Below are 72,089 nucleotides of genomic sequence, written 5' to 3' on the forward strand. Positions count from 1 at the left end.
AAAATAAAAGGCAGAGACTTGCTATTTTGTAGAAAAATTGGCAGAACATACATCGTTAGATACATTCAAAGAAAGGTCATTCAGTGTTACTGATACAAAGACCTCTTATACTACATTTTAGTAATCCTGTTATTGAAGTTCTGTGGGAATATATTATAGTTATATAGCTGTTGGTAATAGCAGGAGACTGGGATCAGTAGCTCATTACCTTCTACAAACACAGGATATAATCCTTGCCTCACAGAGCTTACTATCTTCGCAGACAAAGACAGGCCACGATTAAGATCAGAGGTCACAATACACAAGCGAATAGGACAGAGTGAAGTCCAGATCTAACGTGTAAGCTGGTTAATAGGAGGAGAATTGTTCTGATTTTTCTGTTTTAATACTGATATGGCACCTAGGATTTCTGTGGCATAATATGACCTTTAGCAAAAGACCCTTGTAGAGGTACATCTGTAGGAGAAAAAAAAAAAATCACTAAAATAGAAAACACTGAGGCATCTCAGGAAAGGGTGGGTCAAACCGAGTTCGAGATAAGCAAGTAAGCGTCAATTCTTTGGTATTCCTGCACATTTCCCAAGCAAGAAACCTAGCTTAAGTATAACTTGTGAGCACGGGGCAGACAACTGCCATATGAATGGAGACAGAAACACCTCTGTCTTCCCCATTATATCTGTGCCTTTGGGTGAGACAAAGGCAAAAGTCCAGTTGCTACAGAGGTACACCACTGCACTTCTAAGGAGACACAAGTTTTGTGACCTCTAAGAAGACACAAAAACTCTAAAGTTTTGTCACTAACCATGGTAACAAGTAAGTATGGAAAAAAATGTTTACGTTTGATATACGTACTTTCCAATAACTACAGACAGTACTTGATAAGAAAAAAAATAAGCCACAACTGACTTCCTTTAACAAAGCATAACTGAGATGGGTCAATGGGGTATCTGTCTGAAGGTTGAATGTATGTGTATGCCTCCTGGGACTTGATCCACTGAAGCACTAACTGTGCTGACCTTGGAAGTTCTCCGGGGATTCATGCTTTGTTCACTGCCTCACCCAGCAAGATCTTCCTCTGGGCCAGGAACTCCTACCCTCTCCCCAAATGCATTTAAACACTAACAGAATGTTGTTCCTCCTTCCCTGAGCACCTCTGCTCTCCCTGACCTGGTATCAAAGTGTTAGTTTCTTTGAACAGTGTACTCACTGATACACTGTGTAACTCGGCATGGCTCTAGTGAAGTTCACAGGAAGATGCTTCTAAGGTGTCAAGTACACACACACACAGAAAAGAAATATCATTGAGGACTTTCATATTCAATAAAGAGAAAGTAATGCTGCCTGAAGGTATATAGTCATTATGAGATTCTTGTGTCTGTATTACATGCAGCAGTCCAAATCACTACTGACACTTATCACAATAACTCAAAGTAAAAATAGAATAAAATTGGAAAAAAAAAGAGAAAATCTCAAATGTATTAGGGTTCATTTGTTATTAATACCTATCCATTGGTATTTTATATTCAGCAACACAGAATTGCTATTGACATATATTATCCCTGAAGGTAATATAAAACAAACAAACTAAAGCAGACATTATTAACAGAAATTAAAAGAACAGGAGGGAAGTGTAAGTATTATTCCTTCTGCTTTCATGTTTAGCAGAGTTTTCCAAGATGAGAATTTAATTATTCCAACATGCAGCACCATGCTCATTCTGGAGAGCTCCTTTTCCAAGGGAAAACATTGGTGCCTTAAAGAGTATGTTAAACATCCCAAATGACAATACCTGACTCCCACAAGAAAAAAAAAGTGAGTAACTCCAAAATTTTAACACTGTACCTCATAAATCAGGGGGTTTTTAATGTCATTCAGCACACAACAAACAAAAAAGAATTTCTGCTTACCAATTTAATGACATAGCATCCTGATTTTTTTCTATCTAGTGGTAACATTTTAACATAGCTCATCAGCATTTATGGCTTGGGATCTGTTTAAATGTAAAAGTACACACAGGAATCACATAGTTATCAGAGATCATAGAGAGCAGACAGGCCATCACTAGTACTACTACAAGAAAGCGCGTGCCTGTTAAGAGCCGTTCAACAGGCTCCGCACTTGAAAAGTACTGGCAAGCAGCCAGAAACACCACACATTATTTTCCTACAAGTCACATAGGTATAAATCCCTTATAGTGAGGAGCACTGGAGTTTCCCTCAGCATCACATAGATGATTTACATAAGTATTCCCTCATCAATTTGCAAAATCTGGTCTTCTGTGGCAGGTTACTAATATTCCTTAAAAGCACTTTTCCTCAGCATGAATATGGTTGTGAAAATCCTAGTAACAGCCTTGACTGTGAGTACTTCAGCAGGTCTTACCTCTAGGAAGTTACCACACAAACCAGGGAACATATGGGCTCTGTGCATCTCTGTCGCGATGCACTTGTCCTTTTTGCATCATCACTGCAAGCAACCCAGCCTGAAACTGGCTTCACGGGAGCGCACATGAATAGTCACATCTCCCTTGATTAACTACGTTTTGGCCTGCAGTGTGCGACTGAGCATAAAACCGGGTGGCTCTGCAACACACACGTACGTTCACTTCAGGAGGCGAACCACCACAGCCCTCCGCCGGGGTTCTCTACTCCGAAAGGGTAAAACCTCAAACCCACCGCGGAAAACGGACAAACTCCGAAACCACGGCACCGAGTTTCGGATTCACCTCAAAGACAGTTCGGCGTTGGGGAGGAGAAGGCGGCTGGTGGGCAGCCGGCAGAAGCTGCCCCATGGGGCTCCCTCCTTCCCGGCCACGGTCCAGTGGCTCGTGGGCTCACCCTGGGCTCACCGAGGCGGTGGCCCCCGCCGAACACCCGCAGCCCCAGAACCCCCTCGTCCCGGCCCCGCGCCCCCGCCGCGCCCCTACCTCCGCCCGCCGCGCCGCACCGCACCGCACCGCACCTCGGCGCGCCCGGCGCAGCTCCCTGGTTACCGAGCACAACACGCCGCCCCGCCCCGCCGGCCCACGGCGAGGAAGCAGGTGCGGGGGTGGGGAGAGGGCGGGAGCGCGGGTGCGTGTGCGGAGGGGTGCGTGTGCCGTATCCTTGCGGCGCTCCCCAGCCCCCTCCGCCGCCACCGCCGCCTCCAGGCTGCAGCCCAGCCCCCCCGCCGTGCCCCGGAGCCCGCTGTCCTTGCGCGCATCGCGGGGGGGCCGCGCCCCGCCACGCCCCGCCGCCGCTGCAGCAGCAGCAAAGCCGGGGCAGCTTGTCCGGAGGCGGACGCATTGACCGCTGTGCCGGGGAATCGGGGGGGATGAGGCACCGGCCTCGGCCCCGAGCCTCGGCACCCCCGAAGTGCGCCCTGGCGAGTAGCCGTAATACTACTGAGAACGACTGTATTGAGCTGTCGCTGCTAATTACTATTACTGGTAATATTACTATTATTATTGGTGCAATATGTAGCGTGCTGTAGGGGCATTACCTTTGGCGTAGGCTCCAGAGCATCATCGCGCATAAGGCAGGGAGCTGCACAAGCAAACTGGGGCACCAGCTCTTACATAACAGCAGCAGGACAGAAATATTCGAAGGATCTAGCAAGACAGTCTGCCACTTTTGAGCTCAAACTACACTAGTCGTGCAACAGTGTTTATGCCACTAGTATAAAATGTGATTCTGCCTCTTCCAAAGACATTGCACAAACCCTATGACCTAATTGGGCTTTTTCCCTCCTTCATTTTGATTGTTACCATTAAGGCTAGATTCCTGCAGGAGACAGAAAGATATTTTTCTGCTTACGGGATGGATCATATCTGATCTGTGTCATTGGGAAAGAGAAACGCTCATTTTGTTGGGAGAAGCAGTGCCAATGAACCTCTTAGTTTTCATCTTTTCTGGCAGTACTGCAGTGATTCTACAACATTAGCATGCAGGGTGTTTACTGAGTGGACGGATGGAATCTGATTTAGGTAGCAGAGATTACTCAGCATCATCCCATCCTTTAGCACTAGTCATGCTAACATTGGTGCTACCCTTGTGATATGAACACTTACACTTAAGGCACTTATCCTGACACTACGATGCTATGGATTACACACTTGGAGCCAGGATCCTGTATGGAAGAAGCAGACATACCAGGAACTAGAGCAAAGATTTGTGTGAAACTGGGATGTGCATATCTAGGTCACTTCCAGCCATCCACAAAAATTACCTCTTCCTGACAATGAGTGTAGCCAGGCATACTGGACCTGAAATTTCCCTCCTTTTGAAGGGTTGAGGGGTTTTTAGTTTGTTTTGGTCAGTGGGTTTTTTTGTTTGTTTTGTTGGGGTTTTTTTTGTGCAGGAGGGGAACTGCTTTTTCATCCATTTTCTTTCTTACCTCTTTGTCCTGTTTCTTTGCTCTACCCAATGCCAGTTGCAGCATCAAAGATGGCAAAGGAAGTGGATGCTGACATGCTTGAGTTTCCCCTTTCTACATATATCTTTTTGCTGAATAAATTCCTCACTTTGCTTTTTTATTTAATTTTTCTAGGTGAAGAGTATGAGTATTAACACGAGAGAGAGCATTTTCACTACAAAAGCTTAGGCTTCGTATGATAATACTACTATTGTTTGAAGCAGTTCAGCAAAGTCCTTGCTAGTGTAAGCTTCCTTAATTCTCTAAATTTCAGCACTATATGCTGCACTGTATGTTTTAAAAGCTCAGCTAAAATCATTGACATATGTTCTGCCTATCAGTTGTAGCAGGAAAAATACAGAATCCTTACTGGGTTTCTGTATAATTATTTTGCCTTTAATATGCAGAAAAGAAGATGTGGCTTATTTAAATGTCTTCCTCTTCATAATTACATGAGAATGTCAAGACAGTCCAGTTCATCCTATTTGTTCTTAAACAAAATAATCAACTCCACCTGTGAGCAGAGCTGGTGTCTACCTTTTACTAAAAAGTTCCTCCAAACTAAGATGGCAGCCATTGTAAGCTCCACTGCACTTTTCCAGATTCTTTTTTGTTAGGAATAAAAAATTGTCTTTGCTATCCTAGGGACAAGGCATTACAGTTTATCATTAATACTTTTCTTATTTTGCTTTTAATTGTTAAAAAATCATGATCTGAAACTGTTGCCTCTAGGGTGTTTGCAAATAGCTCTTCTGGAAGGAAAGGGGATTAGACTGGCTGATATATAGTGGTTCTACCAAGGGGTCCCCTCACTTTCTGTGCATCCTCTGTCAACATGACTGGGCATTTTCAGAAAGCAAAAACAAGAAGTGTATTCAGTTATTTTTTATTCGTTTAAAATTAATTAATTCCTTAGTCCAAATGTATACTTTCACTTTTATTTTAAACTTGCTTCATTTTAAATAGTCATAATAAATGAGGATTCTTTACTAGATGATGACATTGGTTAATTTGAAATGTAAATATTGCTTCCACTGTAGAGACAAGAAAGAAAAGAAGAAGTAGTATAGTAACATAGGTCATTAAAGGGCTCTTACTGTGATCAAAGCATATTATATAGTGCACAGCACACTTCCAAAAGTGCTCTGGTAAGATGGCCTCAGCCAGATGAACTGCCCTGGTGGACAAGTCTAGCCAAGCACTGAAGGATAATGTCCCTCTTCTAAAAAACACATCTTCTGAGTACTCAGGTAGAACATTGCACACTACAAGGAAATACAGCAAATATCACCAACAATGGCTCTGTGCCAAGGGCAGCACAGCACCCCTGAAGGCTGCTGCTTGTAGCTGAGACATGAATGAGGTCTTTGGCACTGAAGAATTTGGGGCACTCTTCCTCAAAAGAGAAATACTCCCTATAAAAGAGGTACAGTGATGTTTCAGTTTGCCTCACTTTTGTATCACTCTCTACCTGATCCACTTTTGGTTGCCAGACTTAAAAAAAGATCTGCATCAGGTAGAGACAATCCAGAGGGCAACCGTGAGAATTGTGGAAGGTCTAGAATGCTCAGTCCAAAAGAAAAGACTGAAATAGCTGTTTAATCTAGAGATTAGAAAGTGGTGGGATATATAAAAGCATTCAAAACCATAAAGGAGCACTACAAAAGGAAGGAAATAATCGCTTCTCAGTATCCACAGTGCATAGAACAAGTAACGTGCCTACCTTGCAGCAGGTGATACTGTCATATCAGAACCAAAAATTTTTGAAGGAAATAAAGCTTTGCAGCACATACCACATAAGGAGGAAGTGAAATTTGAATCTTAAATGTGCATTTTAAAGCACAGCCTAGACAAGTGTCTTCCTGGAAGGCATTTTTAATTTTTGATTCTATGTCAGGGTGCAGAACAGGATATGTCTTTAAGTATCTTGGTCTCTTTTGAGTCCATTTGCTGCAACTGTGAATGCTATGACTGGTTTGAGCAACAGAACATACCCTTCCTTCTGCAGGTTTTGCAGCAAGCAGTAGTTGCCACTTCCTTCCTGTCAAAAACTGCCACACATATGTGCAACCTTGGAGCATTGCCACACATCTCCTGCGAGATGTGTGCAGTTCTACATCTACTTTGAGTGTACTGTATCAGGCATAAATGTATAAACATTGTATAAACATAGAATCAAAGAATCGTTTCGTCTGGACAAAGACTTGTAAAATCATCAAGTCCAACTGTTTACCCAGCACTGCCAAGTCCACCACTACACTATGTCCCTAAGCATCACATCTACACATCTTTTAAATGCCTCCAGGGATGGGGACTCAAACACTTAGCTGGGCAGCAAGTTCCAGTGCATGACAACCATTCCCATGAAGAATTTTTCCTAATGTCCAATCTAAATCTTCCCTGGAGCAACTTGAGACCATTTGCTCTTGTACAATCATTTATTACTAGGCAGAAGAGACTGACCCCACCTTGCTACAACCTCCTTTCAGGCAGCTATAGAGAGAAATAAGGTCTCCCCTGATCCTCCTTTTCTTCAAACTAAACAACTCCAGCTCCCTCAGCCACTCCTCATAAGACCTGTGCTCCAGACCCTTCATTAGCTTTGATGGACACACTCCAGCACCTCAATGTCTTTCTTGTAGTGAGACGCCCAAAACAGGATTCAAGGTATGTCCTCGCCAGTGCCAAGTACAGGGGGGCAATCACTGCCCTAGTCCTGCTGACCACGTTACTTCTGATTGAGGACAAGATGCCACTGGCCTTCTTGGCCACCTGGGCACACTGCTGGCTCATGTTCAGTGGCTGTTGACCAACACCTCCAGGTCCTTTGCCACTGGGCACCTTTTCAGCCACTCTGGCCCAAGCCTGTAGTGCTGCATGGGGTTGTAGTAACCCAAGTGCAGGACCTGACACTTTGCCTTGTTGAACCTCTTACAATTGGCCTTGGGCCATCAATCCAGCCTGTTCAGATCCCTCTTCAGAGCCTTCTTACCCTCCAGCAAATCAACACTACTGCCCAACCAGGTGTCACCTGCAAACTCTCTGAGGGTGCACTTGATCCCCTCATCCAGATCAGTGATAAAGACATTAAATAAAGAACTGGGCCCAGTACTGAGCCCCGGGGAATACAACCTGTGGAACACCACTTTTTTTCCCCAGGTTCAAGCCAAAGATCTCTGTTTGGCCAGGCCAGCCTTTCCTGCTGGCTCGTCTTTCTGCACATGGGGACAGCCTGCTCCTGTGCGTTTAAGATTTCCTTCCTGAAGAACGTCCAGCCTTCCTGGACTCCTTTGCCCTCCAGGACTGCCTCCCAAGGGACTTTGTCAACCAGTCTCCTAAACAGGCTGAAATCTGCCCTCCAAAAGTCCAAGGTAGTTGAAATCTCTCCTTATTTCTCCAAGAATCAATAGGCTGTAAAACTGCATGATATTTTTCTGCATAAAGGTTTTGTATGTTGTATGAAAACAGGTTTATATGTGTTCATGTTTTATATTTTAATGTAACGAAATCTGGGTGAGTAAACTTTGACAATAAATTAAAGATACAATAAGAAGCCAGGAATATATTCCCTCTCACATGAATTATACTGAATTACATGAAGTATATACAACAGACCATTTAACTTCCCTTGCATTATGATGAAATAAATTAATATAGTGACATGAGATTACACAAACTGATGTGGGAGTAGAAAAAAAATCAGGAAAAAATTATCTCCTAAACTAGTATATGATATCATGATATGTTCTTGTAAGTGAAGTTATCAAAATTATAAAATCTTAGAGATGCCTAATTAGCATTTATATGTACTGAATGAGCTCAGTCTAGCATACGGCAAGAGTTGAGCTAAAACAAATGACATTTATTTCTAGTGTTATTCACCCCATTATTGTCAAGAAAGTAATTATATTCTTTTGAAATGTGTTGTTTTGACAATTTTTCCTTGTTTATGCTTCACAAGTTAAACTAAATTGGAAAAAATTTCTAAAAACTCAAATTCCTATACAGGAATGAAAAGTGGAAACCCCAATATTGTCTAAAATAGGACTAAAAGGTGATTATTTGAAGGTCATAATCAAGCAGAAGTACTGCCAATTTAAAAATTCTGTTAGAAGCTGCCAAATCCAGTAGCTGAAGAGCAGCAAGGATGCCACAGATCCAGATTCCCACATCCAGCCAGTAGCAAAACTGAGTGTGCACACCCAATAAGTGCGTATAATCATTATATAAATACACATATATATGTATGTGTGGCTGCATGCACAGTTCAACTGGGACCAAAACCACAGCACTCATGCAGACACTAGTCACAGGACCAGACTGATCCTGGCTTATTAGGGTAAAAGCCTGTTAGCAGAAGATATGTACAAATACATATACAGCCATGAAATATGAATCCCTCTGGTAGCTGACTTTAAACACTCCATTGTGCCAGTGCTTAGACCCTGGATCCCAGTCTGCCCAGATCCTGAGGCCTGAGCCTTGCTACACTGGCAGGTACGGGCCCATGGACACACCAACAGACTCTAATCCCACACATTATGGTCATGGGCACATGCACGGACAGACCATGCTCTTCTCAAAGGGCTGGCTTTAGCCATTTGGTCTCTCTCCAGCAGCTGACCCCAGGCTCCTCTCCTCTCCTGCTTACCCATTGCACAGACACATTCTCCCGCTAAAAGATCTGTCCTGCAGCTGGTCCAGACATATGGCCTTACTGGATCCCAGGTTCCCTCCAAAAGCTGACCTGACCATCCTGGTCCCTCCAATAGCCAGCTGTCAGACCCCTGGTCTTTCCAGTATTACAGACATTCATGAACTTCTTATGCTGCTTTCTTGTTGAAGGAATTTGATGTTTTAGTGGCTACACACATTGATGTTCACATCCACTCACACTGTGCCTGTTCTGCAGTCTCTCCACGTCTTGGCAGCAGAGATGCAAGTGCTCCTATGGCCCCCGCTCCCTCTCCAGCTGCTTGCTCCCTCTCCACACCTGTACACACAGAACAGGGAGTGCCTCACCCAGGAAAATAGCTAGAAATGGAGTTTAATGAGACACCAAGGCAGACTGCACTGATCAGGAAATGGCCAGACAAGCACATAGACCAGAAACCTCTTTACAGAACACATTTTATCCCCTTATCCTTTTATTTTCCCACACTCTTTCACCCACCCTGTGCCTGCAGACTCCTTTGTATTGTGGAAATGAGTCTTTAAACATATAAACTAACATTTTTTAACAATGCTTTGGCATAGAAAATTAAAAAAAATAAAAAAAATCAGTTTAAAAATTCAGTCAAACATGATAAAAGTAACTTCATCATCAACCAGTAGTAAAAAGCAATCATGATCAGATTGTGCCACCATGTGGACTGTATCAAAATGATTTTTGCTTTGATGCTGGGCTAAAAAGATGCTGCAGGAACGGGCCAAGAAACTTTCAGCCATAAAACAAGTTATTTTGAATTTCCTTACATTCTATTAGAGACAAGATATCTTTGTGAACTGTGCCTTTGAAGAGCATTGGGCAGATTTTCATTTGGCACCGATCTCAAACAAACATGGACAAATATCTTATCAGGAAAAGTCATAAAACTTGGTGAGTTGTCTTCCTGTTATGTAACACTAGGCAGAATAATTGTATTTCTTTACTTGCTTGGGGTTACATGTGTGAACAGAAAAACAATCCATCTTAAATTATAAAGAAATCAAAATAATTACTTCTCTTAAATACAATAATACAGGCAAACAACAAATCTTTGTGGTAAAAACAATAAACAAGACTGAAACCACAGAGTATGTCAGTGGTCGCAGTAAAATGGTGATCTGGAGACTAAAGTAAAAGACTAACCTGGTAGGAAGAGAGAGAAAGTTGGGGTTATTAGAAAATGTGGAGCTGTCTTTTAAGGTCCAGTCTGAAAGGGCACCTAAGCAGAAGTGGAGAACAATTCGTTTAGTAAGGGCTGAGAAGCTAGGTGTGTCACCTGAAGCAGCTACAGCACCTGATAGGAGCAAATCTGGTGTTGCCAAAACATGAGAAGACAGATAAGATCACTCAGTGCTCCTTGAAAAACTATTATTTTTCCAAGAAGAAATGGGTTTTGAACCTCTTTGCCTTACTTCATTTGTTCTAAGCAGCATATGAGTCTACTGTGAAGCTTATCTACCTAATCATACAATATAGTCGCATGATTTTTCTTTACCTGTAGTCAACACATTTAGGATTCTTATCCGTCCCTGTCATTACTTGACTATTGACTGACTGACACTCAGTGGCTATTCTCCATCACTGTCATTATGCTTGAAGTTCCAAAGCTATGTTTTCTGACTTCTATAGTGGTCTGGATACAACATATGAAAAAAAACCCCAACCTATTAAAATTAAATATTTAAAATATGTTTAATGTGTTAAATATTTTAAATGATAAAGCATGTATCTGAGCCACTGTACACTATGTGTGAGTGAAAGAATTTATACAAAGTCTTTCCTGACTTCATTTTGAATATGTCTTAAGCTCATTAGGTAAGAAAAACTTGGTATTAATGAGTACTTCCATGGGCAAAAATCTGTCATCTCTGTGAAATAAATTTATCAGATATTATTTTGTACCTTTTGATGTTGACAGGTAGCACCAGAAATTCTTCTGAACAGCATCAGGATTCTTCTATGATACATCCATGCTTTTTAGTATGTTCATTTTCATTCAGGAGTGAGAAGCTCTATGTCTTTTCAAATAGCATAAAATGAGTAGGAAGCATGTTGTTTGCTATGAAAACAGATGGTGTTATTTAAAACAGTATTAAAACTTTTGTAAAACAATGCTGATTTAGAATAAAAGTTGTAAGAAGAGTAAATAATACAGAGACAATGAAAAATGATGGTACACAAACCTCTCATATATAGAAAAAGGCAAGGATCTTGCTAAGAACAAACACTTTTTGAACTAATAGATACAGAGACATTTCTAATTAATTTTTATTATTTTGACTCAGGAGCTCCCTTTGCCTAGTTCCAAAATGGAGTTTTTGGAGATATTTTGAACAGTTTCTGGCAGAACATAGTTAAGCACAAATGATAAGATTTCTAATTGGCCAGTAGAAAGGCCAAACAATGTTGAAAGAATAAATTATCATGCCTACAAAATGTTCTTCTTTTTTTTCTAAAATTACATGCTATCCATCTCTTGGCTTTAACTGTGTCCACTCTTTCAGTGCTGTGCTTTATCCTGAAGGTGGCTGCATTTTATGTGAGTCATTAATTCCTACAATGTCTGAATATTTTTTTTCACTAGATGTTTCTCATGTTCATCTGTGACTTCAAGTAAATTAGGTAGTTTCAAGATTACAGCTCTTCTGCATTGCAGTATTTATTTCAGGAAAATACTGTGCCACAATATATATATGCCACAAAAATACAGAAAGTAGTATAAATTCATCCCAATAATTATTCAGTAAATATGCTCTTCCACTGACCCAGAAAGTCCCCAAGGAAACTCCTTCTTGCTACGTTACTGCATTGGGTGAATATATTTTCCTGTCTAGACCAAATCATTGCAAAATTTTGTTCTTGGGAGGAAAAACAAGCTTTTGGAAGAGTTTGTCTCTTGTAAAAAAATCTCTCCTAACTGTGTCTCTTTGATGTCTAAAAATTAATTTTTATAGCTGAAAGAGAAGCTCAGACAGCACACTGGTGATTTATATCCTTACAGGGTTTTCCTTTAAATTGTCAATATCCCCTTTCCTCAAGCTGGTCCTCCATGTTATGGGGACCACTATGCACTTTGATTTTGGTAGTGCTGTTTGCAGATGCTTGTTAGAGTCAGAGTAAAATTTGTGGTATTAAAGCGCAGCTTATTCTAGCTCCTCAGTGCTTATTTCTGGAGATTTCATAAATTTCTCTCCAGAGAGTGTTTTTGTTGTTGTTACAGAGTTTTTATAAAATATTGTGGAACAGAAAGGCCTAATTTTGTATTCATGTTGCATTGATGGATATCACAGAATCACAGAATGTACCAAGCTGAAGGGACCCACAAGGATCATTGAGTCCAACTCCTGGCCCTGCACAGGCCCATTCCCAAGAGTCACACCATGTGCCTGAGTATCATCCAAATGCTTCTTGAACTCTATCAGGCTTGGTGCTGTGAACACTTCCCTGGGGAGCCTCTTCCAGTACCTAACCACCCTCTGGGTGAAGAACCCTTTTCTAATATCCAACCTAAACCTCCCCTGACACAACTTCAGTCATTTCCCTTGGGTCCTGTCAGCTGTCACCACAGAGAAGAGACCAGTGCCTGCCCCTCCTGTTCCTCTCACGAGGAAGATGTAGATTGCGATTAGGTCTCCCCTCAGTCTCCTCTTCTCCAGGCTGAACAGATCAAGTGACCTCAGCCACTCCTCATGCAGCTTCCACTCAAGGCCCTTCACCATCTTCATTGTCCTCCTTTGGACACTCTCTAAGAGCTTAATATCTTATATTGTGGTGCCCAAACCTGCACATAATATTACAGGTGAAGCCACATCACTGCAGAGCAGAGCAGGACAATCCCCTCCCTCACCCAGCTGGCGATGCTTTGCCTGATGCCCCCCAGGACACGGTTGGCCCTCCTGGCTGCCAGGGCACTGTTGGCTCGTATTCAACTTGCCATTGACCAGGACCCCAGGGTCCCTTTCCACTGCACTGCTTTTCAGCATCTCATTCCCCAGTCTGTACGAACAGCTAGGGTTGCCTCATCCCAGGTACAGAATATGGCAGTTTCCCTTGTTGAACTTCATATGGTTTGTCGAGGTCTCTCTGCAGGGCCTCCATGCCTTTGAGGGAATCAACAGCTCCTCTGAGTTTTGTGTCATGACTATACTAGACACTGTTTTGACTAGCACCTCTGACTTTGAAGTGCAGCACCCTAGAAATAAAAGGGCAACCTGCCACAGAGTTACCTGGACCACCAACACTCTGCAGCACAGACTTGCTACAGACTCATATCCTCTGGACAGAGAAAAGAGCAATACAGTCATTAGCGGCTTACACAACTGGAAGAATAAGGGTTATGTAGAGTTGACCATATCTGCCTTTTTCATTGAATTCTTTTGGGTTATTTTGTTTCTGCCCAAGCTTTGGCAACTCAAGGCCACTCTGTGATTTTCCATTCTTCAATGTTTCAATATTATAAGCCACAAGGTTACAGATATAATGTTTAAGAACCAAATGACACTGAGACATTTCTAATTAATTTTTATTATTTTGATTCAGGAGCTCCCTTTGCCTAGTTCCAAAATGGAGTTTTTGGAGATATTTTGAACAGTTTCTGGTAGAACATAGCTAAGTACAAGGCTCTGAACCTATGTTACACTTTTAACCACAAATCAGATAATGTGCCCGGGCTCCAATGATCTTGGATCCTCTGTAAGAAGACCATAGATACCTCTGTTGATCTAGCTGAATCTGAACTCCCAGTCCTCAAAGTAAGGCAGAGCCTACCAGGTTCTTCTGTCCTCCAATCTATGCCTTAACTAGCAGCTTTAGAGATGAGCCATCTGATAATTTTCTGAGTAGACTAGGGAAAACACAGCATTGATTCCCTCTAGATCCTTGGGATTGGTTTTTTGTTTTCTGTTGTCTTCTGATGAAAACCATATTAGATGCTTCCTGTTCCACTTCTCTTTTCTAATCTCAGAAGTCTCAGCCCAACTCCAGTCAGGTCAACACATCCCAAGAAAAATTCAAACAGACTTCTTTCTATTGCTGAGGAGTAGGCAGGTAAAGCCAGCCTGTTCGTTTTATTGACTGTTCTTCAAAATGAGAAGTAGCAAGTGATTAATCACTCAGTCAGAGCGCATTTTCTCTGATTTTATCTGAAGATCAGATGGAAGTTGTCATCACCATACAAGAATCTTCAAATTATATTCCTGAGAGCTGGAAATACTTGTTATTTCAAAAGATGTGTGACTTATCTTTGTCTTCAAAATTGGAAAGTGGAAGCATTCTTGCTGACATTAATTCCCCTATTTCTGCTTCCCCTTACCATTTCTGGTGGTTGTCTAGTTAATGAAATCTCCACAGTATTGTCTATTTTTTAAATCAAATCCATGCCTGGTCAGCACAGTCTTACTTATGCCTTAGGACTGTTCCCTGATCAGTCCAGAGCTTTTTGGCTAAGATCAGGTGATCTTAACTGAAAGAGTTTGTAGTCATTTCTGGTGTATGCCCTTTAATTCCACATTTTAGTCTACTGTGCTTTCTTTCTTAAGTAGTCATTTTGTTGAATGCTTTGCTTTTGTAAGCTGTCTGTTCCCTAACATTTTCATCATCTCTCATTATTTTATTTCCTGGTGTTTTTAATTATTCATATCAAGATTGTAAGTCCATGTAATTCAATTTACTGATGCAGATTTCTGTATGCTGAAAGTCTGCTTCAGAATTCCTACATCTTAGATGCGCTTGTCCCTCAAGTCTTTTACAGAATAAATCAGGACTTATTCCACTGAAAGTTTCATCAGTGTAAAACTGAAAAGCGTGTATGAAAGTGTACATGCATTCTCTTAAGGAATACCAAGCTCTTTGTACTTACTGGTAAATGATTTTCTATATCTGGAGTTTCTGCAGTCACTCCACTCTTGGATGGCTGTGTCCACAACTCCTAGCCCTTACAGCACAAGACTTATTAAGCTTACTCTCCCGAACAGCAAGCCGTCTGAAAGCAGTAAAAATTAATGACCTGCAATAGGAAATGGTTAAATTAATTTTTCACCAGTTTCCAAAGGACAATAATTGCATTTCCAGTCTCTGTGGAGCTCTCCGATTAGCTTGCAGAGGGACTCGGGTGCTCAGCCGCGTGGAGGTTACAAGTACAGAAGTTTGTGTGGGTGCTCAGGAGAGAGGGAGTAGCAGGGATTGTTGGGTGGCTAGGATGGCTATATGGGTGAGGTTGAGGGCAAAGATTTGTATGTTTTATGGCTCTGGAGAGTACTGGGATGACTAGATTTGCTGAAATAAGAAGGAAAAGATATGTGGAAGGAATGATTACAGCAGTCTTCCATCAGAGCAAAATACTATAGTTAGCTTGGGACAGAAATTCTCTGGGACTCATGGGTATGCTGAAGGAAGCACAGTTTTCATGACATGACTTTTATCTTTGGCCCACCAAAACCTGATCAGGTGCCTGCTTTTGCTTTTGATTACTTCTCTACTTAAGGTGAGGTGAGACAGACAGACAGCTTGCTGCCACAATCTTCTCATTACAGCAATAAGTAACGAGCCTACTCTAATAAACTACATCTCAACAAGCAAGGCAAAGATGACAGACCTGGCAAATATGCATCCTGTGAAATGTCTTTAGCCCTTGAATACTGCTCTCAGGGGAAGGTCAAAGAAAATCGTCAAAAAAGAAAATAACGATGACTAGAAGCTTGAACTTTTGCTTTTCAACATGATATTTTCCTGCAGAGTACAGGAAAAGATCATTTCCACAAAAAAGAAGTGCAGATCACCTAGTCTCACTGTAATTTGTTTGCATATTACTTAAGTACAACACAGTTGAGATTGCCATATAGGCTGCCTCGGGGAAAATAAGAATAATTAGTAATAAAAATAAGCAAGCTAAGTTGACATACGAGGCATTGTCCATGGACTTTATAGTCCTCAAAGCCATCACTTACAGTGTTATAAGATATTGTGACAATCTTTGTACTTTTCTAGATGGGCAATCTTGGCTTTATATACTTAAGAACATTTTGACTTCATGTAAATTTGAATTTTCCTTTGGCAAATCAAAAGTACTGTAACAGAAGAATACAAGTCCACCTAATTTCCTCATGAGTTGCATTTGAAGTTTTTTGGATTTATGTGAATAAATGGATACTCCATAACTATGGTGTGATCCTGTCAACCAGAGGAAGGGAACATTAAATATTCATGACTACTGAAGGGCAATTTCCTTCAATTGTTCATCATGCCTCCATTCTTAACCTTCCCCATAGGATTTCCTCTTGCTCTAAACTTCAGAAAAGGTTTTTTTCCACTAGAGTTTTTTAATTGTACTAGTAAACTGATGAAGGGGGCCATAATTGTCAAATATTGGTTGTTTTATTGCTTCAGTTACACGTATACTTATGGTGGGACTCAGAAAGCAGACTTTTACTACAATAAGCCATTTGCCTAGAAAAATGAAAAAAGAATTTTTAATCTGTTCATCTATCAAACAAATGCAGTCATGAAAATTAAGCAGTATGCTCACAGTAAACCTAACTAAATCAAAACCAAAATGGTATCTGTGCTGGCGTATGATTCTTCAAAGACTGTTTTTATATTACTAGCCTTGTAGACCAGATATAGATCTGGGAAAAAGTAATTAAGTAATCATAGAATCATAGAATCAACTGACTTGGAAAAGACCTCTGAGATCATCAAGTCCAACCCTTGATCCAACACCACCGTGGTTACTAGACATGGCACATCCAGTCTCATCTTAAAAACCTTCAGGGATGGGGAATCCACCACCTCCCTGAGCAGCCCATTCCAATGTCTGATTGCTCTCACTGTAAAATATTTCTTGCTAAAATGAAATAATAGAGTTTTCAATACTCAGGGATGCAAAGAGGGCCATCAAGGGCTGGTGATTTTGAGACATCTGCCAGCTGCTTGTAGAGTAATTCATCACCCTCATCATCCTAATTGGGTGGTCTATAACAGACTCTCACCAGGATGTCAGCCTTGTTGGCCCTCCCCCTGATTCTGATCCACAGGCACTCAACCTTATCGTTACTGACTTCAAGTTCTACAGAGTCAAGAGGCTTTCTAACATATAGACCCCCCCCTCCACCTCCAGGCATAATACCTTAGAGTGGGAAAAACCCAATTATAAAGTGTCTCTATATTATTTTATTTCTTTTTAGCATTGGTATTTATAGAAGAAGCTTTGGAAACAGCCTCAAATAGAAACACATGGAGAGTAAAGATTTTGTTCTTACCATCATTCTATTCTCATTTTTGGAAAATATTTCAGCTGTTCAGGAGATATAAACACTCTCTAAATGCTTATCTGCCCATTCCACACCTATTATGATATCTTATTATGTTTAGGGATATTTTCATCATCAACAATGTATTTGGATTAGGCTCTTATCTAACACATATAATAACTGCTGGGAACTGTTTTCACTAAAATATATATAAAAATGGGTCTCGGAAACATACCTTGAATCCAGTGTGACATGTTTCTTGGTTAGACTAACTGTGTGAAAAAATGAAGACCATGACAATTGTAAGTCCTAGTTTACATCTCAGCAAAAGGATTACAGATGACAGTCTCTTCCCACCCACAGGCAGCAACACTGCAGAGGCAGTGAACATCCACACAGGTTCACTGATGGATAATTCTGCATACAAGTGATAGTACAGAGGAATATTTTTTTCATTTAATAAGGGAATGCTGCATGATAAGTCAAGTCCATTAAATTCTGTGTGACAACTGGGGACAAATACAATTCTACTTCTAAACAGTTCATGCATTGTTCACATGTACATGCTGCTCACACCAGCAAACTCATGTTTGTGAAAGAGAAGTGTCTCTCAGTGTGAACAAATACAGCTACATCTGTGAGCATTATTTTTCAACGAAATTGTAAGTTTCAGACCATCCTAGCAAGTCGAAAAATGAATTACATTTCCTCACACCTTTTTAACAGCAGATAGGACGGAATACAACAGCAAGAGATGATTTTTTTATCCAATACTGGTAGCTGGATGAAAAATTTGCAGCTCAACTGTAGAACTCTATCAGCTACTACAAAAGTGTTAAAATACAATTTTGTTATCATACTGAATTGTGTTTGGGTGTTGTTTCTTTCTGTCCCCTTACTTGGTCCCTTTCTTAGTGTAGAAAAAATAGGATGGTAATCTGAATTAAAGTAATGAGTTTACTAAATGTCATGCTTCAGCACTGCAGGTCTCAGAACTTTCAGGTGAGCAGAAGTGGATAGAAGGACTCTGAGGTTTTGCTCAGAAGGGGGAAGGCAAGGAAATATTGTACCCTAAAAACATTATGGCAAATCACTTTTCTAGATTGTAAATTTGTGTAATACTGGCAAATTTGTCCTTTGGATAAACATTTTCCACACTTTGGAAAACATATTGCTGGATTTCATTTTCATCTGCTGAATGGGAAGCGGTTCACAGGATGCATTTGTAGAACAGAGAAAGAAGAGGGATTTTCTGACTTACTGACTCCAGTTCTCTGCCCCTCTGAGAAATCATGTCACATAATCTTCTTTAGTAATTTATCTATTATTCCTCCATTTTACCCAATTAATTCCATGTAAGAAAAGAAAACTTAGATAATGACAGTATCTTGTTTTCTTCTCTTCTGGGGTGGTTACTTACAATTGAGTTTCCTGATAAAATGCAAGTTCAAGTTTGGGGTTTTCAACTTAGAGTCCAAATTGCTAGTGTCATGTAGGCTGCTGCAAAATATCAAGCAATCTGCTTGATACAAAACAGTGAGAGAGGAAGTTCCTAATTTTCTGTTAGGCTCAAAAAGCTCATCTTTGTCCCCTCCCTCTTTCACCTCCTTATGTCCCCAGGAATGACTCCCATTACTGTGTTGTGCACCCCCACAAGCTCCATCATGCCAACTCTCAGCACCATACTCCCTAACTATCCCTTGGCTGTGGGAATACAGTACCAATATGCTAAAACTGTCTTTTTCCCAGGTGACTCACCACTAATTCTTCCAGCAGGACTCACTGTCCTGGACTGATTTTGAGATATATATTATTTGAGATATATAAACCTGGATCAAAAATACTTTTTTTTCCCCTGTTTGGCTTTAACTAATGCAGAAATGCAGTAACATAAAATATATTTTGCTGTGTAGCCTCTCTTAATTCACTCCCTCTTGCTTTTCCACACACACATAAATACACACAGTCTTCAATATCACAAATACCATATAAAAGATCAGAGTTCTGAGTTGAATATTGGATCTAAAAACATTGGATATGTTCCAGTAAACACAAAGTATATTCAAATACTGCACAATGAACTGTCTTCTAAAGCAGGTAATGGCACATAATTAACAATGAGGGATCTTCTTTTTATGTTATGTCCTTAGGATTTCACACCTCCCAAAAATATTGAATCTCTGAAATTCTCATGTAATTCCTACCCATGATTCTTTCTCTGAAAAATCTGGAGAAAAATTATTAACAACTAATACACTCCTGGAAACTAATATTTTTTCTAAGATGGTGATGTTACTGCAGCCATGTTTCTTTTCATTCATAGCAGGTATATCATATCGGAAGTTATATTCTGATAGAGCCAGCATGTGGCAGTAGGCTATTTAACCTGTAGCAGGTAAGCTAAAGAAATTTGCAGTCTGAACTTGATGTGAGTCATTAAAGGCAGCAAATTCAAGCTGCGGTTTTTCTGTGTTCTATCACATCATGAGCAGCATATAACACTGATAGTTTGAGGGTAGACAGGAACATTTTTCATCACTGGTCAAAGAAAAAGTATTCCTGAGTTTTTCTTCATGCATCCGGAGAGCTGTAAAACTAACCACGGACAAATATGAGGCTGCTGAAATATGAAACAATTAAAGGAAATCCCAGTCTAAATCATAATCTCCAGATGGAAAGTGTAAGGAAAAAAAAAAAGAAAAGGTTTCACTGGATGCTCAGTATAGTCTTTTTAATTTTCTATTTTTTTCAGTGAACTCTGCTTACATTTGAAATAAAAAGATTTTGTGGGTTCACACATGAGAATTCAGCATTCATACCTATGTTTCCTCAGGAACTGCAGTAACAGTAAGCAACTGAGTTTTCAGCAAATTGTGATAAAATTCTGACATGGTATTTCTTCTTCATTCCAATTACAGTAGTATGGTCCTTCTTTCTGGCAGTGATTGACAATAGTAAGGATCTGGGTTCAATTTGTAGGACTTAGTGATCAGGCTCAAGCATCATTCCTTTGAGCCCTGGCCATCTGAAAAAATGTTTTCAACTAAATCAATCTCTATGCACTCAGTAAATTAACTCTATGGATCACTCCAATCTAAGTGGTTTGGTAAACAGAAAATATTTAGCCAATCAGGGCTCTACCGGGAGGGCAAAGAAAAATAGAAGAACCCTAATATGTCAATAGAGAGAGCATAAATGCCTCAGAGAAAGCAGCTGCCCCCCTCAGAGCAGGCTGGCAATGGTGCTAATTCCTTCCTCCACAGCTACACATCTCCAAGGAAGCAGGTGACTATTCACCTGCCAGCACTATTTTGAGTACCTACTGTTTGGTTGCCCATGTTTTTCCAATACATGATGGTACCCATCACATTTATTTTCCCTGAAAGTTCTTCCCTTTCTTCAGGGTTAGGGCAAATGCTGCTGTAAATTTAAAGCACCTCCCCTAGGTAAATCAGCATGTTCAAAACCTTTAAGGAAAGAATGTAATTCTTCTTTTCAAGAAGTAAAAGACTGCTCACTTCATTGGAATTGGACTCACATCAGCAACATATTTGACAATTCATCATCTACATACCCCTATCTCCCATCAGTCAGAAGTGACAGTGGGTTATACTTGCCAGTATAATAAATGATGATGAGCATTTTTACCATGAGGGTACCTTGAATTATGATGATTTTATTTTCAGGAGAAGATACTTCTCAATAGAGAAAAATGAAAGAACTAATGCGGTTATCAAGAAAATATATTCCTACAATACTCAGAAATAAAGTGAACAGAAACAAAATTAGTCTAATACTTAAAATAATAAATTAATAAGATTTTATTATTTATCAATCTGCTTTAGCTTTTTGATGAAGAAGATTCCACAGGTTGCCCAGAGAAGCTGTGATGCCCCAGTCCTGGAAGTGTCCCAGGCCTGGTTGGATGTGACTTTGAGCAACCTGGTCTAGTGGAAGGTTCCAACCCTGCTGTGGCAGAGGGATTGGAACTAGATGATCTTTAAATATCCTTCAAGCCCAAACCATTCTGTGATTCTATCTCAGGATGCTGTACCCATTTTACTTAAGTTCTGTTGCACAAACTTGCAATTCTTCCTTTTTCTTGCAAGAGTAAACAGGGGAGAGGTTGAAACTCATCTGAGAAGCCGCCTTCTTAGCAAGTCATTGTAAACTCACATTATCTTAGTTCACTTAAAATTTTATTTGCTGCAACTTGCTAATAGGCATTACAGGTGTATGGCCCAGGTAAGACTTCTGGTGGTCCAGCTTCTCTGATCCGCTGCTGACAGTTGCCCATATCATCTGTTTGTTTCTGAGGAAAATGAGAGAACTTCCATCTTGGAATACCCTGTCCAGATAGGAACTGTCATATTTCTCAGTGCTGCTGACTTCCTTACAGAGCATTAAGGTTCATATTTCATACACTTGATTATATGTAAGATGCAATTATCTGGACACTGTTTGTGTCTGAGCTCAGATGCTTTTCAACTACATTAAGGTCAGTTTTTAATTCTTTTTTACAATATTCATCTCAATAGGTGCATTCAGTAAATTAAAATCAATTAATTTCCTCATTTTATAGTTTACAATAATTCAGTTTTATTGTATTTTCATATACTCTTAGAGCACAAATCTAACCCTAGTCATATAATTATTCAATTTGCATATTTTTATTATCTACTCTGGTGTCTATGTCCCAGCCAAACTAAATAATCCCAATATTTCTTATCAAGTTGTATCTTGTTCACAGACATCCGAAAATCAGGTCTTTTTCATTTAAGTGTTTAACTCAGTATTTCAATATGTAATTTTTAAGCAACAACTTTGAAAAACCATCAGTCTTATATCAAACATCAGAGTATCTTTATTCAGTATTTTTTTAAGTCTGTTTCATGCAAAAAAGTCCCAAACAAAACAAAACAAAATTCAGCATTAAAATTATGCCGCATCCAAATCTTAAGATTGAAATATTTCTAAATTTAGGGAATTCTAGATATTCACTGTGAAAAATTAATGTAGCCAATTCCGTTTTGTGGGGGTTTTTAATAAAGGGCAAGAAAACCCTCAGACAATTCTTCAGAGAACAGGGGTACATTCACAGCAGAATATTTATGGACATATATTATCTGAAATATATTTAAGAGGAAAATAGTTAAAACTCAGTTCTACAGAATTTATCACATGAATACAAAATCATATTTTTTGTTGATCCCCATACATTCTCCATTAATTCTGGCTCTGTGTCATTAAATATCTTGGCTATTTTCTTTTGTAGGGGTGCTATTATTGCTATATGTTATATACAGCAGCAGTACCTACAATTCCATCAGGAATTAACACTGTATTATATTAAACCTGTCCAAACAAGTAGCTCAAAGGCTGTTTGTGTTCCAGGGAATTCATATTTTAGAATGGGGTGTGGAAAGGAAAAAAAATTACAGTTATGCTGTCGGGCCCAGCTAGTTCCTCTAACCAGCTGAGGAAAAATGGTGAATACTTAACAATCCTCACACCCTAAATTAATATCCTATTGAATTGATGTTTATTAAAAGCCTCTTGATACATTTCTTTCTTATTGAAAATTCCTACCAAATACAAGTGCTTTTGGATGTTTAAGGAAAGTCTTCAACATAGAAAATCCTAAAAGGAAAGAGAAAGGAATTTTCATCTCTCTATCTCTGGGTTGAAAAAGTTTCAGAGAAGGAGGTGATTTGGTATTGTTCTGAGTCAGTTTGCTCTGGCCGAGGAAATGACGAGAAGGAAACTACTTCCCTGTCTCAGGAACCATGTGGTGTTCCAAGATAAGGCAAGCACTTACTAATTCGAGTCCACAAGCAGGAAATGTGATACATCCATTTCCTTTCAGGCAAACAACACTGTTCCGTGGCAGCACAAAAGCTTTACTTCTAGAGCAAAATCTCAAACCTTCAGAAAACTATTGCTTCTCTGTGGACATACCATTCTATATTTGCTATTTGGATGTTATGGATAGAAATAGTACAAACCCTCCAAATGATAACACATTGCCATCAAAATTTTGGGGTAAGGATATTTTTTTCTAGAATATTGTTAAAGTACATATTGATATTTTTTGGTGATTGCCTTAAAAATACCTCTAGATACTTTCAAGCCTCATGTTGGATGCAAAAAGTAATGAATAGATTTTGTATGTCTTGCAGTGAAAAGATTGTTTTCCAAATGTTTCTTCGACAAAGTTTTATCATGTCTTTAAACTAATCAAGACAGCAGGAGGTGCCAGGGCAGAATTGATTGTTTCATAAAGTTCATTACTGAAGGCAGTTGAAAAGGTGTCTATTGACTTCAGTATGTTTCAGATCAGGTTGACATTCTCAACCGCTTAATGGATGTACCTACACAGCAGACATGATCTGTTTCATCTTCTAATGAAAAAGAGATAACAAAAACTAAACATGTTGCAACCTTTGGAATAAAGCCTTATTCCTCCAAAATAAAAAGTTATTTGTAGTTTGTTGTGGTGCCTCACGATAGGATTTTCCTTATTTTTTCCTCAATGTATATTTTGATTATTATCTCTTATGGCTGTTTTCTTTCATCCAAATCTGGGAATGGTTCATTAACTGAAATATATAGTGTGAGGTGGAAGTATATGTTATACTGACATTCATTCAAGGTAATTAGATTAATTGATTTGATCCTAAAGGATTCTCTGCATCTGCTCTGGAAAATCTTTCCCTCCAAAAAGCTCTATTGCTTGCTATGTTTGACATTAACATGTATTAGCAATTAGCACTAGAGTGAATCATATGATCTGGTTTTGTCTATTATATTATTGCTATTGATGATGATCCCTCCAAGAATCTGAGCACTATTTAAAACCAAAAATAATATGCATTATCAAAATAGGAGTTTGGTTGCATAGAAGTGCCCCAGGAAAAGATTGGGAAAAAAAGACAAGAGGATGGAAAGAGGTTTGTTTTTTTTTCCTTAGCATAAGGAACAAGAATCTGCTGAATGCCATCTGTGCTTCCTGCAGTGACACATGTATTTTCCTGCTAAGAGACCACAAGTAACTCACTTAATTTTTGTGTCTTGGGCTGAAGACTTGACATCTTTGATAAATACTTACAGATTAACTGAGGAAAAATTACAGTTATTACTGTTTCAGAATCTCTTATTGTCTAGAGGTTGTCTACTGGACTCTGAAGAACAACAATCAATTTTGTAAAATAGAAACAGATGTAATTCTAAAATGGCTCTTTCAGAACAAAAATTTGCTGCATTTCACAACACCGAACATGACACACAAGAGCTATCTTATTGCTGAAGGGGCCGGCAGCTCCTTTCATTGTCATTGCCCATCTGGCTTGCCAGGGACTGACATTGTACCCAGCCCTGATCACATCCTTTTTGCTTTGACAGTAGATGAACCTCAGAGCTTGGGTTTTTGTGAGGAGCTTGCATGATCCTTTGAAGGGAAGATGCCTCTTAGATTTTTCTTTTTTTTCTGATAGATTTTAGAAGAGGGAATAGCGTTTCCTCTTCCTTTCCCGTAGGCATATGGTATATGGTAGACTAGGAAGGGTCACTGTATAGCCTCTGTCAGAGGACAATAGAGACAACTGACAAAAGATCACTGTGTGGAGACTTCACTTAAAATTATAGAAGTGTATTTTCTGACATCCTGGAAATACATGAATTGAGGTAAAATAAAACTACACGTAATAGATACAAATAAAATTTAGCTCTTTATTAAATGAGAATGCAGTACTTGAAACAGTGATTTTTTAGGACTCCGCTTACAGGCTATTTTCTAAGACACCCACCATGTAGTGCTGTGAGTGTTACTACCTTACCAAGATGCAGATGTGTGACTTCTCAGCGTCTTCCATGGACTCAGCCGAAGTGTAAACTCCAACATGTGTGCAAAAGTTTGATGCGAGGGACTTCTAAGAAAAAAAATCAGTGCTGTGAAAACAGAAAAAGCAACTATTCATAATGACATTTGATCTCTTACAATTTTAAAAATCATTTATTGTCTAACAGCTAATTCCTTGTGCTGGAAAATAAACAGGCATCCTGTTTTCTAAAGCTGTCTAGTTTCCAGTGGTATCTTCACACAATAGCATCTTAAAAGTGACTAAGAATTTTAGAACAGTGAACAAACTAAACTGTCCTCCTCTCATTTATGTGTTACCACACATAAATCTTTTTACAATTGTTCCAGGCTAGTGGAAGTGTGCATGAATAAAGCTATGTAGATAAAATCGAGATATAAACACCTCTATATAGGTCATTCTGTGTAAGTTGTCTAAGTAGCATAGATCCTCTCTCTATACTCATGCAGATCTTAACAAATAATAATATTAAAAAATATTAAAAAATAATTAGTACTTTTTTTTTGCAAGCTCTTCATGCAATCAGTGACAGAGTGGAGAGACAATAAAATGCTTAGCTGTAGATCTTGCAGGAATTCTTTGAATTCAGACATCATCAATCTTTAGTATTTTTGGAATGCTAAATTATGCAGTGGAGAAAAACAGAAGAAGCAAAAGAATAGTTTTCCTGGCCTATAATCAGTTCTTCTTAGAAAAAAAAAATTAAAAAAGAATATTAAACTCCTCTTCTGGTTTAAATTCATGAGTTTTATGATAGAACTCCTGGCCCTGTCAGCAAATATTCTCTGTGTAACATGTCATAAGCACAAAATCGGAATCCTGATTCTCATTTTGCTAGAGCTGTTCCCTACTACAGATGTTGTGTGAAGTCTCTGTAGATACACATACCTGTTTCAGATAAGTTGTCTGCAACTTTGCAGGAGTTCATTTCTTTCAGGTGTCAGCTTTTGTGAAGCTATATAACTGCTGGTCACCCTCCTTTAAGTATGTACTTCCATAGTATGGTACTTTGGGAGACGTAAGAAGAGAAGCACTTAAAGCCAGTCTCTTCTGAACTTCATCGCTGTTGATATCACATGGAACTGTAGACAGAGAGTCTGGATTATAATTTTTATTGCTAGTTTCAAAACGAGGTTTAACAGTAACTGAGTGAGAAATTAAGATTTGATACCCATCCATCAACTAATAATCTCACTTTTTACTGTTTTAATATAGTCTTTATTGAGTTCTTCTTGATTTATAAGGTAACAGTAGGAGCAAAGATGTTTCCATTTAAACCAGGAGTGCATTTCTTGCAGTTCCTAAAAGCATTTTCAGTTGCACAGAAATGAATACAGAAATGTCTTCAAGACAATCCTGTTTCTTCAGTGTAAATAGTAATATAATTTTAGATCAGGAAATTCATATTAAATGATAAATTTGATCAATATGACATCAGCAGAGAGAAAAAGTGTAAGCAGATTTTAATCAACACAAATTTAGATCCCCACACGATCCTTCAGCCTAGTTTTACTCAGGTGTCTATTTAAAAATGCAATATTTAATACCTCAAAAATATTGAGAACAATTTTTCTTTTCTTGAATCAGAATCCAGGGTGTTATTTGTTTGGTGTGCAGAAATAATGCCATATATCAGCTGGCTTCCAGCATTTTAAGATTGCAAACTGGTTGGCGCATACTACAAGCATTATCATTTGGATTTATAAGCTACAAAAGCACCGATGTTTTTAAATATGTAAAATTTTGCCTTGTCCCTCCCTCAACACACTGGTCTTCTTCTCATTAAAACGTGTCTGTTTGTTTGAAAGAAGTCAGACTGCATAGTCTGCTGGAAATGATAGTCACTATGGATGAGCATATTCTAATGTCTGACGCTGTGTTTAGCGTGTTACTGGTGTAGCAATAATCATGGTTAAGGACTTTGTGTCATTCTCTTTATGAACTGGAATAATACTTGTGAATGGCAGCACTGATTCAACCAGTAACACAGCTGTCAGACACTGCAAAGCCCAACCTAGACAGCCATGGGACCAGATTTCTTTTCTGGGATCCTTCATGGGTGGCGGTCATAGAAGAGTAGAAGCACAAGCAACAGATCCAGCCTGGTTCTTTGCAAGTGACAAAAGTAGCATTTGTGCTGACCTGTGTGGTGACCAGGTTAAGCATGTTGGCTTACACTCTGATGTCTGTGTCAGCACATTTCCATCATACCCACTGCATGGCCTATACTCATTCCCTTTGCTCCTGTTCATACGCTTTGTACCCTTACCATTCAAACTTTAGCAGCAATAAATAAAGACTCTAGGAGCTGCCTCAGCTGTCCTGCTGGAAATGAGGACACAGAAAGACTACAGTTTGGAGCCAGCTGTGGAGCACTTGATGGCAGATGTGGCAGTGGTAGTTTCTACCAGGCCACTTATCTTTGTAGAAGTTTGATGACTGGAAAAGACCAGTGTCTTCATACCTGAGTTCCCCAGAGGGCCTTTAACCTGGCATTGCTAGTATCTCAGAGGACTTCATTAAGCTGAAGGTGCAATTCCTTTGCTGGCAGAAAGGAGGAAGTGAAGGTGTGACATTGAAACAGTTATAGATGCTTTACACCACTGGAGATTTTTTTCTTAGTAGAGAAAACCTTCAAGGTTGAAGTGGAAAAAAGAGAGAGGAAAACACAACAAAATCAGAGTTTTGGGTTGAGGTGATCTATCAATCCCATGGATGTATTTCCTGAATTGCTATTTTTCTTCTCTTCCATTACATTTTATCCCTTTTCAATTTTTCACCCTAGTGTGCGTTTACTTCCTGGTGTTTTAATTCATGACAATGAGACAAAAAAATAGAGTAAGGTGATTGCAGACACTGCATCAACTGGACTTTTTACTTGCAGTTGGCCTTTTTTTTGTCAATTCTCTGTTATTTGGAAAACCCCAGTGATTTTAAAAGTGAAATACTTGGCAGCATATCACACATTATAAGGAGCTTATAGCACAAGGAATAAATGTCTTTACCTTTCTGCAGAGTCTTTAGGTTAGATCACTGACGCCTGCAAAAGTTTGGAAATGGGATGTGAACAAGTGAGCTTCTTGCTTTTGAAATTGTTCTGCTAGAGTCAGACAACTTCAGACTTTACAAGCTCCTGTTGTTGGAAGCAACCCCAATGGGAGAGTAGAGAGGGGGAGAGGCAAAATTCTTTCTTCCAACCTCATAATGCAGTACTGTCCTGGTGTTTTAGAGAATAATTCCTTCCAGTCCTTATCCAAAATAATGAGACACTCCAAAATGATAGGTATTCTTCAGAACACAGAGACCTAAAATGATAGAGCCTTTTTAGAATGCAAATATGAGTATTGCCATAACAGAAAACACCACACTGTATTTTTTATGACTAGGTAAGCAGTTCTCCATTCATACAGACTACTGGGGATAAATAGTGGATATTGCATTCCAGTGATAACTGACATTTCCAATTTTTGATTTCTTTAACCTAATTGCCTTTTAGCATTTAGTTAAAACATTATACAAACAACAGATAAAATTACCCAATAAGAACAAAAACTAAAAGCAAGCCAAATTCATCAATATGTGGTGAATGAGAGAGAAAGGAGCAGAATGGTCTAAGCAAATGTTATCAGAGGAAGGAATGATCCATATTGATTTGGTGAAGTCAAACGTATCTGAAAGAATGTATCTGAGTTCTTTGGTCAGGAGCGTGTACTAAGACCTTTCCCATGTCACAGATTACCATATATATATATCTGTAAAATGTAGTCTTCACACTGAATCTGCAGTTCCCCATCGGGCATACACTGACAATATTTACAGCAACAACTTTCCTCATCACATTTCCCAGAGTGCTTTACAGTACCTTACAAGGCTGCTTAACAATTGAATTTCAGAGTCTGGCTTCTTTCTCATCAGGGACTGATCCACAGCTCAAGACTTACTTGCAGCTCAGAGGTTTACCTCGTGGTCTATGATACTAAATGCCTTAAATCATTAAGCAGACATTGAGCAGTCCCCATCATGATGGAGTTCATAAGAGATCCAATTGTGTGTGAACAAACCTTGCTTCCAACTCCTCATCTTTTCCAAGTGACTACATGGCTCATACTTCCAGATTTGTCATTATAAATTTTCTAGAGTCCTGCTAGTTCTTTACTGCTTACCTAATTTTCCATCTTCTGACTAATATTTTCTCCCTTACTCATTCACGCTGGAGTCTTTAAAAATGGCAAAATTTGTATATCTCCAGAGCTACCTTTCCATACCCTTAAGACTTCTAATAAGAAAGAGCAGCTCGTCTTTCATTCCTATCTCACAGCCAGGTATAGCTACTCATGGAAGAAAAAAAACTTGTTTTGAAGTGTGTATAATACAAGTGCCCTCACTGGTTTGTTCTAGTACCTGTCAGTGGCATGTGAACTTGGGAAACCCCATATAAAAGTAGCCTAACATATAAAATAATACATAGGAAGGAGAGATGCATTTCCTAGTTTAGTCAGACAGCTCTCAGAATTTGCACCATGAAATGGCCAGGAAAAATGGTTGAAAGCCTTGGAGTCTTTTCCCTTGTTCCTTAGACCAGAAGATATTGATCAAAGGGACTAATTAGAGCATTCTTCCTCTAAAATATGTGAAAAATGTTGTCTGTACTAGAAAATCCAATTTGTGTGAATGGTGTGAGTGCATATTATATGGTATGGTGCAGAAAGAAGTAGAGAACTCCTAAGCCTCTTTGTGTCAGTCTGGTATGCACAGACTTGGGGCTGCAGATTTCCCCAATTCTATCAAATAACATATCTGCAAGCATACCTGGCTTAGTACATGTGTAACCATATTGACTACAGGTAATGGCAAAATAAAGCCTCCTCACACTCCTGTAAGAAACCTGCTAACAATGTGCAAAATTTTTGTCAACTTCAGAATGTGTTCAGACTCCTGAGGCAGGGTTCCTAACATGGAGTAGAACACCTTGATTTTTCCCAAATTCACTGAGAAACTAGAATTGTCTTATTTTTCCATGGTCAACTTGGACTTAGAGCCAGCTGGATTCCCTCAAACTGTTTGTGGATATTAGCATACTGGAAGGCAGATTTTTAGTTTTGTTTCCAGAAGAGAAGGTAGACGGTTCCTCCGCATTTCAGGTCCCTATTTGAAAACCAGAGTGAACTTCCCTGTGCTGTTTCACAGGAATGTTCTCAAGAGAAAGATGATGAGGCAAAATGTGACATGCAATCAGATAGCAAGATATTTCTGGCTTTGCAAATGCTTCCTGTAAACACATTGAGTTTTCAAGTATATCTGTCTGAGAAGCAGATGTACAACACAGATATAAAATATGATACATTTAAACAACACTGTGAAAGACAATGAGATCTTTATGGCGATGTTACATCCTTGAATGTTTCCCTTCTTATTACCAGCTTTAAATCTAGTGTACCTACATGTTCTCCCTCTTGCTCCTCAGTGAAATATTACATAATAGTGAAACCATATTTCCAGATTACTTAACAAAATACTTAACCTGAGTAACCTTGTTCATATGGATGACTAATAATTGCAATGTAGCTGCATGGTGAATTTGCAGGATGTGGTGGTTTGAAAACTCTCAAGGATCCAATTTTTAAGTTCAAGCCCCCCTCCCACAGTCTGCCCCTGTGAGAGGGTTTAGTGATGGTATGGACTTGATATCTTTTTCACTTCATGTGGAGAGTTTTCAGACAAAACACAACCATTCGTTATTGGGGGAAGGGAAAAATATTTACAAAGGTTTATTTACTCACACCTATATATATATATATATATATTTACATTGAATTCAATTCCTCTTTTCCTTCAATAAAAGTCCAAGAAGGAAAGAGAAAAGTCTTTCTGTCACTGCACAGGCCACAGTTCCTTTGTTTCGGTTTTTTGTGGCACTGGTTAGTGTCCTTCATTTTCCTAAGGCAGCAGATTTAAGTGTGGCAGTCAGGATTTTGGTTCTTACTTTGTGGAAATTCCAACCCCGAGCCCAAGCCTTCGGGGATTTCCTTGTAGATCTTCACTCCTCTTGGGGTAGAACATTGAAGGCAGCTTTCAGTTCAGTCTTACCAAAGCTCTTTTGCTCTGTCTCAGCTCGCTAGCACGATAGAAGCAGCAGCAGCAGCAGAGGGCATGGCCACCTCCCCCGTGTTCCATCCTGGCTCAGCTCTCAGAATGACTCCGGGTTTCTGGGCTCCTCTGTCTCACTCTAGCTGCTGCTGCATTTTGGGACTCCCTAAAGGTTTGGAAGTCCACCCCTCCTCTTCAACAGGTCTCTGAGTTTTGGGAAATTAATACAGTCTTACCCCAAACCAGCTCTGTTGAGTTTTCCTCTGTTTTGTTGCCAGCTCTCCCTCCTGCAGGAACATCTCTGCGTCTTTCAGCCGGCTTCATGTTATCTTGTTGCTACTGGCTATCTTTCTGGCTTTCAGCCATCGCTGTCTGTTCAGGACTGCTCCGCTGCCGCTTTCAATGTTTTCTGCTGCTGACAGTAAGGAAATTCTCCCACCTCTTGATTACGGGACCCGGTCCAGCTTTGACACTACACCGGGTCTCCCATAGCCTCAGCTGGGGCTGGGGGCTCTTGGCCCCCAGAGGGGGCTCACTGGCCCCCTGCTTCCTTGTGGTTCAGATCATGGCTACCAACCTACTAAAAACTACCTCACCACCTTCTCTTCCGTTGCTGTGGGTATGTAATTTCCGTAGGGCGCATATGAACCTTTGATTGGTCTAGTATTACCAGTGGGGCAAACCATTACTGCCCCGGAGAAAAGATTTTTCAAACCACCACACAGGACTATGAAAATTCTATGCAGCTCAGCAGAGTTTTTAGGACAGGGGCCAGATTTGTTTTTGTTGCAAATACTACACATTGGGACCTCAGACAGACCTTGAGAACACAGTACACAGGCAAAACCAAATAATGTCCACATCAGTAAAACTCAGCTTCACCTATATAAGAACTGAGACAGACTTTTTTTTTTCTTCACGTATTAGAGAGGGCTGTAGGATTGTGCATCCTCACAGGCCCAGCAGCATCAGAGTAATTTTGCTGCATGGCTTCCAGAGTAATAGAGATTTCCTCTAACTAATGGCAATTGCTTTTTTTTCCACTTCAGATGGAGACATAAAAAATGTCATATATAATATAAAAAACTATGTTACTTCTCAAGTGAACAAGTAGACAGAAGCTGATTTAAGTATTCCACATAATTTGGACAATGATCATGGTAGTCAGAAGACTGCTGAGGCAAGTGAGACCCACATATGCCACCTTTCCTCTGCCTGAAGCCGTTAAGATCTCTGCAAGGAAGACATAACTGTCCTATCTACCAGGTCAAGGTCACCAAAAGATCTTCCCCTTTCCACTTGCCTTGCACTGACTTGGGATGTGTCACAAGGCAGCAGCAGAGCAGCCTGGGCCAGTGACTCAAACAGGACACAGCTGTCATATAAGTAGTGGTAATAGAGAGAGCAATGGCAACAAGGGTGTAGGTTTAACTGAAGGAAGATAAAAGATAGCATGTGATGGTGAGGCATTAGTAATGACAGCAAATGTGTTTGAACATCAGCCCTTCGGTGGGACTGATCTTCCCCCTCTCAGCTTCAGAAGAATCAGAACCATGTTTCTGTTCCCCCTCAGCTGTGTTTGAGAAGAGCTGATTTGTATGCAGCTCTTCAGTTGGACTTCTTATGCACGTCACAGTACTGTTTGCTGGAGCTGTTTGCTGGAGCTGTTTGCTGTGTCCCCGTGCTTGATTACCTTCTGGTATTGCTACAGAGAGCCCGAAGCAGCCAGGGAAGAGATGCTCACTGCACGTTCTAGTGCTACTTATGCTGGTGCCAAACTATTGTAGGAAGCCAGCACTTCCTCAGTGGTCCATCAAGGACAGGAGTCAAGGTCATATGTCAAATCCAAACATACTCTGCCCATGCTAATTTCTACAGGAGACAGAACGATGCCATAGCCTTACACCGTGTTTTATTTTTCAGCTAGATTTTGCAGGTACCATTTTGTATCAATTACTAGACTACCATTATTTAGTATAAATCCTACTTAAAAATTTATCAGATAAATCATATACTGTCTTCTGAAGGGCCAGAATTATCAAAATATCCCAAATTTAATATGACTATGCTTATTTTTCTATCAGTTAAGTAAAAGATTTGATGAGCACATTAAAGTTTTCACTTCCATTACTGAAACAGAGAGGATTATGTCAATAGTTAGACCCTACATTTAGGAAGTTAATATGTAAATACATTCCAAGATCTTATTGCAAGCCTGTCAGAGAGATAAAAGCGATATTAATGATGAACATTTTTTTTTCATTGCCTTTATTCTGGCAAGCCAAAAGAAAAGAGTATTACTGCGGTTGGATGAAAGCAACAAATTATATCATGAAGAGATCAGTCTTATTTTTGCACTCTGCCTATTCAGAGCATGATTTCTTCCTTGTATATAAATTATTCTTTTAAAGTGAGTCTGTCATCCTCAGGCTGTGTTTTGTTGCATCCTAATTAAGGCTTTCCCGCTTTCCCCACCCCCCTATACAACCATTGATTGTCAAATACTTCACCATCTTTTGCAGGAAGGACACAGATCTGAGTTAAGTACAAGGAAGAGGCAAAGTTTCTTCAGAGTATTATTTAAATATTAATCAACCATACACACATTTTAACAATTACTACTACTGTAGCGACTGATTATATGGTGCTGCTCGTTGTCACATGAGCTGCCAGAAGCATCGTTCTTTATCTACCAAATACAGAAATCTGGTCCTTAGGAAACAAAGTGTATTACTTCTTCCAAGCACCACACCAGTGAATGCGTTGGCATGTGAATGTGTCACATAGTAAAAGCATCTCAGTGCTGTGCTTTCTCCCCAAGACCAACGCCCTGTAGCTGCAGGCTCAACTGCTGGAGCCTAACAGTGTTCATATTCACACATGCTAGTCTCAGCATATTTTGGGTGCAATGGTTCTGACTTAGTTCTTCTTGTAGACCTTGTTGAAGGAGAATGCTACATATTTATACACAATGTCCCATTTTACCATTGTAATTTGTTTATCCAGGAGTTAAATGAGTTTGTAATATCTATTAAAATCTTAGTGAGCCAAATGAGTGCCTGGGAGCAGTACCATCTCCCTTATACAGAAGATGGAATGAGATATCCAAAATCAAAAAAGAAGAGCATGAAGTCAAACCAAGACTCAAGACTGAACATTTTTTATTAGTAAGATTATCTTCATTTCATAACCTTATCCTTTTTCCTGGGGAAAAAAAATAAAAAGAAAATCAGAAGAAAATACTATCAATAACAGTTATTACAGACAATGTAATTTTCCCCTGCTTTTCAAGGTAGAAGCTTCACTTCCTATAGAAGCTTTAACCACAGTTACTTATTCATATTTTGAAACCTATTGTATTGTACTCAAGTTTATACCAAGCAGTCCTAAATTATTCTCCTAACATAATTTATTCCCTTCCACTTGAAGAGTTAGAAAAGAGACTAATGTGAAGTTGATTTTCATGTGTTGAAATTTGGACAATAGTAATTTAAGATTTATCTGTTAAATTACCCCAACCAAAACTCCATCAACAGTACAAAAATATACAACATTGTAATAAAATAACATCTAGGAAATTTTCAGCAAAATAAATGGGGGAGAAAAAAAATAGTCAGTTCAATGTAATGCATAAACTCCTCTGGGCTCTAACAAATGCTTGCTGAGAAAAACAGCCATGGCAATTTCTACTTTTCACCAGAGGGCTCTGCCTTGTCTCTCTGGCATCTTATATGCATAGGACAATTAATTGTTTTAGACATTTGAATTCACAATCCAGCATCTTAACACACACGTTTGACATGTTTGACCATTTAACTGACATCTGTTAATTTTAAACCTTTCACTTTTAAAAAACTGTGTTATATTGATACCATCTCTCTGTCATCCAGGGTAATGGAAGGATGAATCAACCAAGCAGACATGTGGCTTCTGTGGAAAGTGCATGAGTTATGCAGGCAGAGTATAAATAAAGAAGGAAGCCATTGATGGCTCTGTTACTTGAGAATTGTAGGAATCTCTGGACAAGCAGGACCTGGCCCAGCCTGGTGCAAATATAGCCTCTCTGACAACACTGGCTCATGTGGGAAAAACATCAATAGCCCACTTCATACTGAGTCTCCAGCCTGGATCATCTGTCCTGTGTCAACAAGAGTTGAGTAATACCCCAGATCAGTGATCATCTTACTTAGAAATTATGCCAGCATTTATCAGCTCATGGTTGCACAGATTCTTATGACTACTACTTAATTGGGTCTCCTAACCCACACCAAAATAGATATTAATAGACATATTTGGTACAAGAGAAATCTCTTGAACATCAAACTGATTGTTGGTCACCCAGGAAGTACTGGGACAAAGAAAGATTAATTTCTGAACTTTAGGTAACTAATTGAATATTACAGTACAACCACATATGAGCATACTTCTGTATTCTCAAAATGCTCACTACTACACCTGTCTCCAGAGGAAGACAAATATAACAGGAGATTTTTTTGCATTACTAGATGTAGCTCAGATATTACTGCAGTGACAAAAATACAGATCACTCTTCCTGCTCCTTGAACACTTGTTTACGGGACACTTTAGAACAGTTTTCAGCAAAGTTCACAAACAACTCTTCTTTCCATTCTTCAACTTCGTACAGCTTTTTAAACTTCCGCCTGAAGATGTGTCTGGGTCAAGCACAGACAACAGAATTACTGTGGAGGGAGTGAGGATGATTTCAATATATTCCTTACCCCACAGTCTTCCTGGTAACCTCAAATCCTTGTGCTTTGTTCTAACCCTGGATGACTTCTGTTTTCTTAAATGAAGCATATATACTTCGGTATTTCTTCCTTAATTTTAGGAATTTTAGGAAATCCTGCTTAATTTTAAGATTTCATTCCAGTCACTCATGCTCTGTTCATACATGAAGTCATTTATTCTCAGGTGTAAAATATTTTTATCAATAAAGTAATAACTATAATGTCATATTGCACTGTGGTAAATTGTGATTTAGTGTTTGATTTAGGTTCATGCAGAGGCCATATAGCTTAGTTCTGGGTTTGTGAGGTAGGAAACAATGCCTTGCCAGAGGATATTTTGCTGCACTTAGGGAAAAGATCAGAATTCTTTTACTGCCTTTGTAATGCATTAGGAATCATAATGAAACAACATGGTAACAGAGTTTCTTTCTCTGTCTGCCTCAAGAAATCTTTGCTTTTTGCCATATAGTTGTGCCAAAGGTATTAAATTAAACATGCTGACATTTCTATCTTAGATGTTTCCTTCTGGTTGTTATAATTACTCTTTATTTATCATTCCAGTAAAAACCAACTGCCAGGGGAACATCATTAACTGTGAGTTGGTTTTTGGGATATTGAGATGGTATATTCCATTCTTCTGACTTTTTATCACAATGAATTATGGTATTAGTAAACAAAGCAAATGTACTCTGCTGCAGTGAGATCATTCTGGACATCACTGTGGATGGCAGGAAATATGACTTCAAAACCAGACTTAGCCTCGTGCTCCTTCATGAGCACAGAAGGCCACAAACTACTACTTTCTGCCACTTTGCAGAAAGCCACAAAACTACAAGCTTTACTTCTCTAAGCTTCTGAACACTTTTTCTGTGCCTCAGTCTACCTTACTTTCAAAGCCTCAGCAAAATGCTAGTCTTAAGTGTTTATGGCAATCCAATTCAGAATTTTTCTTATTTTTGAGGCACTATGAACGTCTCTGCAATCTTACATTGGAATGTTTCTTGCTAGCTTTTTCTGACACCTTGTTTTACTAGAATGAAGGTGGTTTCTATATTGTTTAGATTTCCAGCATCAATTTCCAGCAGAGGGCAATCTTGTTCCTAGGTAGGTTGCTTGTTTGTGGCATTAACCCTCTGATTAACAGCCCACCCCTCCGCAATTAAAACGTAAAGTTAATCCAAAAGCATGGAGTGCATTTTTTTTAACTTGTCATTTAACTAATAATCTCTCAGATTTTTCAGATTTGAAGCCTATTAGCTTACTCGATCGATGAAAATATTAGAAACTGCACCAAATGACGTTAGTATGGACCTTGAGCTGTCATCTGTTCTATCTTCTTTTTTCAAGACAGGATTGACTATATTTCAACTCTTGACTGATGTTGCTTTTTAAAATCTTTTATGGGGGTAGATGCACTACATACCTGGACTATCTATCCTGGTTCTTACCCATCCTTATATATAGAAACTTATTTTTTTCAATTTCCTTTGCTCTGTTTTAAACCCAGTACTTATTTTATTATCTACTTTGGACACAAAAAACAACAGTTTAAGTATTAGCTGAAGTGGGAGAATTGCTCTCTGTTGCTGCAGAAAAGAATCTTGCAGTAGCACGGGCTGAATAAAACATCCCTTTATCAAGCTGTGTCTGAATGCAGAGCTCTAATATTTCTGGCAGCATAACTGTCTCACTTATTTTGTTTATTAGTACTCATGTCCTGCACAGTCTGCTTTTCTTTCAGCTATTTTCCCCCAACCGATTCTGTTTTCCAGATGCCCCCATCCCCCAGATGTTCATTTTCTGGACATCACAATTTCCTGAACCACCTTGTGCAGTAGCCTGTCACTCTAAGTTGTCTCTCAAGAGTCATGTGTGAAGTTTCTTGAACTTTTGTTATGACTAAGATCACAGCTGGTTGATATTATGCAGCAACTGATTCACCCACCAAACTGAATCATGGACTGTCTACAAATGATTAATGAAAGGCTGTTTTTCTAACACAATTAGTGACAATCGGGAAGATAGTAATGTCAACGCTTGTGATATACCGAGAAATTGCTTCTTTGAACTCAGCATGACAAAAGCAGTACTGGAGTTGGCTACTGACACTAGCCTTAACTTTAAACTATCTTAATGGAGTTGATAGAAATGGCATAAAATTTCAAGTAGTTCAAATCACTTCAAACCTTCTGTGGTGGGAAAAAGTGGTGTCTCTTTTGGGTAGGGTATATTTCCTTTCCAAACTTGCTGCCGGGGATGCATGAGGAGCAATAGCTGTAGCCTGTCAAGCTTAGAGATGTGCATTTACTATTTTTGGGGAATACATTCAGTGCAGGTAGGTCGGTGTGCAGCTGCAGAGCGAGCTGGAGGTTGAGCTCTGGGGGGCAGGAGCCTGAGCCCAAGGCGAGAGGCCGTGAAATGCCGACTTTTTGCATAACAAAGAACCTGGGCTCCTGTTGCCCAGCCAGGTGACAGGACACCCAGAGACACAGCAGGAGCCGATGACCCCAAGACTTTCCTGCCCTGAGACTGTAAGGGCTTAAAAGCCCAGGCGTTCCTTTGTTTAGGGTCCCTCCTTGGAGGCACACAGCTCGAGCTGTTATTTTGTTATTTTATTATTTAGTTATTGTGCCATGATTAAATTATTTTAAGGATCTAGATGTCTGAGACTCTTCTATGGGAAAGCTGGTGTCGAGCCGGTAAGGAAATTGTGTGTGGGGGGGGTGTGTAGCTGCAAAGGGGCCTCGGTCCCAGCTCAGGTGGTACGAGTGTGAAGCTGCAAAGGGGCCTCGGTCCCAGCTCAGGTGGTACGAGTGTGACTGCCAGAATGGCTGCTGCATGGTCAGACAGGGAAGTTTCCTTAACACTGTAGCTGTTAGGAAGATGCTATGAGTTTGTTGAAACTTTAATGGACCCTGGCTGCTCCTGTCTTGTTTTGCACAAAACAGACTGTGTTATTAACATCCCCTGATGTCTTATCTGAACCTCACTTGAAACCTGAGACATTGAGATTCCTGTAAAATAGTGTCTGAACCATTATTACTATCAGGTTAGTAGATTTGTCGTTTGTAAAATGCAATTCATGCTTTAATACACTAGCTGGTGCTCTATGCTAAGTTGTGCAGTGTTCAGGTATGAATTTCCATACTTGTTTGTATGGTTTTTATACCTGCTTTTGTCACTGGGCTTTCATTTTTAGAAAAATTCATTTTGAGAAAAAGCAGCTGAGATGATTTTTTCATGTTTGAGATGAAACCCTCTACTAGTTGTCAAGGCTTTTCAGCTTTGGGTCAAGGCAACATGAAGGTGTGTGTGCAAATGTGTGTGCATATAGGGAGAGGAATCCTTAATAACTTAAACAAGTTTTGAGTCACTGGCGTATGACATCACACAAAAGAAAGAGAGCTCACAAAAAATGTAAGAAGGAAAGAAATAAAATGGAAATAAATTTACAATTCTAAAATTTTGATTGAAAATATAAAAATTGCTCTTTTCCACTATATATCATGCCGATATGTTCTGATACTTCACATTACTAACACAGATGAAATCAGTGAGCTTGTATGTTCTACATAGAAGCTTGCTGGAGTCCCCATGGAATAAAGTTTTCATGTCAGATACACAATGTCTCGTTCTAGTTTTGGGCTGGTGGAAAAAAGAAAAGTAGGAAAATTACTCTCAGATGTTCAAGTAAATGAACAGAACCTTGCTGTAATGTAATACAAGTAAAACATCTCTATAGCAAGCTGCGTTAGAATGCTTAACAATGCCATTCTTGACTGACAAACTACCTTACCACTTCTAATAATTTTAAAATAAAACTACTGTGGGTTTAGGAATGGCACTCCCCAGTTTAATGCCCCACTCCTGCCTGAGACTCCCAAACCAGATGCCGCTTGCTTGCTCCCCCTCCTTTTCTTTCTCCTTCCTGCTCCAGGGATGGAGTTGAGAATTGGAGGCACAAAAACGTAAGAATTATCGGTTGAGATAAGAACAATTTACTGGAAACAGCAATGAGATAAGAGAACGAACAGTAACAGCGAGAGTCCTTTCCTTCCACTCCACCTGCTCCCCAGCAATGTTGTAATGGTATAGAATAACAACCTAGACACAGCCACATGGTTCCAGGCTCCACCCCCCTCACAGCTACTGCAGAAAAATTAGCTCTGTTCTGAATGAAACCAGGACAACTAGTTAATTATTTTCTTTGAATAAAAAAATAAGAACAAAAACTTGCATCTCCAAAATATAAAGAAGATTGCAATATTTGAAAGTCAAGTGCTAGAAATCAAATCAGATGTGTAGGTATCATCTCGCCCTATGGGTGTTTTCTGACGTCTTGTGCTTAGCAATAGCATGAGCAGAATGGATGCTCGGAAAGCTGACTGGTTCTTTATTAGCTTTATTAGCTAATATTGGCAAAAATGATGTTCAAATTTGTCATATGTGCACAGCCTGACAAAAAATGCTTTTCCATTTCCCTTTCCTTTGCATTCGGTACTTTGTCCTCTGTTCCTCTGCCCCACCCTGGTTGTTTCTCTGAGATGCTCTCATTGAAGCTGCTACAGCTGGTTTTGAAAGGTAGTACTATCTCTTCATATACTTGGCCAGCTATAAAGTTTTCAAATGCATATATTTGTAGGCATGGGAGAAGGAAGACCCTATGCCCACCTTAACTTTACACCTTGGGAAAATTATCATAAAGGAATAGGAAACAGGCAAGTCAAAAGGATTTCCTGAGTTCAAGGAATAAAATGCTATTCCAGTTCATTGTAGCCACAGCTGAGGGCAAGAGGAGATTCCTTAGGAAAATGAATCCCCAGTGCAAATGTGTTTTGAAATCAAAGCGGTGGCTTGCTATCTGATGTGGTTCATATACCTGAAAGGAAAATGAAACTCTCACAGAAGAGATTCACGTAGTATGTCTGCAAGCAACCTGCAACCCTACATGACAGAAGCAGGATACTCCATCACAAAAAGCAAATAAAGATTTTGGGTATTTCAGGAACTGAAAGGGACTGTGTTGCTGTTTTTTGGTGAGGTATACCCCAAAGCGAGGAAGAATATAACATAGCCCACTTCTGAGAAGACTTAAAGATTAGTATGGGCCCTCTTCAGTTGGTCTTGCTTCAGATGTCCAGGCTAGATGGGAAGAACTTGCTTCATGCCAAGTGCTGGGAAAAACATCTTATCAGCCAGTCTATCATCTTTACTAATAACGTGTCTAAATTCCTCCTGTGTGGATTCTATAGAGTATTAAATGCTAGAGGTTTAATCCTATTTGATAGGATACAAGCTATCACTTCAAACATATAGTCCATGGAAAGTTATGAAATCTTTAAAGAAAGTTCCAACAACCAAGGAAAAGCTTGGTACAAACCTGTAGCACTGCATTTGTTTAACACTGCGTGCAAAAATGAGAGAGGAGGGAACAGAGAGTCTCCAGAAGGAATTGGGATAGATATTGGGCTGACAAACTTGTTGACTTGATGTTCAGATCTGGGGGTAACATTCAGATGTTATTGGTGTTACTGTGGGTTCTGAATTTCAACTTTTTTTGCATAGTCACATTAGGAGCACTGTAGACAGAAAGGTAAGGTAGCTAAGGTACCCAGTTTCTTTCTTTCCTTATCCTTTAATTTCTGGCTTTGTACCCAAAGTCCTCCATTGTTGATAAAAGCCTTTGTCCTTCACCTTAGCTGGTGCTAGATGTGAGAGTGGAGAATTGACTGAGGTAGGGTACCAAATCTTTTCAGTTATGACATAATCAAATAAAGCAAGCAGTGTGAGCAGTCTGAGAAACGTACAGATCAAAACATATTTAGAGGACTAGCACCTGGGTAGTTTTTGTTATTGACAGCATCCCTACCTTATCCCCAAATCTTTTTTTTTATTCCTTTCCTTAAAAGCAGAGCACAGAATGACATGCACAGCTCCCAAGAAACTGTAAGATATTAATGGCCTCTTGGGGGACACTGTGTGTCAGTATCACGCTGACTCTCCTGAAAGGCTGGTTCTGCTCCGGCATTGCCCAGATTAAGAAAGAGAAAAACAACTCAGAGCTCCCATCAAAATCCCAGGTGCAGCAAGTCCCACTCTGCATTTGATCTTTTTCTCTGTTTGAGAGTATTTTCTCCAATGTACCTCAGGGCTGTGATTGCTGGACATTTTAAAGAGTAAATCAATTGGCATAGATTTACAACTCTTCAATGCAAGTTTTTAGAACTGAACTACATTTCAGTAAAATTCATCCTCTGCAGGGAGTGAGCAAAGAGCAAGTTTGGCCTATTAGTGTGACCCATGGTTCCAACTGAAGTCAGTGAGATTTTGGAAAGAGAAAAAAATTAAATGTCTGTAACCAAAGGGTCTTTCTATAATAAGAACCGAAAGGATTAAATGTAGATCCAAATGGAAAAGCAAGCATTTGGTTGCCTATATGGCAACCACAATAATCAATGTAAACTCAACTGAGTTTCACGAGGCAATAATTTTATCCTCTATTTTGACATTCATATATAGAGATAGAAAAATAAAAGAACTAGAGAAGTAAAAGAAAATGAAGCCATTATCCAAAGGGATAATTGTCTGTGCTGTACCTTCAGCACAGGAGAACAGCACGTGGGAAGGACTGAAGAGCTGCACTCAATACTTTTGTCAATTCCCTCATCTGCTTTTAACAGTGTGAAACTCTGGTTTGATTGTGCAGGTGGTGAAAATTATGGCTAGAGGGATGCAGGGACAAATCCTCACCATGGTGCATGGCAACCCCAGAGCCAGGTACGCTTTTGTGGCTTGCTGTGCTTCTGCTTCTGCTCGAGGCTGCAGAGATCCCCTTCACCAGCTGAGAGTCCAAAGAGTTACAGGGGTATCGGTGGCAGCACAGAGACCTGTGTCTGGGGGATTCCTTGGCAGCCTTGAATATAATAACCTAACTAGCATTTGAGCTGAAGTGCAAAAGAAATCAGCACAAGAAAGGATTAGTTCTTGCTCCACTTTCCCGTAGCCACACAGGGACAGCAGTAGGGGTACTCAGACTGCAGCTCTAGTGCATGGGAAACACTGTCTTCAGGAATCCTGGGATTTATTCAGCTAGAGGTCACCAAGTCCTGGCTCTCCCTTCCCACCTTTGGGAATATGAGTAGGAACTTGCAGTAACAGAATGTATTAAATCCAATAAAATGTCATAATAAGCTATTCTGACCAAAAGGGGCACAGTAAGTTCTGCTGTGTCTCTTAAGATGTTTTGTAAAGGGCAGAATCACATTGAGTTTGGGAGAGTAAGGCTACTTATGGTGATGGAGCTCTGATCTACAGCCAAGAGTTGCACTGCAGGAGGCTGCCTGTGGGTTCTTGCAAAAAGCAGACGGGACAATGACCCTTTGCCTTTAGTGTGCCCGGTAAAGAGTTTCATAGTTATAAAATTGAGGGCTTAAAGAAAAATTGTATTTTTGGATCAAGTCTGATCCATGTCTGAATGAAAGCACAACAGTGTTCCTGAGAGGGAGAAGTTCTCTTGCCAGTATTTATTTGAAAAGGATAACAGTTATAAGCCTACCTGAAAGTAGAGTTTACAAGCAAGGAACAGTAGGATTGTATAGCCTTCCAAGTATGAAACACATCACTAGCAATTTTTCACTGAAGGAAGAAAAGTAAGAAGGTAGATAAGGAAGACAGTAATGACTACTTCTTAAAGCACAGTCAACCAATGATCATTTACATCTCCCCTGTTGGAAGCAAAGGAAATATTTCTTTCCCTGCTCCTGCAGTGACATGCCGTAAGTTTAAGGCTGACTTAAACAAAGGAATCTGTTCCCAGGTGCCAATACTGGGGTGCCTCTGTCTGCAAGTCAGTCCTGCTGGCCCTGCCTGGCACCTGTCCTCCTTTCTGCAGTGTGCTGACTGCTCTTCATAGACATCCCTCAGGCCACTAACTCTCTTTGCCTCTTCAGCAGCTGCTTTAGCCATGTCCCACAACTCAGATTCACTGTCATTATTTTGGGTATTAGGAATGACTATTTGCGCATTACCATAAATTCAGGGGAAACTTTAACAGCTGCTACCTTACAAGAAAATTCTGAACCTAGTCTCATCTTGCCTTGTTCGGGCTCTAATGCCTGCATTCCAGCCCTGGAGTTACTACCTTCTGTTATGGTGATCAGCCAGGCACAGTGTCATCTGGCCTGTGCTTGGGTATGCTGAAGGAGTTACTCACCTTTCTCTATCTAATGAATATATTTTCCTTTTTAACAGAAATGCTTCACAAATATGATTGTACAGCACGGACAGAACAAACATGTTTCGAGTTGTCCCATGAATCTTTTTTGCTTATTCCATCTTTGCTCCACCAGTTGTCAACACAGTGTTCCTTCTTGTTTGAGATCCCAGCCATTCTTGAATTTTAAGGGGATCTATAAAGGTTTTGCATTCATTTTAGGCCTTATCCAGGATTACAAATATATCTCTGAACTTTTTAGACTAGCAATAAAACTGGTGCTCAGTTGCAAACTAAGTGAAGTTTTCTGAAGTAACTGTCTTCTTCTTAGAAAAATACAAGGAAAAATCAAATTCCTCCATCCTAGGAAACCACATGGGAGAGAAAATAATCCTAGCCATGGTTTTTTTATTGTTGTTGTTGTTGGTTTTGTTTTCAGATCCCTTAATCCTTGAAAACATTTCTAAAAGAGCTAGAAATTTACTTTTCTGAATGGCAGATTAATACATCCTTAAATTGGGCATTGGGGGTAGGGAACATTCAAGAGACTTAGTATTACAAATGCTTATCTCTTACCATAATAATTTAGGATATAATCGTTTACATTAATTATTATGAGGATTTAAACTATTCATTACTCAGCAGTAAAAGACTAGGAAGTGTTCTCATTTTGTGATAAATACAGGGCTTACTCCACTAAGAACATGGCAGAAGGCGCATCACTGTTTTAATAGGTGGATTTGTGAACATGTATACATAGAACATAAACATCTATAAACAGAAGGACAAGTCTGCATAAATCCACACCTCCTATTGCCCACAGAAGCAAATACTTGGCAGTTTTATAACACACTTTGGAGCTGGTGGGTGGCTGATTCTGGTAAAGGCTAAAGACTTTCCTTTCCTTGGTACAGAAACTGATATTAAATGTAGTGTTATTTTATGGGTGTTGTTGAATTATGCAAATGAAACAAACAAGCAAACAAACCAAAAACCATACACACAAAACCCCACAAAACACTAAAATACTGTATAATAAGACGACTTTGAACTGCTGTGTTTGTGTTGTGAAGTTCATGCATTACATACAGAGGTCTAAGGTCTTGTTCATCTTTTAAGGAGGCTGTCATTTTCGATTCATTTTCTTGCAGGAATATCCTTCAGAGTTAATGAAGTAACTTTGGTGTTCATTTTTGCTGTATTTCAGATGAGATAGTAATAGCCTTCACAGTGTCCATGGTGATCGGACTGGTGATTGGAGGGATCATCTGGGCATTGTTCACTTGCTTGTCCCGTCGCAGAGCTAGTGCCCACATTTCCCAGGGGAGCCCCTCAGCTTTCAGCCGTCGGTCTAGACCCTCCTCCCATGGCCACACTACTGGCAGGACTGGATTTTACCGCAATAGCAGCTGTGAACGTCGGAGCAACTTGAGCCTGGCCAGCCTCACCTTCCAGCGGCAAGCCTCCTTGGAGCAGGCCAACTCTTTCCCCAGGAAGTCGAGCTTTCGTGCGTCCACCTTCCACCCTTTTCTGCAGTGTCCTCCCCTTCCTGTGGAGACGAACAGTCAGCTGATCACCCTCACTCCCACAAATACCACCACAACGCTTGTGGGAAGCACCACCAACAGCTTAAGTCGACCTGAATTCCACTGGTCTAACAACAGCCTCCGCATCTGCCACTCCACACAAACCCCACCTCCTGCCTATGAAACCATCATAAAAGCTTTCCCAGAATCCTGAGCTACATCCTTGCTTCAAACACACATGTGCATTTTAGGAGGAACCTCAATTATCTCAACAATTTTTTGTGCGTGATGAAGATCTCTGAGAAGTCTCCAGCTGTAGTTGCAGAGGGGACAGACCCGTCAAGAGGCGGGTGGCAGTGATTTCTTACAGTACAACATCCCACTGTCTGAGAGACCACTTGTCTTTGCACTGCTGGCTTTAATTTACTGCTCTGCTGTATGCTTGCATATTTATAGTGTTGTATCTTTAATTGCAGCCATTGTCTCTTTATTTTAGAGGGGAAAATGCTGCTGCATAAAAGCTAGATCATTTCTTGAAGAAACAGATAATGTTAGGGATTACTGATACACAGTATATCAGTGCAAATTTCACTATTCCTTTTTTTTTTTTTAAGAAGTTCTAGTTTCACGTTTTCCCAAGGATGTTACATTTTCAGAGAACACTGCCCATTACCCACCTTCTTTCTATAACCCCAGAAAAGCTTCTGTCTGAGGAACCTTAGATCCTGCCTGTGATTATAGGCATCCTGTTCTGCTGATTCTAAGTGAGCTGAAAAGACTCCATGTTAGAGCTACTTCTATAAAATTCCCCACAGTGTGGGAAAATTAGTGAAGTATATGAAGCTTCACATAGAAAGAAGTTTTGAACAACATATTAAATGCATGATAACAATTACAAAGAATTTTCTGCCTGCAGCCAGCAGAACAGGTAGTCCTATTTTAATACCCAATGAGGCTGTATGGGCAGAACTGCTCATGTTTCATTTTTCTAGTTCTGATTATCCAGATAAGCAGCATGAATGACAACTATTTTTTAATTAAGTTTCCTGACTTGCTATGGGATTACTCATTTCCTTATTTCAAATTGTTTTTCTCAAATTGTACAATGTTTAATTGTTTCTGGCGAATTATTCACTGAAATCTTGTCTTTCACTAAAGCAAGATTTCAGACATCTATGGCTGAATACTGGTATTATATAATGAATTGGAATATGAAGATAAAGATGAAGTATTTAGTTGAGGGTTACATATATTCTTGACTTTTATATGTGTATCATGTCAAGCTAACCCCTGGCTTAGTAGAGACTAATTGCATTGATGTGACAGAACATTCAGGATTTGAAAATAGCACAGAAAAATGGGACCTGAAGTAGGTCTTATTGTATCAGTTTCCTGTTAAATATTTCATGTTCAAATAAAGAGTAAAGAATTTCCGCAAGTAGAGGAACAGTCCTACTTGTCACTTACAGATAAGCCAATTGTTTCTAAAAGGCCTGGGCAACTACCATCCACAGGACTCCTGATTCTGAGGGGGCTTTTGTAGACAGAACAAGTTCTCATCTGTCTTCTGGGAGGGACAAAGATTCAGTAGCTTTTAAGAATGGGCAAAATGCATAAAATCTTACTTTTCAGGCTTTTAGAGACTGGCAGTGTGTATCCCTTTGCTGAGCTCAGCATCCTTCAGGAAGCACTGGAATCGATTTCTGAAACGCAGTATTCCAGCCCAATATCAAACCATTTGCAAATAATACTAGAAACATTGAGCTTACAAGCAATATTTATGATAAAAAATATTCCTCATTTTAAAGGCAAATTATTTTGCATATATTTACTGACTGGCTTTCATTGTTTTATTTTTAGTGTACATTTTCCCTTCTGGAGAGATATATGTCATTGCTAGAGGAAGAATCATTTACAGAGTTTACAGAGCATTTCACTGCAGACACTGGATTCTAGCACACCAAGGACTTACCGATCAGACTGTAAAGCTGTATTTGGCTGATGAGAGGCTACAGACTTAAAATAATAGTCCTCTAGAGAAAAAAGATTGTGTTATTTCATTCTTTTTTTTTTCATTCAGTGGTTTTCTGAGTCTGGTGAACTTAACTGCATGCACAAGTATGTTCATGGTGTCCTTGCTACAGAACAGGTGATGCCGGCTATTCTGACCTGCCTATGAAAAGTAGAATTCCAGCCTGCTCCCTTTGCTTATTGGGTTTGATGGACTATGGAAGATACAACTTGGCCTACCACGTGTGTACCCAGCTGGCCAAAACTGCTTGTTCCTTGAGAGTGAAATAATTTTAGATGAGTAAATTCTTACTTCTGGATTGTAAGTGCACATTTCATTACAGTAGAACTTTCCACAGCATATTATTACTCATATTACACTGTATTTAGTAAACAATGTAGAAAGGGAAGCTTAAATGTGCTGTATTTCTTTTCCTCCTGAAATCTGTACCCAATATCAAAGCATTTTTATGTGCCCTGAATTAGGGAGATTAAAAACACAGATTCTTTGGTGCATAATCAGTCTGATTGTCAGATGCCTAAAACTTTTTTTCACGACATCTGAAATGAATGTTTTACAAGCATTCTGGAAGCTCCAGAATGTGAAATAAAGTTAGATGCTATAACCTCAAGCTCATGTTTTTTTCTTAAAGATAAATATGTTGACTTGCATAAAATATCCTTTAAAGGGGAGAGTATTATTTTTAATTATGCCAGCTGATACAGTTAGAAGTGTGAATGAGGACTTGGTCCTTCCTCTGTTTCTGTGGGGAAACACTCCAAAACTGAAGATGTTATTTGAAGTCAGATTTGGAATTTGCCATATGAGAACACCTTCAAAGGGTTACAAGTGAGAATGTCTCTCACAAGTAAAAGTGCTTACAGGTATTAAATCCACTGGTATATAAGTACTTAGGTTTCAATTCACTGAGTGCTTGAGCAAATGCTTGCTTTAAGTGAAAGGGCAATCACTATAAGGTTCATGCTTAAATAGACTCATGCACATTTTATTGTCTTAGGACCAACACACACTTCACAGGATCAACCCCCAAATCAGACTGCAGGACTCAGCAATCATTGGGTGTTTGATATGGAAAAAGATTATACTTGCTTAATGAAATCATCTTTTATTTAAATTTAAAATCCTGGAAAGAAGAGCTGAATTTTAAAAAAAATGTATTACTGCAGATTTCAGGATGTCTAAGCATTTACAAGCATGAATTAAACTTCACAATAATTTTGCATGTAACACCTTTTCACACTTGAGAAGCAGTGATAAAAATGTTGCTCCCAGAATCACACAGAGACTGATAGGCAGTGCTTTGGTCAACATCCACATATCCTGACCCCTTTTCCTGAGTACACAGTGCTACTCCTTCTCTCCATTATCCTATTGTTGTCCTATTATATCACAATTGTCCTATTGTATAACTATCCCTTTATTGTCCAGGTCCACAAAAACAGTCACTCCAGTTATGGGTTCATATAGAAAGTGAAACTTGACAGATCTTTTTCTGAGAATAGTTATGTTCTATCATATTTACAAAAGTAGCTCGTGCTATATTCCTTGACCTTTCCCTACTGAAGAGCTGCTGATCACCTCTTCAGCTATTGAGTACCATACTGTAACACACAGAACATGCAGTATCTTTGCCAAATCACATTTTTAAAGTTCACTTGTAATTTGTAATTTATAATTTATCATGAAGTTTTTGAGTCATCTCAACATCCGTTCTTAAGTATACACTACATTTACTGGCAATATCCTCTGAGAGGTGAAATGATACATGCCAGATCCCTGACCTATAGGCATTTGATAAAATTAAATGATGTCTTCTGGAAAAAAAAAAAAAAAACAACAAAAAAATCCAACCCAACACAAACCAAACCAAAAAACCCACAACAACTAAAACCAAAAAAAAAAAAAATAAAAAAAGGTAGTTGGAACTTTCCCTCTGCCAAGCCTGGAGCAGATAAACAAAAACAAAATTGATATAACTTCAAAACACAGAGAACAGACTTTTAGAAACCAACCTTACAAAGTCCTAAAACTCTGGGAAAACACCTTATTCTTCATTTGGGTCTCTTAATTAAAGTGAGTTTTCAAAGGCTTTGAGTGTTCAGAGTTCCTGCATGACTTTATTGAGGATATTTACCTTTTTGAATGCTAAAAAGGATGACAAGATCCTAATGCGTTTTTCAGTGTAATATTGGCTACAATTGACTCAATGTTTTTCATCCAGCTGGGCTAGACAGTTTTGAGAAAACTATTGCAGTACTCAGGAGGTGAATTACTGCTGCCAGCAGCACACAGGGTGACAAAAAGGAGACTTTTCCATTTATATTTTCTGACTCACAGTGTAGCAGCAGCAGCAGCAGTGACTCCACTGAGGATCTCCAGCTTCACTGTGCCAGGTGGGAGCTGTGCATTATTCCGTGCTTTTGCCCTCAAATAGTTTGCAGGTTCAGGGAGCAACTTAAAAGACAAGTCTAGTTTTCAGGTCTTGTTTCTGCTTTTAACTTCTATGAAAGCTTTTGGCTTCCATCAGATTTGTGACGACACTACTGCACGAGTGTGGCAATGCCTGATGAGCATGGGCTGGATTGAGAAGCTATTTCAGTGAACATGTTTCCTGTCTGCTTTCCCGGAGACATTCTGCATCAGAGACATATTTTCATCTATTTAGCAGTAGAATTAAGCAATTGTGTGCTGAAGGCTGTGAAGGACCAGTTGCCCTATTTTGGAGCAAGGACTTCTTTTAACAAGAGTAGTTTAATCATGAAAGGGATTACGCATAGTGATGGGACTGAGATAGGAGGAAATTGGATTTACTGATTTAGGACATAACTATTTGATGTTACCATGACTATTAAAAATATAGATGGTTACTGGAATGCAAAATTATTCCTATCTAGTTCACGGCAGACCTGTATCCATATCAATCCACTTTATTCTATAGCAGCATGTTGATGACTACAAAGGAAAGGTGATGCTGCTCTCTTGTTCCAACTTGAGAAGAGCACAGATCACAGATGACAGTAATATGCATTTCTTTGGACATTTACAGAGAAGTTGCTGATGATCAGCTCTGGAATGAAATAGGATGAGTCCCCTAAACTGACCAGTCTAGGGCTTGAGTTGAAGCACATTGGAGAGGAAGGAGGAGTCCCATTCTCTGTCCATGTTTTGTTCCTGTGCTGCATATCCTGGTGATCTTATAAAGTTATTTTTTTACAGGAGAGAAGAATTTTCTTTAAACCTTTTCTAGACAGATTGTAGATTTATGTTTTTGTCCTTTAGTCTATCTCTATTTAGTTCCATAGTAAGTTCCATCTCTCTTTGTGGATAAGTATGATTACAAAAATACACAAACCTTCACTCTATCCCATTCTTTTGTTGTTCTGCCAGAACTTTCTTACCCAGAAAATCACTTTGAGGAATTGATTGGGTTGTGTGTGATAAACTCTCCAGCACTTGTTTGCCAGCATCAAAGCACTGATCTTTTTTTTCTTTCTCTAATCCCTTGGGCAAATGTCATGGAAAGATACAGACACCTTTTTGTCAGTACTAAATGGCAGACATCATTTAGCAAAATTTTGAATTGCCTTGCAAAAATCTCCTACCTCCACAATGCACTAATTCATGATGTAGATATTTTGGATCATTTTGGGTAGCATAAAACTGACTCCACTAAAAATTCCTGCACTCACAAGAACATATTTTTGGGTGCTTGTATATACACTAAATCAAATCTTTCAAAGCATCTAAATGCTTCTAGGCATTGAATCACTTCTGACAAGGAAATTGAACGTTAAATATGTTCCTACATCATGTAATCCTGTTTGAAATGTATTAGCCTAAAAAGAAATTAAACTCTCTCTGAGACACCAAAGTTGAGCATTTTCAGATTTTTATCTCTTTCACCAGCCCAGGGAACCTGCTCAAGGCCAAAGATATTCCCAGTAAAACCAAAAATACATAGGAGAGAAACAGTAACTGTGAAAGCTCAGTGTAGGTTGACAGGATTCAACTAATCCAAATAAGTTGGAGAATGTCAGATTTACCATGACTTTGCAAACTAACTGAAGTGCGATTGCATTTAAAGTCCTGGTAGTGTTCCTGAAAGATGCCTGAAATGGTCTTTACTGATTATGTCACCCCTAATCCATAATAACAAAGCATATGCATCTGCATGCCTTTTCACAGACATTTTATAGATCCTGAAGGCTAGATGTCATCATACCTTTAAGTGCATTTTCTCAATTCACAGAAGTATAAATAGATGTTCCCACTTCATTCAAAACACCTGTAAGACATTAAATGGTTAGGTGATCTAAAAGCTGCTTCTGGTGCTGAGCATCACAAAGATTTAAAAATAAACCAAGAATGTTTCAGACAATCTTGTCACACTTGATGCTGTACTCAAAATCTGAGTCATTAGTGATCAAAAACTTTCAAGGCTGTTTCCTTATCAGTACAACAGAACAGTTGTGCTGGTTTTGTCTGCAGTAGAGTTAATTTTCTTTACAGTGGCTAATATGGGGCTGTTTTGGGTTTGTGCTGAACACAGGGTTGATAAGATAGAGATATTTTTGTTATTGCTGAGCAAGGCTTACACAGAGCCAAGGCCTTTTCTGCTTTTCATACTGCCACACTGGTGATGAGACTGGGGGTGCAAGGGAAACTGGGAGGAAATATAACCAGGACAGCTGACCCAAACTGACCAAAGGGATATTCCATACCATATGACATCATGCTCAATATATAAGGTGAGGGGAAGAAGGAGGAAAGGCCAGATGTTCGGAGTGATGGCCTTTGTCTTCCCAAGTCACCGTTACCCCTGATGGGGCCCGGCTCTCCTGCTCACCTGCCTGCCCATGGGAAGCAGTGAATGAATTCCTTGTCTTGCTTTCTTTGTGTGCAAGGCTTTTACTTTCCCTATTAAACTGTCTTTACCTAAACTCATGAGTTTTCTTCTTTGTGCCCTTCCAATTCTCTCCCTGATCTTGCTGGTGGGGTAGTGAGTGAGCAGCTGTGTGGGCCTTGGTTGTAGTCTGGGTGAAACCACAACAGTGAATGAAAAGAAAGTAAGAAATATACTGTATTATATATTGTTGTTCTTCAGGGGTAGATTTGCAAATGGAGTGTGCTAGACACACAACTGAGGCTCTTGCTACATAAACCCAATCCAAATGCTCTGGCTGACCACTGGTAGTTTACCTGTATTGCTTTATTATTGACTGCAGTGAGATTACTCATATCTTTAATAACTCTGTTGAATCAGAATATAATTTCATAAAGCACACCATTCTCATTTAAGAACTACTTTAATACTAATTTAAGAACAGAATTTGTATCTGTCAAATGATTTCTGTTTGTTGAAAGTTTCTTCTCTGTGAAAACACAGGACTCCTCCGCTCATCTCACCTGCCCAGTCTTTGAGCATGTTAAAAGGTCTGTGAGGATATAAGGATGATCCTTACATCCCCATACATGAGGGGCTGACAGCTGAGGTCATGGTGAATCAGTGCTTGCCAATTCCTTTCTACTATTTGACTTGAGAGCAGGTTTAGGAACTCCTGAACTACAGCTGTGTTTGAGTCTTGGCAGTTCTGTTGTTCGACAGAGGGTTTTTTTGCATCATCTCTCCTCTCTGGATGATGTGCCGATGAAGTAGGATAACAGTAGGAAAGACTAAAGATAAGTTTTTGTAGAGTCTCACTCAGGTAAAGATCACTTCTGGGCACCATTTGGAGGGACATTTTAGATCTGGGTTTGAAAAGCAGAGCAGACCAAAGGGAGTGCTAGCATCAGATAGCCAGTCTCTTCTCTGGCTTTTGAGGCCAACATTACAGCAATCCTGCTTGTAATTATGACTATCTGAAGAAAAACTGTCCCCAGCAGGACAGTCTCTTACAGGTTCGTGAAAAGATTGTCTGTAATCTTTACTGCCTCTAGACAGCATGAGGAATTGTCAAAATGTGTTATTCTGATAGATCCTGAGAGATGCCACTTTGGGTTCAGCTTCCTCTGGAACTGTCTGGAGGACAAGGCAAAAAGGGGTTTGGAATTCTTTTAGTAACTCCACTTTCTGGCTCATTTTCATGTTCTTAAATTAGTACATGATATGCATTTCTGAGTGACCTTTTAACCTTTTAACTATTAGGACACTTATATTTGGATACCTTTTACTGTGTGCAAAAATTCAGCAAGAAAAATTGTATGCAATCTTACTAGTACACACAGTTATTTACTGGGTAGTGTACATAGTAGGTACAGAGTACAATATGACTACACTGAATATTAATATGCTCTTCAGCTTCCAGACTGACAATCAGTAAGTTTTTCGCAGATAGCCAATGGTAATCAAGTTGGGAGGTGCAGCCCTTGTTGCTGCTTGGGAGAAGCTGATACTTGACCTTGCTCGGTCACAGACACCAGGACCACAAGTTGTGCTGAGGATGAGCTTTCTGAGCCATAAAACTCTAGATGGAGCATTGTGCATACGGGAATATAGGCCAAGACAGGGCTATGGATTCAGCTTCAGTTTATGCTACCCACTGTCTCAAAAAGCATAGCTTATACTACTCAACACATTTCTTTCAAGATCTAAGAAAAGGGTGAACCCTCCTGAGCCAATTGTTGTTACCCTTTGACTCCAAAGCTTTTTGAACCCAGTGTCAAAATTACAGCACTGATTGAGTAACGTCAGTAGACAAGTCACGTTTGGATAATCTTCTAATCATTATGGAATATTCTCCCCCAAACAGAAGCCACTGGAAGCAAACTGAGAGCATCTCCGAAAATAAGATCCAGGAAGAATACCTGCAACAAATGAACTTTGTTGCCCTTTCCACAGACAGTGTTGTGTGATATAATTTTCTGTTGTGACATTGTGTAATTACACATCTATGGAAATTTTTTCTTTTAAACCAGAAAATATTTCAAGTAAGAAGAAAAATTACCTGTGACTTGGACAGTTAGAAGTGTACTTAGAGCTTGCACAGAATAATTATTTACTACATGAAATACTATTTGAAAATCCTGTTTTCATTCAAAATGACATGCTGGAAAAGGGTTATAGTTATTTTTACTGTGCAGCTATTGATGTAACCACATGATTGACACAGAGTCACCAGGAGCAAGATTCAAATCTAGATCAATAATTTATGAATTCATGCTTTGGTACAAGTTGAGCAGAAAGTTTAGCAAATTTTGAGGTGCTAAGGTCGTAGCTTAGGTTCAACAGCAACATTTTAATATTGACATTCAGTAGTGCTGATGCTGGTGCTGAATGTTTCACTTGTTTCTGCAGAAAGCACTTTAATGGGTCTGTCAAATTTAAAAATGTAAACCGCAGAATTATATACATATATGATGACAGCCTATATGATGGCTATCAAAAGTATTGCTGCGTCTACTAATGTCTTTTATCTTTGTGATAATCTTCACTTCCCAAAATCTCTTCAAAACCTTATTAGTATTGGATCTATTCATGTGTACTTAATAAAGGAGAATATATTGACTATGGTGCTATGTTCATTGGAACATTCTTAATGCTTCGCATAAGATGAAAAGGATAATGAGCTATTGATGTATTGGCCAAGAAGTCAAACAAAATGCAGGAGTTATCATTTGTTCTGTTTACCTGTGGAGTTAAACTAAATGATCAACCAGGTTGGAACTTTATCTCTTTCGTCCATGAACACTACAGAAATTATTTCATGACTAATATTGAAAGCAGTAAAGTCTAAATAACATAATTTATTAAGGATAGTAAACTAACAGCTTGATACTTTCTGCTGTATGGTTTCTTCATGGCAACTAAATGTGGATGTAGATTTCCACAGCCATAATAATGTACATTAGGCTTAGAGTAGTGCTAAGAGACAGCACGTTACACTATGCCCTTTATACACATGGACAGTTTTAGAAAACCTCTCTCAGCTCTTTTTCCATGAAGACAATAGTGGTAATTGCCTGAGACTGAAGCATTTTTAGCTTGTTTCTGCTGTAGCTTTTAGATGGCTTCCTTTTTCAGCTTGGTAAATTAAGAACTTGTGATGATTAGGTCAGTTCAAGGGAGAAAGTTATCCTGGCATAATTAGCATCTTAAGATGAGCCTTCCAGCCCCACTGACGTGGGGTTTTTTTAATAGCCTGAGATGATATGTCTGTTCTCACAAGCTTCCAGACAGTGCAATAGTAGCAGTATTCACTAGGGAAGACAAAAAGAGTTTGGCCACACAGTCTAGAACCAGCATCTTGTACTATACGCAGGGAAAAGGATCTGTGCAAAATTGGAGAAGTATTCCAGTCCTTTCAGCACAGATGTTACAATTACAACCCATGAAAGATTCCTATCATACAGTTACGAATGTGTAAATGGACTAAATCCTCTGAAACTTCATGGGATTTTCTGAAGTCAGGATAGGAAGTAAACAGGTAAGGAGGCAAAGGGACTTTTAACAGCCCTCTGGCATCTGGAGATGTGCTCCTGGCCTTTAGCACCATTCGTTTCCCAAGGAATCTTGGATTGCCCAAGCTTCCAATAAACTTGCAATCAAACTTCATAAGGTGTGTGTCAACAGTGAATCAGAGTGAGACAAGCTACCCGAGGTAGGTTTGCTCTCAGACTTCCAAATTTTGAACTCCACTGTGGCACTGTTATTGGGTTTTAATTTTAACAGGTAATCTGAATGGACTCTGGAGGTTATTTCTATTCTGTATTCCTTTTGTGCAGGTAGAAACAAAAGGACTTTTATAAGGTATCATATTGTCCAGGTGACAGGCCTGAAAGCCTGGGGAAAATGTAGGGACATGGGTTTGAAAGATCGTTCTTAGTATCTGTTTAGATAATTAGGTATTAGCTTAGAGAAGCTTACTCATGTCAGACTATAATGAAAAATATAGTGATTTTTCAAAGGTTCACCATAGAAAATCCGGTTTTGTATACATAAAACCATGAAGCAAAGAGCTGGCTGAAAATGTGTGGGAAATTCAGTCTGAAAGCTATGTCTTCTAGAAGACTTGACCTATATGAAGGTTGTTTCAGATTTGCAGAGAAGACTGTGAGCTCTTCTCAGAGAAGGGTTAGGTGAGCTGCAGGAGGAGAAACAAATTTCTGGTGATGAAAGAAAGTATCATCTGATCCTTTACTGAAGTTTGAACATTATAACTGTGGTGGTAGAAACAGGACATATTTCAGACAGCTTGTTAAAAACAAAGCTATTTGTAAAAACAAATAGCTTGACCAAACCAGAAACTACTCTGCTTCCTGATAAACTTTGGATTACTGTGTGATTTTTCTGGGATTTAAGGTAAATGAAATTCTTTAAGCAATTTAGGTGGAACATTAGAAGGAAATTGCTCTGAAAGAAAACCAAAAATATTAAAGATTCTGTTAAAGATTGCGTAGTCATAGACCTTCCTGAGGTGTGACTGCAGAATACGTGTCTGATATTGAAAGGGGGATGGCAAAAACATCACATCCATGCTAAAGAATGGGAAGAAATTTGGACCAACACTTCCAGGACAGCAGCATACCATGAGCCAGATGGACATGAAACAGTAGTTCATATACATACCGAACAGCATAAACACCTGGAGAACAATATGTCTACCCCAAACTGCTTTGAAGTCTTAGAAAGAATCTGATTGCATTTTGGGGTGAGGGAGCAGGAGTGTGAAAACAGAACTAAACTACAAGCAGTAGGAATTTTCCCAGATAACAGCCCAGGCAAGGTGAAAAGGTCCTTGGAAGTATCGCCAGAGTCAACACCTCTCCTGCATGCCTTTTTCTTATCACTATATCCACTGGCCAAATCTTCGTTTGCAAAGCCTAGCCATGATGATGAGATTCACTGGGAAGTTTTAAAAAAATCAAGCATGTCTGTGTTGATGACATGCCAGGATGTACTAATGCAAGAGATGGAAGAGTGGTTGGGAGGCATAGGCATAATCCAAATGTTCCAGTGATTTTGAAAACTGATTGTGAAAATTGTTAATCCACATAGAGTCATAATGCAAAACTACCACCTGCAATAGGACAGAGTTGTTCAAGTGGTGTACATAGTATCATGTTTATTAATATAATTTACATGTTGCAGGAGTTTACTTCAGTTAATGACTCTGCTCTGAGGATCCACACTTGTGACCTGAAAGCAGGGCTCAAAAAGGGTGAGAGAGAAAACAAAGGCTCCTCTGTTACACCTGTGCAACACCCTCCACAGCCTGGGAAATGAAGAGACAAGCAATCTTCTGCTGAATTTTCTGCTGCAGAAGGCAAATCGTGTTTTCAACTGCAAAATATTTGTCTGTGTTTTATTCTGCTTGCCATCACGTTTCTGAGTCTGCAGAGCTGACTCAGGCTGAAGGTGTGGTAGAATGTGGACTGTGCTTTTGAAATATAACTTACCTAAAAGAACAAACTGATGGTTTTCTCCTTATTTCTTCTGAGAAGCATTCAGAGATAGGTGCAAAGAAAGTGAGGCTGGAATAAGTTTCATCATTTTCATTTCAGCATTCCATCCATTTTCTCAAACCAGGTGATATTGAGGAATATGGATGTCTATGTGAGAGTGGGACTCAGCCATGCAACAGGGTGCTGAGAGCAGATATTCGAGATTATACTAATCATGTCATTAAAGGATTAGAGAAGGGCAGGTTAGTTTATCACTTTTTTAGTTGTATTTTTTACTCTTCATATACCGTTTCTTGACCTTTTGTCTCTTATCTCTTTTGTGGAAGTTGAAAAAGCTCTTCTGTTAGCTGCTGAATAGTAGCGCTCCATCAATCTGCTCTATAAGCTCTAAAAACTCATGGATCAATGTGATATGGCTATGGGATCAAAGGCAGAGTTTCTGAACTCATCTACAGGAAAATGAGCTGTAATGCATAAGGGACATTCTGCTAACCTGATGATTAGTAAGAGAGAGCTCATGAGTCAGTAGAAGTTTTGTTTTCCAATATAATATGCAAGTCCTAAAACAACTCTTTTAATATTTTTATCCTTTTTTTCCCCCCTAAAATATTTCTATTTCTGACATAACTCTTTTCTTAAAATACAATTACGTGATAGATCTGGTAAATATTAAGCAGGTCCTTCGTGGAACTAAGCAGATTTCTCTCATCTAAGGATTTGGCTTTAGGAGATTTTTAGCACATCAATTTCAGCAAAGTTTTACATGTTAAAATTAGTAGTCTAATTTTAGTCTAATTTTAGTCTAACTAAAAAACCTAACAATTCCCAAATATCTTACCCCAGATGATGTAACTATTTTAGGTATACTAGATTTATACATACATCACACAAGTTTGTATACAAATGGTGAGACAAACTGTCAGACAACTGCTCTTTGCTCAATCTTTATGGTTATAACCTTGTTTTTGTTGTTAAGTGGAACAGTAAAGAATATAAAGCAAAAGTGAAGGTAGCCAAAAGATATTTGATAATACATAGAACAAAGATAAAAGGTTCAGTAGGTGGTGAGCTGCTAAGCATCAGGATTCCTTGCAACAATCACTGCAAAATATTTGACTTCCATGGAGTTGCCTGAGTCTAATTATTATCCTGGAGAAGCTCTCAAGCACTTTTTTTTCCCAAGTGGCACTTTCCTGAAAGGGCAGAATTTCTATCAGTAGAAGACAGTAGGAGTTACCTTCTAGAAAGAAGTTCATCTGCCTAGATCTTAAGAGGACTTGCTTAGGATTCCTAGGGAGAAGAGTCTTTTCTCCATCTGAATGCTTATATAGTACTATTTTCCTTTCAATGCCTTGCTCTTATCAAAACATTTTTGGATGTGGAAATAATAGTGTATTTAAGCTTCAGGGGGAAAAAAAATTGGAAAAGATAAAATTTGGATTGCCACACCAAACCTTTCTCAGTCATCCCAAACAAACCTCTGTCACAGAAAATCCTTTTGAGAAATGTGAGGAATAAGGAGAAAGGGAGAGATGGCATCTCTTCTTCAGTTTCTTTTGATTCAAGAGGAGAAGATGGTGGGTTGCAACAAGGTGTTGAAGGGAAATGCAGACAATTGTTAGTGTGACTGAAGAGTGCTTGGGACATTTGGGGTCACTTCAAAGCTCCACTGGGGATTTCCTGGATAAACAAGGGGAATCCACTTGATCTCCCTATGACTCAGTCTCTTATCTATAGAATAGGGAAAATAAATGGTATTGTAAGACTTGATGCACTACAAATTTCTCAGATCGTTAAGGGGGCTATAGAGTTTTTTTATCAATACTGTCTTCCCTAGAGAGGTTCTGAGGGGATTTTAGCCAGACTTACAGCATGTTGTGCAATCTAGTGTACTACCTGTGAAAAGGGGAACGAAGTTACAGCACACCAGATTTACCAGATGTGGTATGGTACGGTGTAGTACAGTACATGGTATAATACAGTATGGTAAGAAAGCACTGATTTGTCAGGGATTCTCAAATTTTTAGGCAGTCTATGTATGTCTCCTCACAGTTTGCGGCCACCCATATTGCAGATACACAGCAACTGACAGCAGACATGTTTTTCACATATTCCTTAGATTGAATTGAATAATCCCCTCCTCCCTCTCAGGGACCGCAGACCGCAGGACTCCTGCGAGACCCTGCTCTTCAGGCTGCGCTAACTCAGGCGTTCTAGCGCTAGAAGGAAACTTCTTTCTTCTCCGCTTCCTGCTGCCAGCAGCGTTTGGGCTTTTCCCGCAGCGGCGCCCTCGGCAGGAGCGGGACTCAGGAGGAAGGGAGGGGCTGAGGAGCGGCAGCCGGGGCGCTCCGGTCCGCCCGAGCCCGGCCCTGGCCGCGGGGTGCCCGCGCCCTCCGTCCCGAGAGCCACCTCCCTCCTCGTTCGCCGCTCCAGGCCAGGAGCCTGGGAACTCGAAAACTTCTCGGAGCCCCGGCGATGGAGATGGGTTTCTTCTCTTTTAAGCAGCTGGGTGAAGTCCACTGCACTTCCCTAAGTCGTGCATACAGCACAACGCCTATGCGCCCTAGCTGGGGTATTTCTGAGGGGTGAGAGGAATACGGTGCCATTGATGCTCAGCTCGCCATTCCAGAGCAGAGTAGCATCTTCGACCTCCAGTTATGTAGTAACAAGGGGAAATTTTCCTGAAATTAGACTACTGCAGGAACTCTGGTTTTAGTCACAGCTGTCATCCGAGAACCAAATTTCCAGGCATTTTTAATCTAATTCACTTATTCTTTATGTAACTGAATTAGAAAATACGATTAAGCATCACAGAATCTTCGGCATTGAGCCTGTCTAACCTTTAGTGAAACATGGAACAGAGAAACTTAATAGAAGTAAGAAAAAATGGCGAAATCATCTGTATAGATTTGGTACAATCGTTACTGACTGAGTAGGAGGATTAGAGCACAAAAGCTCAAGAAAAAAAAAATTAAGAAAAAAGGATAACGACCTTTTCAGCTGAAATTCTTCCGAGACTGTTTGGCAAATATTCCAGGGCAGGCACGGTGTGACACTGAAGAGGTGCTGCCGGCCTGCACGCGGGTCCCACGCCCACTTCCCCCGTGTTTCTCTCCCTGCGGCTCACAGATCTCTCCGAGGTAGGGAAAATTCGAAGGAGAAAATCAAAGACTTGAAACTATCTGATTCTCCCTTACTGTGGCAGTGACTCCAGCCCCGAGGTTTGGGCTTAAGAACCCTAGAAAGAAGAGCTGATTCCCCTCCTGCTCACAGGGATTTAACATAATCTCCAGCCGCGCTCCCTGCGCGCCCATGCAGCGTGTGCCGGCGCTGGGATCCGCGGAACGGTCACAAGCACCTGCGGTGCTTGGCTGCACCAAGCGGCGCTTGGATGTGGGGTTTAATCCGTTTTACTCGAACACACACACAGTTTAAACGAAAAATCAAAGACTGGCAAACGCCCCTACATCTGCTAAAATCAAGCTAAAAGCCGCAGAAAAAATTTAAGACCAGCTCCCTGCGGATCTCGGGCGGGAACCCCTATCAAGGACGGGCATGTGCCAGGGACGGAGAGGGACCAGCCCAGCATGAAAACACCGGAGAAGAGTTAGGGAAAGGAGTAACCCCTGGAGAAGGGGACTGCGTAGGGAAGTACGGGGGCTATAGGGGTGGGGAGGAAGCGAAGTGCTCCGGGGAGTGCCGTCACCTCCCCTCCGGCTATACCGGGTGCGGGCAGGGGTGCGCAGTGCGGCGTGCCCACCGCAGCCCCCGACGGCCGCCTAGTCTCCTGCCTGGCGAGGCGGAATCACCCCGCCGACGGGGCTCCGCTTCCTGCAAAACTATGTCATTAATATAAATCAAATAAAGGCCGGGGGGGCGGGGGGGGGGGAGGAGGTGGGGGAAGAGATAGGGTGCGCTAACTGCTTATGAGTTAAATATAAGTCTCTGACTGTCCTGAACAAAGCGACCGTCCCCTTGGGAAGGGTGACGTCTCTCCAGTAACGTGATTGCCTCTTCGGAAGCAGAAACGTGTAAACGCTATAAAACGCGGCGGCGCGGCGGGCAGCTCAGAGTGTGCGGCGAGACGGAGCTCTCCTCTTCATCCTCCTCCTCCTCACCCTCTGCCGCCGCTCCGGCAGCCGCGCAGCAGGGCAGGGCGCACTCCCCCGGCACCGCTCCGCTCCGCGCCCGCACAGCCAGACCCACCGACGGACTCGCGGCTCCGTGAGTAACTTTCCCTCCGCCGCAGCGGCAACTTCCCAGCGGATGAGGAGGGTATCCCCGTCTCGCACCCACGCTTCTCTTCTCCCCTCCCGGACCCGCAGGGGAAACGTCTCGGCCGTCGGGGGAGTAGGGAGCGGTTCTGACGGCCCCGGGCAGCCGTGGAGGGACCCTTCCTTTTTGACGCCTAAGTCGCTAAGCCCCGGGGGCCGCTGCCCCTCACAGTCGCCTTCTGGGGTGCCAGCTCTCCCTGCCGGCAGCAGGGTCGCGGTTGCGGGGGAGCTGCCAGCGGCGTCTCTCGGGACCAGGACCGCAGTTGGGACGGGGCCGGGTGCCGGGGCAGTTGCGTGGCGGCCCGAGGCGAAGCCCCGGTACCTGGGCGCGGGGCCCGTCGGTGCGGGCGGGCCGGGTCGGTGGGTGACGGCTGCCTCTTCCCTCCGCAGGTGGCGGCCATGGAGCACCGCGGCGCCTCCCCGCTCCTCCTCGCCCTCGCCCTCCTCAGCGCGCTCTGCTGGCGGGCGCGGGCGCTGCCCCCGCGAAGCGCAGCCTTCCCTCCCGTGCCGCGGTAAGGGCCGCGCTCCGCGCCGCGCCCCACCGGCCCGCACGGGCCTGCCCGGCCCCGCCGGGAACCGGGAGGGGCTGTGAAAGAGACAGTCCTCCACTGCGCCCTTCCAACCAGCGCGCAGTGCCCTTCCAACAAACGTGCAGTGCGGCACCTCCCGTCGGGGCGTTTGTCCGGGGACGGGAGGGTGCGCGAGGTCTTCGAGGCGAGGCTCCGGTCAGGCGTGTCCCGGCCGGTACCCGCTGATCCCACCTGTAAAAGCCCCCGGGACACGGACTCACCTCCCGAGGCGGCTGCCGTGGCGCTGCCCCACGGGCTGGGAAGCAGTGACCGCGGTATGTGCGGGAGGCGGAGGGGATGTAGGTTACGGTGTGCCCTGGGACGTGAGCGTGTCGGTCGGAACAGACCGGTGTGTAGGTTTTGTACCGCTAAGTGCTTTGGCTGGTTGAAGTTCCTGTTACTTGTTCAGCTAAGTTAAATCAGATGGTAGAACGGTACGGTTTACATTTAGGTAAGAGGAATATAATGTGTATAAATACCAATGGAAAACAGTACGGCAAAACAGCACGGTGACTGACTTACAAAGGTGTGACTTGAGCTGGTTTATCTTATGTAGCAACTTCGCACAATTTTTTTACATGACTCAGATACATAAGCAGTGCCAATAGTGACCACAAAATTACAAGAGCAATAGCCTATCCTACTTTTAATATGCGATTTCTGCACATCATCACACACAGGAGTTCCCTACAGTGATGGGAGGCTATTGTCTGCCAGAGAACATAAGAGTAGCCAGAAGGAATGTCTGATATCATACTACTGCTATGCAGTCACACTGCCCTTGATAAAATATGACACGTCATAAGAAACAGCAGTATATGAAAATGTGAAGTAACTGTAAATCAGTTTATACAGAGCAATTGCTATGATAAACATTTTAAGATATTAAATGTGAACATTTATGAGAGAATAAAAACATAGAGATACATGACTGAACTTTGTATATTTAATTCAAAGTTCTTGATGTATTTGTTTTCTTTGGAAAAGGCCTAAGAACTGTTTCATTATGCATTTCAGTACATATCTTAAATCTTAACTGGGGGGTTAGTACATCACAGGAACTGTTTTCATTTTGCATGTGTAGTGGCTGTTAGTTTCCATCCGTCATTTATACAAAATATAGTTGTTAGAAAAAGCTTCATGGTTGTCACTTGTGCTGTAATCACCACACGTTATGCACTGTTCACTGAAATAAGCTGCATGCAATGACAGCATATATCTAGAAAATATACTTTTGAGAGAAGGATCTGTTAAGTCAATTAATCTACCATTCAGCATGGATTCTACCTGAAAGTGACTTTTATTTTATCTAGACTTCTTTAAAATGCCTTACAGATTAAAGTAGGTAGATGTGCATTTTTGACACAAACCAAAATGTAAGCTACATTGAAGTGTTGCATGTCCTCAGCTAGCTGTACTTTATATGGTTTCTTTCTCCAACAGATTGGGAAACAGAATGCCATTTGATGGAGCCAGTGAACCTGACCATGCCCGTGGGTCATTAAAATCAGAATCAGACATTTTGCAGAACACACTACCTGAAAATGAGAAATTCTATTTTGATCTGTCCAGACTTATTGATAGGTGAGTTTCTTCATTACCATAAATACAAATGATGATGGACTACTTGATTTATGCCAAAATATCATTCACATTTTCAAACTGAGAAACAGGAAAGGAAGATTCAATTACAGAAGAAAAACACACAGCCGCTGGTTGAGTACTGGTAGCAGTAGGGATGTTGGCAGAAATGTTGATTGCATTGCCATTCTGGCATGATGAATGCATTCGCTTTCCAGGAAGGGCTAAAAATTATATTGTGAAAATCTGGAAGTTGTTTTATGAAATTAGTTTAATTTAATATGTACAATAGATAAATTAAGGAAAGTAGTATAATTACAAAATGAACGTTATCAAAATGATATGAACCCAGGCTGTATTGTAGAGTTTATTTATTGTCCATTTCAGAAATGCAAGGCATGCTGATGGAATTTTCACCAGTGTCTACAGCCATCTTTTGGCTAAACTTGCTGTGAAGAGATATCTGCATTCGCTTATTAGAAAACGAGTTAGGTGAGGTGACACTTACATTAGGTAGATTTTTTTCCTAGCTGGCTTCATTGGCATTTTTTCACCCTTCTGTACCTAAGTTCTCCTTTTTGTGATTTAGAGATAATGAAAGAGAAGCTGCTATAATTATGGAGGAGCTGAAAATCCTATATAAGTATTTAGTGATATTACTAAATGAGTATGTTACTATTTATTCCTGATACAGTTGTGAGAGGTAGAGCAATAGACACTGTACAAAGCATGGAAAATATATACTGGCAATATTATAATGATTAGCATGGTAATTTGCTAATTCTTTTTCTCTGGTAGTGTTTTTACTAGCTTGGTGGATGAATGGCAAAAGTAAATACAAAGTGAATGATTATTCAGTACTTACATAACAACAGGGAGATGCTCAATGAAATTAAGAAAAAATTGGTTTATAGTGAAAATGTAAAGGAATTGTTTTTTCCAACTGTAGAACATATTGCCAGATGTTTATGAGATCCGTATTGTAGCAGGATTCAAAAAAGAAAGAGCAAAATTCATAGACAAGGGGTCTGGATGCAACTTCCAGACCAGGACATTCATAAACTAATGGTTGTGGGGTGCTGGGAAGGATAACTGTATACTTTTCTTGTTTTCATATCCCTAAGCAGCAGCTACCGGGTACTTTTGGGAATGTATTAGTAGAATGCTTTGGACTGATCCAGTATGACAGTTCCATTGAGATGCTACTCCATATGCTCAAAAGCTGAGTAAAAATTAGGTCCTCCATTTGTGTCAATGCTGCCTTTGTTCCAGAACATATAATTCCAGTTTCTCATATGTTATAAACTAACATAGATAATTTAAAACAGAACACACTGAGGCTTCCTAAGATTGTGAATGAAAAATAGGCCTCCAGGTTTGGATTTCACAAGGTGTGGTTTTTTCTTCTGAAACCTCCTTAGAACAAGTAATTAAAGCAACTTATGGGATGCTACACTCTTACTTTCCTCGGTGGCAGGCTCCGCCTTCACAGCGTTCAGTATGAACAGTGATGGGGTCCTTTAAGACTTACTGTGACTTAAACCAAGCTGCACCTTGGCATTGTACTAAAATTTTACACGGTTTGTACTAATATTTACACAAATTATAGACATCAGAATAAAATCTGTTTATTTAAAATAGTAATCTGGGCTATGAGAAGAGATAGGAGGGAGTAATGAATTCCACACTCAACCATTTGATCTTGCAGAATTCCTGGGACAAGTGATATAGAAATCATTGAGTTTGGATCCTAATTGCATGGGCCATGGCAAAGTTGAGTAGGAGAAAAAAATCAGTGGAAGGTGTGTCCAAAAAGATTGAATACTAATCTTTGGAATTTGATCCTTGTTATTAAAATACATAGTAAGCAATAGAAGCCGTGGCTTCTTTTCAACAGAAGAAAGATCCAAAGTCATGGTTGGAAATGAAAGCCGAAATGAAAATTTAACGTTATTTAGCTAATCAATATGGTAAAGTTTGTTTCACTCATTTAAAGGTATCTACTTTTAACCAGATATTATCTATTAATTTTTTCTTCATAATTGCTGTATTGCCAGCTCTCAGGACAGTCCTGTCAAACGCCATTCTGATGCTGTCTTCACTGACAACTACAGCCGCTTTCGAAAGCAGATGGCTGTGAAGAAATACTTAAACTCAGTTTTAACTGGAAAAAGAAGGTACTACAAGAAAGCAAAAATATATTGTTTCCATACTTTTGTGGTATTAAGACAGAAAAAGTTTATATCCATTTATGTATACAAAGAGGGCAAACAAGAGGCAACAAACATTAATGACTTGATAGCGTAGTTTATAAAATGGTTTTCAAATACAGACAACATTTTCTTCCTGACTGGAACAGACACTACAATCAAATTAGAATAAAAGAATAAAGAGGAGACTGCTTCTGGCAATTTTAAAAAGCTTCTGACAGATTCAAAAATGTTTTTATTTATGAAAAATCTTCTTAAGGAAAGAATCCACAGAGCTATGGAACATGAGAAACAATTTGATAAAGAAGTTTGTTGAAAATTTTCCTCTAAGTAAACACATGAAATGAAAATTTAAAAGTACGTGGAAGGCCATATGTCCTAATCAGTATATGTGAGAAGTGCCAGCATGCATTTTTGTAGACCCTGTATTCTGTCTATATATTCACTCATTTAGACATATGCTTTTAAATGTTCATTCATTAAACATGCTACTTCACATTTTATAACACTTTGGTATAAGTATAATAAAATGAGCAGAAGCTACAGTTAGAAGGCGGCTTTACTTTCTTGTTTACTTTTTCTTCTGAGAGCAATAAAACTTGTTTCTGATCCGCCACAGCCAGGAAGAGCTAAACCCTGCTAAAGTTCGAGATGAAGCAGAACTTCTTGAACCTTCCTTCTCAGAAAACTATGATTCTGTAGACGAGCTGTTGAGCCACCTCCCTCTGGTATGCCCAGATTTTCTTTCCTCTTGCTATCTGTTACCTGACTCGACCCATAAAATGAGATTAATTTTATATGAAGTGTGATCTATTAGCAAATCAGAATCATCTATGAAAGGGAGTCATGTTCCATGAAATGCTTATGTTATAGAGATTATGTCTGAATAAAATAATAATTTTAATAATAAGATTTAAGTTATCCCATGAATGCTCTTATTGAAAATTCCTAATTAAATGCCACTGTTAATAATGCACCTAACTCACTGGGGTGTTTCAACCAGTGTGCACTGTAGAATAAAACCAGAGCTGACTCATTTTTAATTACAAAGACTGTTATTTCTTCAGAAAACAAACTCAAGGATCTTTCTTTTAATTAAAAAAAAAAATGCTGCAGATTTTGTTTAACATCTATTTCATCAGAAAGGAGTTGCCCCCAGAACTAAGAGGATCAGCAACATGAACTTTATGCATAAAGAAAGCACTTGACCCCCACCTAAGGGGGGATCATCTGACATGCAAATATTACAGTTGCTGTTTTCTATTTAGCTACGACTATTTTTTTTCTAAAATCATTCGCAAATGCATTTCGTTGGTTTACTGAAATGGAAACCTTTCTTATCAACACAGGGATATAACGTTGAAAAGGTAACATAGAAACATAAAAGTTAATTGAGTTTGGTATTCTTGAAAGTGTATTATCAAACTGATGGTAGTATGGCTTTTGGCATTCAGCTATGTCTCCAATACAAGCAAGAAAAAATATTAAAAGACTACTCTTGAGGATAACTTTTTTTGGGGGGGAGGAGTTGGGGATGATACAAGAAAAAACATTTCTCGAAACTTTGTTTCCTTACATCACTTTAAAAAAAAGAGAAAATATTCTTTTCCTTTCCAGTTCTTCTTAAATTCCCAAATATTGGAAAGGACATAAACTGCTTATGCTTTGAGGATTGAAATAATTTGTAAGCAATGTGGTTCTGGAAAGAAATGTTCTTTCTAGATAAGATTATCATGAAACATCTGCTCCTGGATTTTGCACCTTCTAAAACTTCTGGCATTGACTAAATGAGGAAGAGTAGTAGTGCAGCACTTTTAAAGCATATTTCTCCTTTGCTTTTCAGGACCTCTGAAGGACACCTGGTAAAGTCTATGACAAGAACAAGCTATTTTTGAGTTCCACATAGTATTTCAAAGAGATGACTTTAGTCATCAAACCAGAACAAATATGTTGTGAAGTGACAGTTGTGATATATTTGTTTCTTATGTAACAAAAGTTGATATTTACATTGTAAATATTACTCTAGAGTTCTCTACTGAAAGCTGTACATATGGATGCCAGTTTAACTTATGAGAAGTCTGTGAGTCCATATGCTGTAAATCCTTTCCTTCAATAAATTCATTTGAAAATGAGTATGCAGCTGAAAAGAGCCCATCTTGACTACTTAATTGGCTTATTTTAGATGTGATACAACTTCAGACAAACATGTATGATAATAGGAATACATCTCCAGATAGTTCCATAACCAGCATGTAAAAACATGAGGAAAAGAATGTGCAAGCTGTGTAAAACTGTTTTACAAAGATCTTTTAAGGTTATTGCCAAGAAGAAGGCAAAGCTTTTCTAGCAGCTTACCAAGCAATTAGAGAAAATAAAAAAGCATTACAAATTTGACATCCAGAAGCATCTTTCCTTCCTGTTCACATTTTTAATATTTCACAACATACTAATTATATTGAGATAAAAAATGTATCCTTTATTTTCAGTCGTGTTTTGTTTGTGCTGGAGCTGACAAAGCACTAAAAGAATGCAATCCCTTGATTCGTTTGATGCCTAAAGTCATCAGTTATCCTACACTTAATTGTAGCTTTGTTGATGAAATTATTGCTTATATATAAAATAGATCTGAAGACAGTTTACTATTTTTTTAGGATGAATGTAATTTACAGACATGCAGACAATAAGTAATTTTATTATCATGGCAAACAATTGCTGGTTTGAATCAGTGCTACAGGTAACTGGAACAGTAGAGGTCCCAGTAAGTCCTATCTCTACTATAATAGTAGAGGAAGATAATATTTTTAACCGATTTATGCTATGTTATATTAGAAAGATGAGCCAATGAGCCTCCAGTTCCCATTTCTGTGGTTTCCTATCACTGTAGATGACTATGGAACTGGAAATTTGCAGCTGTTTGATTCACCGCACTGTTGCTGTGAATCAAAAATCTGGATGTATTTTATTAAGTTTGTAGATTTAACAAATTAGATCATTTTCTAAAGAATCATTTATCGTTGTAAGACTAATAGTTCCACTGCAATAAGGACAGTGCGTGGTACTGCATGCACAACATATGAAATCCATATTCTTGAGTGATACCAGCCATAATAATCTCATAATTCCCCTTTCACCTCCTAGAAAAAGATGAAATTTGAAGTAGGAAAACTTATCAGACCTACTTACAAGCTCAATTTGGAATTTCAAACATAGTTATAAATCATACATATGCACACATAGATAGTGATAAAACTGATTTGCAAGTTTCACTGACAAGTTTACTTTTTCCATTTAGAATGAAACTTCTAACATGATAAAATTTGAGATTTATGAGACCAGTTCTCATAAATATGTAGCCTTCTGATTTGCAATTTTTTTGAATATTGGCAACTGCATGTAGAAAGAAAATCAGCTTGCACGGATCAGATGCTAATATTGCTATTTCTATCTAGCCTTGACAGAATCTATTTTAGCCTAAGCCAATGAGTGGTCCACAAAAGTTAGATGCAATTTTGAAGTCTTCTCTTGAAAAGCGGTTTTCCACCCCCAATTCCTATCATATTATGAACATTTCAGTGTAAAAACATCTTTGTAAATACTTGAAGGATACTAACGGACTAAGGCTATAGTATTTAATTAGAATTTTTCTTCATTGTAGTTTGAACTATATTGGTATTTCTGGGATAAGTAATCTTTGAAAAAAATAAGTGAAAAAACCCAACCAGAAGCAAAGCTGTGTATGGTCTTTATACACAGAATTTTTGTTCAAATATATGTGATGTTCATTCACTCAGTTTAAAGTAACAAAAATTGGAGTGATCAAACTTTTGATTCCACAATTCCAGAAATATTTTTTCTAAATTTTCCTTTTTTAATTTTTTTTTTCTGCTTACCAATAAGACATGTGATGGAAGAACTTGTCTTCCATGTCTAATATATTAACTCCCTGATATTTAGTTCTCCATAGAAAACCACAGAACCTTGGAACATGCATTTTCTGTGTTACAATGAAGATGGAGTCATTAGAAAGAAAAAAATGGACACTTATTAGAAATCATATATATATATCTGTGTGTATATACATATATTTATTAAAATAAAAAATTAATAATTTCATTGTGATAATACCATGGTAGGTTCCTCTGAGGGTTAGCAAATAGAGACAGTCTAAAAGGCATGCTAAATTTTATGTACATTTTAGCAAAACCTAGCACTGACAGGAGAGATTTTAACCTCCAGAATACAATACCTGACTTGATATTTGTGTTAAAGGATGGCTTTTAACTTGTCGTAGCAACTTTTGGCATTCTATAGGAGATTTAAAGCCCAATTAATACACTGAGAGGAATTAATTGTGGAAGATGTAACACTGTTCACCTCAACTCCATAAGCAAGTGGTCATGATAAGGTTAAATGATAAAATCGAAGAGAAATTGCAGCATTTCACTAAATGAGACAAATTTTCAGCCTGTCAATGAGCTTTGACACGTCACCAATCTTACAGCCCACCTGCAAAATGTCGTAAGTGTGGAATCAAAGCATTGCATTAATTAGGAGAATGGAAGGGGCAGCCGCAAAGGAGTGCCAGGAGTACTGCTAGGAGGAAACAAATACCCAGGAGATTTTGAAGAACATCACTGACAGAGAATGCAACCACTAGAGAGGAAGGAATAAAACTGTGAAGCGTTATTGGGGTATATGATAAAGAAACATCTCACCATGTTTCACCAGAATTTCACTTCTAATACAGGGTAGGAATACATGTGATCTTACAGGATAGAACTAATTAGTTTTTGTTTTATTGAATGGGATTTGCTTTTTAAAGCTATTGCTTGGAACTCTTTAAGAAAGGGAGAGAATCACCTTGGCACATCTTCACCAGGACTATAAGAGCACATTTTCTTGTCGTAAAACCATGGAGAGGATTTGCATGCTTGTGTGCATCTGTACATTCATCACCCACTCAAGAACAACCTCAGGATTGTGAATACAATCATGAGAGTTGCAAATGCTGACAAAACAATTTAAAATTACAGCCAGTAAAAGCACATTAAAAATGAACAAAACTAACAGCCCCTCTGATAATCTAAATGGGTTTGAGGGGCTATGAGTGCTTGTTCCACCTGAAAGAAAAAAAATTATGCTTAAAAATATGAAAATGGGTAACTTGGATCCAAAGCATAGGTATAACTTCATGTATATTGAATTCTCCCCAGAGGTGGACCTTTT

At 39.6% G+C, this 72,089-nt stretch overlaps 3 protein-coding genes across 19 annotated transcripts in view; 2 read left to right on the top strand and 1 right to left on the bottom strand.

Moving 5' to 3' along the window:
- The window catches only part of SYNE1 (spectrin repeat containing nuclear envelope protein 1), a 309,124-nt gene extending 305,628 nt beyond the window's left edge, over positions 1-3,496 (bottom strand). For 14 of the 16 annotated variants that reach the window (XM_027688509.1, XM_027688518.1, XM_027688501.1 and 11 more), the window contains exon 1: positions 2,927-2,994. The gene's annotated coding sequence lies outside the window, so the exon portion shown is untranslated. Of the gene's footprint in view, positions 1-2,926; positions 3,041-3,480 lie in introns of those variants that run through there. The other 2 variants (XM_027688374.1, XM_027688366.1) reach the window with 2 other exon arrangements.
- Positions 3,497-23,217: 19,721 nt separating this feature from the next.
- Positions 23,218-48,430, top strand: MYCT1 (MYC target 1). The gene is made up of 2 exons (XM_027688539.1): positions 23,218-23,388; positions 45,478-48,430. Exons 1-2 carry the CDS (start codon positions 23,331-23,333, stop codon positions 46,008-46,010), a joined length of 591 nt encoding a protein of 196 aa, XP_027544340.1. The 5' UTR covers positions 23,218-23,330; the 3' UTR covers positions 46,011-48,430.
- Positions 48,431-62,237: 13,807 nt separating this feature from the next.
- Positions 62,238-69,010, top strand: VIP (vasoactive intestinal peptide). Of its 2 annotated transcripts, XM_027688553.1 has the most exons (7): positions 62,238-62,453; positions 62,894-63,015; positions 64,516-64,656; positions 65,041-65,145; positions 66,711-66,830; positions 67,483-67,591; positions 68,707-69,010. In XM_027688553.1, the coding sequence occupies exons 2-7, from the start codon at positions 62,903-62,905 to the stop codon at positions 68,713-68,715; spliced, it is 597 nt and encodes a 198-aa protein (XP_027544354.1). In that variant the 5' UTR covers positions 62,238-62,453; positions 62,894-62,902; the 3' UTR covers positions 68,716-69,010. The 2 variants fall into 2 exon arrangements, with proteins under 2 accessions (XP_027544354.1, XP_027544363.1); XM_027688562.1 differs by lacking the exon at positions 65,041-65,145.
- Positions 69,011-72,089: the final 3,079 nt, after the last annotated feature.

This window comes from Neopelma chrysocephalum, unplaced genomic scaffold (genome assembly GCF_003984885.1).
Source record: "Neopelma chrysocephalum unplaced genomic scaffold, ASM398488v2 Primary Assembly neopelma1_23, whole genome shotgun sequence".
NCBI classification, from domain to species: domain Eukaryota; kingdom Metazoa; phylum Chordata; class Aves; order Passeriformes; family Pipridae; genus Neopelma; species Neopelma chrysocephalum.

Excerpts from the sequence above, each read along its gene's own strand:
- MYCT1 (XM_027688539.1), top strand. The coding sequence starts at position 23,331 with ATGGATAGAAATAGTACAAACCCTCCAAATGATAACACATTGCCATCA. Across the intron at positions 23,389-45,477 it reads ATTGCCATCAAAATTTTGGG|ATGAGATAGTAATAGCCTTC; the intron begins GTAAGGATATTT and ends GCTGTATTTCAG.
- VIP (XM_027688553.1), top strand. The coding sequence starts at position 62,903 with ATGGAGCACCGCGGCGCCTCCCCGCTCCTCCTCGCCCTCGCCCTCCTC. Across the intron at positions 65,146-66,710 it reads CTTATTAGAAAACGAGTTAG|CTCTCAGGACAGTCCTGTCA; the intron begins GTGAGGTGACAC and ends CTGTATTGCCAG. Across the intron at positions 66,831-67,482 it reads GTTTTAACTGGAAAAAGAAG|CCAGGAAGAGCTAAACCCTG; the intron begins GTACTACAAGAA and ends GATCCGCCACAG.